Source organism: Henckelia pumila, chromosome 1, assembly GCF_033568475.1.
Source record: "Henckelia pumila isolate YLH828 chromosome 1, ASM3356847v2, whole genome shotgun sequence".
Classification (NCBI taxonomy): Eukaryota; Viridiplantae; Streptophyta; class Magnoliopsida; order Lamiales; family Gesneriaceae; genus Henckelia; species Henckelia pumila.
In genome coordinates, this window is record NC_133120.1 from 163,548,125 (window position 1) to 163,620,213 (window position 72,089).

Sequence of the window (72,089 nt, forward strand, 5' to 3'; positions counted from 1 at the left end):
GAGAGGACAAAAATTTCAAGGAGAACACACACATATGTATATATATACATGTATATATAATCATTGATAATAAAAATTAAAATATATTTAATTTTAGATCTAACTAACAATGTCTCTTACAATTTAAAATTTTTCGAAAATAATTAATACTAACAATATCCGAGATGATACAATTAAAAAATATAATATTTTTAATATAAATAATTAATTACACTATCATTCAAATATTCATCTTTTGTTCGATTGATTGATCAAGACATTGGTTAGAGTAAGTGAGTAACAACAAAGATGAATTAAATTAATTATGAAGAAAAAAAATTATTGTCACTCTTCAAACATGGATTTTTGGTTAATAATATAGAGTTTTGAACAATATTTTAATGTTTTATTAACAATAATTTATGTGTGCCCCTACATGGATCGGAGCCGTCGATTCATACAACCCGAGTCATAAAATAATTGTATGTATAAACTAGATCTTATGTGTCTATCTCATAGAAGACCTACTTTTAAATAAGAGAACATTATAATTTTAGTCGCGTAAATTGGCTTGTTTTTTTTTAGTTCTATAACTTTTCAAAGTTTAGTCTCAGTTCAGTAACTTGTATTTGCTTTTTTTTTTTTGGATTTCGGTCTTTTAATTAAAAGTCATTAAATCAGTCGAATATTACTTATTTGGCTTCAATGTTCTTTTATAAGAGTCGTGTGGTTAGAATTAAACTTATATTATACATATTAAAATTACCTAATCAAAATAAAACAAAAGAACAATATTAAGTTTTCCCTCCGATTTGTGAATAGTGAGTGTCGTTTTTTCTTTATTTTCTTCCTTAATTTTTGCGTAATGGATTTTAATTGTGTAACTTTTGATTAATTAATTCTTGTCGAATAAGTCTTATTGGAGAACTTCGAAGCCAAATAAGTAATATTCGATTGATTTAGTGACTTCGGATAAAAAAAACCCAAAAGCCAAAAAAAAAAATTTAGTTACTGGATTAAGACCAAACTATACCCTAAAATCGTGGTTGGTCCATTTTATTCAACTTGAAAATAAATTTTGTAGGTGATTATTTTCCCTTTCCAACTTGATCGAAAAAACCTTTATCATTTATTTTTGTTTTTTTGGAACGAGGAAGCTTTAGAAAATGAAAATTTTTACATTTTGCTCTCAGATGTCGTCATTTAGCAGAAACACCTTTATTATCTTATTAATTTTAAACCTTCCACCCCAAAGTAAATTAAATCATAAGTTGGAAGTACAAAATTGGCCCACTTGTTCGAAAATACTTTAATAAATTCTCACATCCTTGATTTTGAAACTTCGGCCATAAAAAACTTAAAACTAAAGTTTTATTAAAATAAATACCACATTTATATATATTATGTCGATGATAAACCACAATCTTTATATTTCGATGCTCTATATAATTCGAGAACACGTAATAACTTATAAATATCGATAACCGGCTATAAATCGTATTGATATACCTCAATAAAGTGATCTCCTTGTATGAGCTGAAGAAATTCCTCCAAATAAAAGATGAACTGGTACTGACCTGAAATCACGAACAAGAGTGTTAAGGGGGGCCGGAAGGTGCTCCGGCGTATCCCCTCTGACGCTCAAGTCAGAAGCTAGGATAGCGAAATATAGAGAGTGGTGTGTGCGCACAAGTGAAAATTAGGATCCAAATAATGAAAGTGAACCTGTTATTTATAGGAGAGAGCTCCGCATTTAGCGCTTACCTTCCTTATCAAGAACCCGAAAATCTCGGGATCACGATCCTGAATATCTAGGCTGAGATCTCGCCCGCAACCTGAAACACTGATCCTAACATCCTAGCTGGCTCACCAAGGTTGCCGAGCAAATCTACGAAGCTAACTCCCTACTGACATTAGGGCTGAGCTGAGCTCCCAAATTCCCGAGCTGAGCTCCCGACCTGAACTGGCAAATATGGTGGGGGAGCTCGGCCGAGCTCCCGAGCTGAGTTCCCGACCCGAGCTGGGAATTATGGTGAGGGAGCTAGGCCGAGCTCCTGACCCGAGCTGATAATTATAAGGGTGGAGCTTGGCCGAGCTTCCAAGATCCCGAGACCGAGCTCCCTACCCAAACTGGTCATTATAAGGGTGGAGCTTGGCCGAGTTTCCAAGATCCCGAGACCGAGCTCCCTACCCGAACTGGTTTTAGTCGATTAGGGATGTTCTTTTTACCTTAGGGTTATCTACGAGCTGAGGTGATTTACTCCCCAGGATATCACAAGTCCCTCCCATAAAAGTCGAATTGAGGTCAAAAACTCGAAATTCATTTTTATTCTGAGATGACCCTAAATGGATGCCGAGTTGAGGTGTCTTACCAAGCCTGGCTGTCATTATGGCATGTACTATGTAACGGTAACTTTTTGAATTCCACTCGATCTGAGCCGTCCACCTGTCCTACAATCAACGGCCTGAATTGATCCGAGCTTTCTATAAATAGGCCTCGCGGTAAAATTTAATTTCACTCTCACTTTTATTCCTCTTGCATATTTTCTCTCTCTAGCTTTTACTCCCGAGCTTCCCTCAATTTCTTACCACCCTTTCCTCGCCACTTTCCGAGCTTCCTACGTAAGTAAATACCTTTCATGGCTACTTCTTTCCGAGCTCACTCTGGGAGTTCAGACGAAGTGTTCCGTGAGGTGGATCAATTTGATTCCCTCGCTCTTACTCCCGCGGGAGAGCCCCTAGGCTAGGACCTTGCTCGCCCCTCCATGTCAGCTCGGGATGATGACTTGGGCAATGGCCCTGATGTCCCCATGGTGTCGTGGTTCGAGCTATACCCTTCTGAGCTAGATGCCTCGGACGAGGGTAAAATAAGGGCTCTTTCCCACGCTCCTGCGGACTATGAGTTCATTATCCCTGATCTCGATGAACGAGCTGATAATCCCCCAGAGGGATACTACACCTTTTATGTAGATCAGTTAGAAGCCGGCCTAAGGTTTCCCTTGCCCCTCCTTTTTCAACAGCTCAACCGTTACTACGAGCTTCACTTAGGGCAATTCACCCCCAACTCCTTCCGAACCTTGTGCAGCTTCGTAGTTCTCTTTAGAACACTAGGCTTTGAAGTGACTTGTTTTACCATCTGCAATTTTTTGCTCCCCAAACGTTCTGAAGAGGGCCCCTTTTATTTCTCCTGCCGTCCCAATTGTAAATTCTTCAAGGGTTCTCCTAGCTCAAACAAGAACTGGAAGAACTCCTTTTTCTTTGTTCATCCCTCCGATGACTGGGATATATGCTCAGTCTGAAGGGATGCTCTCCCCCTCTTACCTGTCCCCGCCCCGGGCTTTCGGCAGGGGAATTGTTCACTGGAGCCCTAAGGGCTATCAGGGGAAGGTGCTTTGATACTGCTGCCCTGGTAGCGGAGGATCTGCTCTGCCACCATGGGCTCAGCTCGGCCGATGTTTCGATTCGAGGAAACTTAGGTACGGCCCTTCCCCTGCCCTGGCTCCCTTTCTATTATTATTGTTATTTTACTGATCTTCCCATTTATTTATTCAGAAAAAGGGTCATGGATGCTGCCATGAAGAGAATGATAGAGAAGAAGAAAACAACAGCTCAGCCAGGGAGCAAGGCCGAAGGAAGTTCTGCCAAACCTACAACTGCTTCTTCTCGAGCTGCTGCTGATGTCTCCGAGCCTTCCGCTTTTCTTTCCAAAGGCTCCAAGAGGCGTGCTACCTCCAGCCTCCACCCCGAAGTAGTAGAGCTGGATTCGGGAAAATCTACTATTCCCGAGGTAGCGCCTTTTCGATAGTTCAGGTCGGAGAAGCCCCAAACTCCCGTGGTCCGATGCCGCTCCAACTTCTTCGACATGTATCATGATGATCTTAGGATAGTGGGGCTAGGACCTACCCCAACAGCCGGCTCAGTCCTTCGAGACATGCTCTCTCAAGACGATGCTGACTATGTAAAGAACCTTGGTTGGGCTGAGCTCTTACAACGCTCCAATACTGCTTCTGTCGAGGTGACTTATACTTTATTCACTTTGATTAGTATATTACGCTCAGTTGATAACATTTTCTCTTTTTCTTATGCCAGGCTGCCGCTCTGAATGCCAAAGTGTCCCTCCGAGCTTCTATTGCTCGAAAGCAACTTATCAGGGACACCAAAATCTATGAGGCTCACGTTGCTGACCTGACCCAAATACTGGAGGACACTAACCTCTCTTATGACAAGAAATTGGCCAACCTTCAAGCTCAGCTGGAGGAGATGAGGATGGGTTTCCAGGCCGAGAGGCTGAAGTATCAGAGTGACCTCCGAGTCTCTGAAGTGCAGAATGAAGTCCTCAAAGGGGAACTCAAGGGAGCACAGGATCAGCTCGCCCAAGCCGTTCAAGAATTGGAAACGTCCCAGACTGAGCTGACCAAAGGAATTGAGGGTTTTAAGGAAATCTTCCTGAAGTCAGATGAGTATATGGACGAAGTGGCTGTCCAAGCCTACGGCTATCTGGCCAAAGGATTCCAGGGCGGCTGGCTATCCTCCTGAAGGGACCCCCTTAGACTTCCTCGACTTGGATGGGTTTGCCCTTGCTGTCACTTTCGGAGAGGCAACAAAGGAGGATGAGGGCGAGGCTGAGAGGGGCGAGGGTGAGGGTGAAAATGAACATTAATTTTTTGTACTAATAGATGTAAACACTTTTGATTTCCTTATGCTATTATGAGTGCCCTTGTTTTATTATTACTATTATTTCTGAGCTGACCTCACCAAAGGGATTCCCGCAGTATTCCCAACTGATTGTCCTTGAATACGAGCTGAGCTAACCTCCTTGATACGAGACACCATAAACACTTAAAAATAAACCAACACCCGAAGGTGAGCAGAGCTGAGCTCTTGAAGGGAGATAAGATTACCATTTAAAAATAAACCAACACCCAAAGGTGTTGAGCTGAGCTGAGCTCCCTAAGGAGATGTGAAACTATCCCCTAAAAATAAACTAACACCCGGAGGCATTGAACTGAGCTGAGATCCTTAAGGGAAGCCAAGTACTTATTTAAAAATAAATCAACACCCGGAGGCATTGAATTGAACTGAGCTCCTTAAGGGGAGAAAAGTACGTATTTAAAAATAAACTAACACCCGGAGGTATTGGACTGAGCTGAGCTCCTTAAGGGGAGCAAAGTACGTATTTAAAAATAAACCAACATCCAAAGGCATTGAACTGAGCTGAGCTCCTTAAGGGGAGAAAAGTACGTATTTAAAAATAAACCAACACCCGGAGGTATTGGACTGAGCTGAGCTCCTTAAGGGGAGCAAAGTATGTATTTAAAAATAAACTAACACCCGGAGGTATTGGACTGAGCTGAGCTCCATAAGGGGAGCAAAGTACGTATTTAAAAATAAACCAACACCCGGAGGCATTGAACTGAGCTGAGCTCCTTAAGGGGAGCAAAGTACGTATTTAAAAATAAACCAACACCCGGAGGCATTGCACTGAGCTGAGCTCCTTAAGGGGAGCAAAGTACGTATTTAAAAATAAATCAACACCCGGAGGTATTGGACTGAGCTGAGCTTCAGGAGCCGAGCTGAGCTTTCGGAACCGAGCTGAGCTGCCCGAGCCAAACTTCCGACCTAACCTGACATATGTTCTCAGATCGCCTAAATAAGCTCCCGAGCTCCCAAGACAAATTGCCTTGACTACTAGCTCATCTAAATGGGAGCAATGTAAAGTGACCCCTCATAATTACCAAGTGCTTGTTTAATTGACCTGCTAAAACCATTTGTACTTGAGTATCTAAAATGAGCTAAGGGCTGAAATCAAAGGGTTGTACCTGAGATGAGCCCAAAAATCAGGGTCGAGGTGACGTGACTAAGGTAGAGAGCTGAAACAAAGTCAGGGGCCTAAGAGGCATGACTAAGGTAGTGAGCTGAGCCAAAGTCAGGGGCCTAAGAAGCGTGACAAAGGTGACGAGCTGAACCAAAGTCAGGGGCCTAAGAGGCGTGACTAAGGTGATGAGCTGAATCAAAGTCAGGGGCCTAGGAGGCGTGACTAAGGTAATGAGCTTAGTCAAAGTCAGGGCCTAAGAGGCGTGACTAAGGTGATGAGCTGAACCAAAGTCAGGGGCCTAAGAGGCGTGACTAAGGTAGTGAGCTGAGCCAATGTCAGGGGCCTAGGAGGCATGAATAAGGTAATGAGCTGAACCAAAGTCACGGGCCTAAGAGGCGTGACTAAGGTGATGAGCTGAACCAAAGTCAGGGGCCTACGAGGCATGACTAAGGTAATGAGTTGAGCCAAAGTCAGGGGCCTAAGAGGCGTGACTAAGGTGATGAGCTGAACCAAAGTCAGGGGTCTAAGAGGCATGACTAAGGTGATGAGCTGAACCAAAGTCAGGGGCCTAAGAGGCGTGACTAAGGTAGTGAGCTGAGGCATGTCTTCATCAATATTTTCGAAAGAACAACTGCTTATAGATAAAATTAAAATGTAGCTTGCATGAATTACAATTGAAAGGAAAATTGTTCTTGCAACATTTAAGAATAATATTTGCGTAAATTGTAAGCACTCCAAGGTCTCTTCAGCATCTTCCCATTTGAATCTTCTAAGTAGTAAGCATCCGAACTGAGCCTCATCACCACCTTGTATGGTCCTTCCCATTTAGGGTCAAGCTTCCCTACAACCGCATCTTGAACTCTACTGAGTACCAAATCTCCTACCTGAAATCCCTTCCTGTGCACCTGATGATTATAGGATCGAGCTATCCTGCTCTTGTATGCCTCCATTCTGATGGCAGCAGCTTCTCTCTTTTCCTTCAGAAATTCTAAGTCTTCCATTCTCCTTTCTCCATTTTTCTCATCATAGAAAATGATCCGTGCTGACTCTTCTCCAATCTCTACTTGTAGGACTGCCTCATTTCCATATACTAGAATAAATGGAGTCTCTCCAGTCCCAATTCTCGGTGTAGTACGAAATGACCATAACACACTAGAAAGCTCTTCCACCCAATTTCCTTGGGCTTTTCCCAAGCGCGTCTTCAAGCTTTGCACCAAAGACCGGTTAGTCACCTCCACTTGACCATTGCTTTGAGGATAATGGATAGATGTGAAGTGCTATTGAATTTTCATCTCTTTACACCAGGCTTGTACCCGAGCCCCCTGAAATTGTCTTCCATTGTCAGAAATGAGCTTTCTAGGTACTCCAAACCTGCAAACGGTATTCTTCCATAGAAACTTCAGAACTTCTCCTTCAGTAATTCGCGCCAAGGCCTCCGCCTCTACCCACTTGGAGAAATATTCAATGGCAACCAACAAGAATTTTTTCTGAGCTGGGGCTGGAGGAAAAGAACCCACAATATCAATTCCCCACTGGTCAAAGGGACATGCAGCCACTATCCCTTTCATCAATGCTGCGGGTTGGTGCTGGAGTCTGCTATGCCATTGACAACTTTCACAAGAGATCACCAAGGCTAGAGCATCATTTAAAATAGTAGGCCAAAAGTATCCCGCTAAGAGCACCTTGCGAGCTAGAGAGTAAGAGCCCAAATGATTTTTGCAACACCCCTCATGTATCTCCCTCAGAACATAACTAGACTCCTTAGGACCCAAGCATTTGAGAAGAGGTCCAGAGAATGACCTCTTGTAAAGAATTCCTTCCACCATCACAAAGCGAAAGCTCTTCTGTTTCAACCGGTATGCTTTTTTTCGGATCCCTTGATAACTCTCCCTTCTCCATATATCCCAAGAGTTCTTTTCTCCAATCACTCTCTTCCTGAGCCTCTGGTATGAGCTCAGTAGAGGGCGTTAACTCCACTTGCACAACTATCTCCCTTGTTTTCCAGCTATGAAGTGAGCTGGCCATCTTGGCAAGAGGATCTGCTTTCTCATTATTCTCTCTAGGGATCTGCTCAAGCATTACCTCATCAAAGAGGCCTGATAAGTGCATTTTGTATGCATTAATTTGTGTTATTTTTATGTCTATTTTATGTGCATTCATATTTCTTTTATGTGTTTTTATGTGTTTTAGTTCATCTATGTGTATTTCACTCCTCGGGTTAATTTTGTAGGAAATTGGATTTGTGAAGAGTGAATTATGGATCAGCTTTGGTAGAAAAATCATATTTAATTTTAGAGAGATCCAAATCCGATCTCCACCGTTCAGAATGAATTCAAGATATTTTGAAGCTGCTGTCCAAATTTCAGGTCAATCCGACGGCTGGAACTCGAGATATGATTTTTGCAAAAAAACTGCGCGCGGGAAAGAACACATACACGAACCTAGACACGGACCTGGCACGGGGTCCATGCATATCGCGAAAATTTCAGAATTTGGGCAGAAACATGCTCGCTCGAGCGAGAGGTGGTGCTTGCTCGAGCGAGCGAGACGTGATTTTAATTTTTCGGGACAGAAGAGTGCTCGCTCGAGCGAGACCCTATGCTCGCTCGAGCGAGCCGCGGAACCAGAGTTTTATTTTTGGAAAATTCTTGCTCGGGAAGGATTTTATCTTTTTAATATTTGGGACCTATAAATATATTTTTTAGCATCAGAATAAGGGTTCCAGTTCCAGATTTTCAGAGACGGCGGCTACTACAACTTGGGAGAGAAGATTTCTCGTTTCTTCTTCTTTTCTTATTTTTATTTTCAATTCATGATCAAAAACTTTGTTTGAATTATGAAATTGATTTTTGAGTAGTTTTCTCTTTCGATCAAGGCCACGTGATTGGGCCAGACAATTTATGTATAAAACTCGTTTGTTTATTTGAGATTTTTAGACTTGATTGATTTTATTGTTTATCGAATTTATATTTGTCTTACAAATTTTTTGGCCAGTTATTTGTTTGCTTGTTAATCGATTCCAAGTCGACAGAGGAGGTTTCGAATTCGATCACTTTGATTTTCAACATAGTGTAAAACTGACTAGAAATAAAATTCGGTTTCATTATGCGGTTTGGGTGTAAACTGAATTTTCACAGTTATTCATGCATTCAATTTTGATTAGAATTACGAAAGATTAGTTCATCAATATTTGAATAGGTTTTATTGTTCTAGAAATAGTCCTTCGAACGAATTAGAAAAATTCCCGTGAATTAAGATTAAGTCTGATGTCTTAGATCGACTTCTTGTTACATGAGTTGTCTGGTACCTACGTGAGTCATTGATCAAACTTTTCTCAAATTTGAAGTAATCCAAAGTTTTCTGCTGCGTTTTAATTAATTTAATTTTAATTAAAATTTTATTTATTAGTTAAAAATCTGAATCATCTTTATTCATTAGTCTAGATTAAGTAGAAATAAATATATTTTGGTAATCATATATTTACAGTCCCTGTGGGTTCGACACTTGGACCTTTGTCTACTATATTATTACTTGACCTGGTACGCTTGCCAGTTGGATTTATTCACACCGATTAACGCGGTCAAGGCCCCGAGCTTCCTCTATTTCCTTCGTGTACTCCTTTAACTTCTCACTTTTCACCTCATAAAATCCATTCACCTGTTGAGCTACCAATTGCGAATCAGAATAAAGGTGGACCCGGGTTGCCCCAACTTGTTTAGCTGCCCGAAGGCCAGTTAACACGGCCTCATATTCTGCTTCATTATTGGAAGCTCAAAAATCCAACCTGACTGCCAACCTGATCTCATCTCCATGAGGGGATATCAGAAACACCCCCACTCCACTTCCTTTACTATTAGAAAAACCATCCAAATTTACTTTCGTTAAGCCCTGTCCTTCCATGTGTTTTGTTTCGGCTAGGAAATCGGCCAATGCTTGAGCTTTAATAGCTGCTCTTGGTTCATACTGAATATCATATTCACTGAGTTTAGTAGTCCACTTCACCAATCGTCCCGAAATGTCAGCATGAGTTAATATCCTTCCAATAGTACTATTGGTTAACACCACAATAGGATGTGTTAGAAAATAAGGTCGGAGCTTCCTGGCCGTCATAACAAGAGCAAGTGCCAACTTTTCAACCTCTGAATACCGGAGCTCAGCACCTTTAAGAGCATGTGAGAAGAAGTAGATGGGGTACTGAACTATACTCTCCTGTCTGATGAGAACTGAGCTGACAGCCCCTTCCAAAGCAGATAGGTAGATGAACAACGGTTCACCCGGAACCGCCTTAGCCAACACAGGAAGTTCGGCTAAATAATTTTTTAGATCCTCAAACGCCTTCCCACATTCAGCATCCCACTCAAACTTCTTAGCTTTTCGAAGAACCCTGAAGAAAAGTAAACTTCTATGAGCTGATCTGGATATGAACCGAGATAGAGCCGCTATCCTCCCTGCCAACCTTTGAACTTCCTGCAGATTTCTAGGATGAGGCATGGATCGGATAGCTTGCACTTTCTTCGGGTTAGCCTCAATTCCCCTTTCAGTAACCATGTACCCCAAAAACTTGCCTCCTCTTACTCCAAACACACATTTCTCAGGATTAAGCTTTATTCCGTAAGACCTGAGCGTGGCAAAGGTCTCCCTCAAGTCGGTCATCAAACCCGCATCATTCTGAGACTTCACCAGGATATCATCAACATAAACTTCCACATTTCTGCCAATCTGGGAAGCAAACACTCTGTCCATGAGCCTCTGATAAGTAGCCCCTGCATTCTTCAAACCAAAAGGCATCACTCGATAACATAAAGTTCCATGAGAGGTAGTGAAACTTGCTTTATCCTGATCTTCCTCAGCCAAAGGAATTTGGTGGTACCCTTGATATGCATCCATGAAACACAAATATTGATGACCTGCCGTAGAGTCAACCAACTGATCAATTCGAGGAAATTGATAGCAATCTTTCGGGCACGCCTTATTTAAGTGTCGGAAATCAACACACATCCTCCATTTGCCTGAACTCTTAGGGACAAGGACCACATTCGACAACCAAGTAGGGAACTGCACTTCCCTAATGTGACCTGCCCTGAGGAGCTCATTCACCTCTTTCTTAATAACTTTATCCTTTTCAGGTCCAAAGTGTCTCTTCTTCTGCTTTACCTATTTTGCTCCCGCAAAAATGTTGAGTCGATGAACCATAATTTCTGCACTAACTCCCGTGAGCTCTGTAACAGACCAAGCAAAAATATCTTTGTTCTCCTTCAAGCAGTCAACCAAGCTTAGCTTCACTGAGGAACTGAGATCAGCAGCTAACTTCACAATCTGAGCTCCAGGACTTAACTCCACCTTCTCATGACCTTCTTCAGACATTAAAAACACCTTTTGACCAAACACCCTGGGTGCCCGGCCTATCGAAACCATTCCTACTTCCCTCCTACTTCTCTTTGCATCAATCTTTACTTCGTTCACATAGCACAACCTTGCTGCCTTTTGATCACCCCGAACTACCCCCACTTCCTTTCCACTTGGGAACTTCAATTTCTGGTGGTAAGTGGAAGCCACAGCTCGGAAATCACTCAGGGAGGGCGTCCCAAGATCCCATTGAAAGAGGATGGTGCATCCACCACCGTGAAGCTGTCCATCTTGGTTACTCTCTGCTCCCCACTTCCAAGAGATAAGGGAGCACTATTTGTCCTAGGGGTTGCAAAGCATGACCTGTGAATCCATACAATGCCATGGTGATTGGGTCTAACTCAAATCCTTCCAATTTCATTTGGTCAAGGGTTTCTTTGAAGATAATATTCACTGAGCTTCCAGTGTCCACAAAGATGCGAGCCACATCATAATTGGATATGGTCAAGGTGACTAATAAAGGATCATTATGAGGTATCATCACATCCTTTAAATCTTACCTTCCAAAACTGATGTTCGGATCAGTAGGACAGCTGAGCTGAGAATTCACTTCAAAATTCTCCAATCTACGCCCGTGAGCTTTGCGAGCCCTTCCTGAATCTCCATCCGTAGTGCCCCCTGAAATCATATGGATCATACCCCTATGAGGGTGATTTGAAATTTGTTGAACCCTCTCTCCCTGACCATTTTGAGGAGCTCTTCCTTGATGATCACCTTGACCCCCTCCAACTTCGTTCCTCTGATTCCTCCATTGTGGAGCTCGACCTTGGCGAGGAGGATTTGCTCTTCGAGTCAGCTCAGCTCTGATTCAAGGATCATCGTACATGATCCTCTGAACCTCCTCACCTAGCCTTTGACAATCATTGGTGACATGCCCATACTCTTGATGAAAATCGCAAAACTTGTTAGACGGTGGTAACCGCGGGCCTTTCTCAGCATTTCGGGGCCTCACAAGTGCTAGTCTATCCTCACATACTTGCATTGCCTTCTCCAGGCTTACTGAGAGTGGTACGTAGGGGTAGGGTCCCTTAACCCTGTTCAACTCTTCTACAACCCTTTTCCTTCCTCCTTCTGTCTTCCCCTCTGCCTTTGTTCCCAACTTGTTACTTGGTTTACTTTCAGAAGTTCCTTCCTGTCTCCTTTGCCTCTGTGCATCCTCCAAGTTCACATACTTCTCAGCTCGGTTAAGGAGTTCATCATAAGTCAAAGGAGGCTTCTTGACCAAGGATTTGAAAAACTCTCCTCCCCTCATCCCTTGAGTGAAAGAGTTAACCACTGTATCAGCAGTAGCAGCAGGTACTTCCAGAGCTGCTATATTGAAATGCTGAATATACTCCCTCAATGGTTCCACCTCAGATTGCTTCAGATTAAACAAGCTGAGGGCTCGCATACTGGTGTAAAAAGTCCGAACTGAAATCATTGAAATTCCGGATGCTACCAGGCTGTACGAGGTTGAACCATTGTTGAGCTGACCTCACCAGAGTAGTGAGGAAAACCCGACACTTAATTGCATCTGAGTATCTGTGCAACAGAGCTGCATTTTCAAATCTTCCCAAATGCTCCTTCGGATCTGAGCTCCCATCATATTCCCCTAAAGTAGGCTGCTTAAAATTTGCAAGGAGTTCTTCATCTAGAATAGCCCGAGCAAAAGGGCTTTCTCTCTGTATAGGCCCTGGCCGACCTCCGACTTGCCGACCCAGTCTCCTGATCTCTTCCCACACCGCATCCATTGGATTCGGCTGACCTACGGGTGGAGGTGGAGGTGGTGGTGGATTCTGATTCATGGCCGCTTGCACCGTTTGAGTGATGAACTGGCTGAGCTGATCTACAGTCATGTCCGCCACATTCCCTCTTCCCCTTCCTCTTTCTCTTCCTGCCATATCTACGCCTTAGCTTGAACTTCCCACGGACGGCGCCAATTGATATACCTCAATAAAGTGATCTCCTTGGATGAGCTGAAGAAATTCCTCCAAATAAAAGATGAACTGGTACTGACCTGAAATCACGAACAAGAGTGTTAAGGGGGGCCGGAAGGTACTCCGGCGTATTCCCTCCGACGCTCAAGTCAGATGCTAGGATAGCGAAATATAGAGAGTGGTGTGTGCGCACAAGTGAAAATTAGGATCCAAATAATGAAAGTGAACCTGGTATTTATAGGAGAGAGCTCCGCATTTAGCGCTTACCTTTCTTATCAAGAACCCGAGAATCCCGGAATCACGATCTTGAATATGTAGGCTGAGATCTCGCCCACATCCTGAAACACTGATCCTAACATCCTAGCTGGCTCACCAAGGTTGCCGAGCAAATCTACGAAGCGAACTCCCTACTGACATTAGGGCTGAGCTGAGCTCCCAAATTCCCGAGCGGAGCTCCCGACCTGAACTGAAAAATATGGTGGGGGAGCTCGGCCGAGCTCCCGAGCTGAGTTCCCGATCCGAGCTGGGAATTATGGTGAGGGAGCTAGGCCGAGCTCCCGAGCTCCCGACCCGAGCTGATAATTATAAGGGTGGAGCTTGGCCGAGCTTCCAAGCTCCCGAGACCGAGCTCCCTACCCGAATTGGTCATTATAAGGGTGGAGCTTGGCCGAGCTTCCAAGCTCCCGAGACCGAGCTCCCTACCCGAACTGGTTTTAGTCGATTAGAGATGTTCTTTTTACCTTAGGGTCATCTATGAGCTGAAGTGATTTATTTCCCGGATATCACGTATTGACATTTCCTATGAAATAGTATCGTCCGAAAAAATATTTTAAAAAAAATACCAACTAATTCAGTAGCTCAAACACAATACTACGTTCATGGTGAGAACAGAAGAGAGGTCAACTCTTTGGACAACTCACAAAATCAACCCATCTGTCAAAGAAATCTTCGAAAATGGGTCAAATATAATATTATAATTCGTTTAATAATAATATCTCATGCTCCATTCCCATCATCATTATTTGATTGTAATTTATTTTATATTATTATAATTTATATATATGTGAACTAAACGAGTAGCATATGCCGTAAAATCACACGTCTATGTTTTGTATTGTATTTAACGCGTACCCACGTCTCATGCTTTAATTTCTTAAGCCATATTTTATTATTCACACCAGCGGTCGACTAAATATTGAAATGCGTGCATAATTATTATATATAAATTTAAATAAACATTATTCCATGATTTCCTCTCCTCAAAATAATTATTTCTCACGTAACGCCAACTCATACAAATAATGTTTTCTCCATGTCAGTTATATAATGTTGTACATTCAAAGGGTAAAATGAAAATTAAAAATAGTTTATAAACACTTGTAATGAAATACTTTTATTCGATTAAAGATTTTTGTAAAGAAAAACGAATAAAAATAATTATTATAATTAATGATTCATTGTACAATCGTCATCCCAATACTTGGATTCGAGACGTGACAAATATTATGAGTTATATAGTATATTTTACTCAACGTATTTATATGGTTGCTATATCGACGATGGATAGCTGAGAACGCAAGAGGGACCGCCACCTCTGAAGTTACAAATAATTTTAATTTTGAATTCGCCTTTCCAAATAAAATAAAATTTATTTGAAAATAATTATTTGAGATTAAATCTAACCAATTAAGTAATTAAATTGTTCCATAAATTATAAATAAATTTTGGTTTAAGTATCAATATAATACTAATTAATTAATACAGAAATCAGTTACATATATAATCTACGTACCATCTATATTCATCCAATTCAATTATTTAAAAAAGCATAACGTTTAAGGATCGAGTTTGCGGTCAAACTACATTTATTTTGAATTAAGTTGACAAGAAAATTTCCAAACAAAATTAATGGAGAGTTTTGATAAGTCTTTTTGGTATGAACAGATCTTAAATTTTTTATTTTTATTTTTAAAATACAATTGGTTTTTAAATAAATGAAAAGCTATCAGAGTTGTATATTTTTCAGTTGGTGTTTAATTCTCAAGTAATTTGACGTTATATTATTATATATATATATTTTTTATGATTGGTAAAATTCGCATCGACCACCTTCAATACATACTAGAAAATGAAAAACAAGTTATCGTTGTTTTATTTATGGATAGGTTTTTCATTCATAAAATGAGTTAAATAAACTTTTGACGTGAAAAAAGAGTGTATGCTTATTTTACTGTTGGTTGATTGATCGTTACTTCTGACATGTAGATAACTTATTAGTTATTTAAAATAATAATTCTTAGGTAAAATAATAGGCCAAATTGGATCCGTCAACGGTGTAAGGATTTTTATATATTAAATAAAAATACAAAAATTTATGCATACGCTGGGTTTTCTTCTGTCTCCATGACTTATCTACGCCACGTACTTTGATTACACCATAGTAAAGCCAAAAATAAAAGAATCACAAATAGTCATGTTTTCACACTTCTCCCCTAGCTATATAAATCCCTCCAATTCTCTGTTTTGTTCCTCACAAATTAAAAACTTAATTTTCTCTTTTTCTTGGAAAATATTCACAATATTTGAATATATAATTAGCAAGAAGAAAAGAAAAAGAAAAGAGTGAGATCGAAAAATGGAGTCCCAATACAAAAATAGCAACAATGGAGGAATAGAGAGCGGCGGCGCAAATACGACATACGGCAGAGGAAGCGAAGTGGCGGTGGCTAACAAGAAGAGCTTCAGAGGTTGGGACTTTGTTCTGCGGGTTCTTGCGCTCGCTCTCTGCCTCGCGGCGGCGGTGGTTCTCGGCGTTAACAAGCAGAACACGACGGTGCCGGTGTCTTTGGTCCCCACGCTGCCGCCGGTCAATGTTCCCGTCACCGCTAAATTCCACTACTTGTCCGCCTTTACGTAAGTATATATATATATATATATATGACTTCCATCGATACATTATTTTTGCAAATCATATATATATACTACCCAATGGATAACTAATTTTCAATTTTGATTTTTTTCTTTTTTTTTTTTTAGGAAATATTGGTTTCAAAAAATACATTGATTCGACTAATTTTTCTCGAATGAGAATTCAAAATTATATATAAAATCAAGTGAAATATTATATATGTCTTAAAATCTGAGTTTATATTCTATGATTTGGTAGAATAATTTAATTAGATTTTTTTAACCAAGAATTAATAGATTTGAATTCAATTATAAATTATATATATCGAGACATATTCTAATTAAAGTTGATTATGATTATATTTAAGGGGAACGAAATACATTCTAACTTATCAACGGTCATCATAATCTCAAACTTTAGAGAATTTATAATCACATGCACGTATTCGCATAAATATTTTCTTGAAACGATAAATACTTTTAGTACCTAGCTTATGTAAATTATTTAAATTATAATGTAAAATTAATATTAAGTTTTTTTTAGAGAAATACTATAAACTTCTTTTATATCATATATAATTTTTGAGTTATATATATGAATAATTAGTGTAGAGAACTATGCAAAAAAATTTGTGATCTCGTAGACGTTGAAGTTTGATTTCCTTGCTAAATTGAAAATAATATTTTGTCAAATAAGTTTAATTATTGTGTGTGAAATCTGATACGTTGATACGAACTATCTAGCTATCAGCTTTTTTAAGCATCAATTTGTACAAAATTATTCACTCTCCATAGAGTTTTAACTTCTAACTACTATTCGACCAACCAACCACCTGTGTCTACAATTGCACTATTAAATGTGGTAACACACAACTTGCTTATTATTTGATTTATTAATGTCAACCTGGGATATATATATTTGAAATAATTATTATTGTTTAACATAAATAAAAAGAAAAATTTTAGACTTGGCGAGTAGCTAGCTAGCTTTAATATTGTTTAAATGTAATTTCAAAACTTGCAATTTGTGCCTATTACTTCTTAAATTATCCCCTATTTTTATGATGTAGTATTTATAATTTTGTGACATGTGTCATGGTCCTCACACCCATTAATCTCTACTTAGCTTTAGAAAACTATATAGTATAATCGTGTCATGTTAAAACAATTTACTGCCTACCCCCATTAATTTTCATTTATATAGTTTGACTAATATATTTGAAATTTTCGTACCATTCGAGATACTTTGACTTGGTGTAAAGTAGAGAGGGGGACAGAGAGGCAAAGCATTGTGTGGAATGTGGATGCCCATCTTCCATTAATTACCTATTCTCACTTTTATGAACTTTTTTTGTCGCAAATAATTGGGTCTCGAATACGAGATTTTATGTTAAATTTGAGATCTAAGTGTCAGGTAAACTATAAAATATGCACGATAAAAAATTTATGGTCGAAATTGCCCCAAGTCATTGAAATATTTTCCCCTTTTCTAGGTACCTTGTGGTAGCAAATGCTATAGCATGTGCATATGCTGCCGTTTCATTGCTCCTGGCATTGGCAAATAAGGGTGGGAAGAAGGGTATTTCCCTTGTTATCATGATTCTTGACCTAGCAATGGTGGCACTACTTTTCTCCGCCATCGGAGCCTCGCTCGCGGTCGGTCTTATCGGCTACAAAGGCAACTCACACGTCCGTTGGGCCAAGGTGTGCAACGTGTTCGGAAGATTTTGCAATCAGGTGGCCGCCTCCATAGGTCTCACCGGTGCGGCGGCGGGAATATTCTTTCTGCTTGTGATCCTCATCGTGTTTAACTTGCACAAAAGATGCTAAACATTTATGTCTTATATATACCTTGAACGAATGGTATAGGGAAGTGTGTGTGCATGTGTCGATGTGTGTGTGAGTTTAATTTGTTGGTATTTTACACTTTATGTAATTTTAGATTAATGTTTGAAATTAATGTTTGAAAAAGATTTTTTTTCTTAATTACTCGTAATGCGCTGTTAATATTCGTGTTTATTGTAAGGGTGTTTTATGATTTAAAGATGAATTCTAAGATTTTATTATAAATGTGTGGGGGCAATGTGGCTGTGTTATAATTATTTCGATTTTTCTTAACTGCAGAGAATGGAATTTCACTTTGAATTAGACTTTTAAGGAAAAAAACACTTTCGTTGCTTATTCCTTTCGCTATCTAGCTTATTCACATTTATGGGCTCTTCTACAACCACAAAATTATATAATTATCGCACTACGAATAGAGATAATTATAAATATTGATTTCGTATTGCTATGATTTCGTATTGGAAAAACTGCATTTTTTATTTAATTCGTATGTATTTATGGATTATTTTATGTTAAATCTAAGTATTTCTCCGTTAAGATCTGGTGAAATGATGGCCCTTAGATTATCAAAAGATATATCAACTTTCATAAAAATTTGGAGGATATGCACGTGATCTAATGATATTGAAATAAGAGGATAAATACTCCCGAAGTAACATAGACTAACTTTGTTTTGACTTTTTTTTTATTTCAGTCTTAGTCGATTATTTATTTTTAGTAATTTTTCGGACGTTCCATTGACATGGCAAAAATGAGATGTTAGTGTGGCGTTTACGTTTAGTGACACATAACATTCTCAATTAAAAAACAAAAACAAAATAAAATGCAAAAAATTGAAATTAAAGACTCGTATATTATTAATACTGAAATTTGATAACACTCATTAAAAAAAAAAAAGGCAAAAAAGAAGCCAGCACACATGACAAAAAATGCAAAATTTCCTTTATTTCACCTTAAGTTCCAACATTAATTAAGGGAAAAAAACTTGCACTTGAAATATGCTCATTCACCAACAAAAAAACTCGTGTAATTGCGTCATAAAAATAACCAATAACATCCTCAAGTCTGTTGCTTATACTTCATACAAAGCTGCAACAGCTCCTCTGCTGCTTTATTCATTGCATCTTCTTCTTCATTTTTCATCTTCTCACTCAATTCCATAGCCCTAAACCTCAATTTTTCGCCACTCCTCTTCGCCATGACCTCATTTATCGCATTCGCAACCCCGTCACTCTTGAAATTTCCTTCCTCATCTCTTGCAACCTCAACACCAGCACCAGCCTCCACCACAAGCCTAGCATTCAAAGGCTGGTCGAACTTCAACGGCACCGCTATAACCGGAACGCCGAAACAAAAGCTTTCCATCACGGAATTCATCCCACAGTGACTCATAAAAGCACCTACACTTTTGTGTGCCAAGATTTTAGCTTGTGGCACCCATCCTTGCACAACAACACCCCTTTCTTTAACTCTGTCTAGAAATCCATTTGGCATTGCCTCGTTTATATTAATCGTCTCCGTGCCGGGAGATCTCACGACCCATATGAAGTTCACATCACACAGCTCCAACCCTTTTGCTATCTCCTCCATTTGATCTTTACACAAGTAGTTCTCACTGCCAAAGGAAATGAGCACGGTCGAAAGCTCGGGTTTCTTACTTAGCCATTCCACAATCTCCGAACCGTCTTCTTCATTGTTAGATTGTACAATAAGTGGACCGACGGGTACGATGTTTTTCTTGCACAAATCAGACAAATAATCCACGTACTTCCCTTCAATTCCCCTGCATGTCTTCATCAGTATGATGTCACGAGACATTGTGAAGTGGCCAAATGACAAATCTTTTCCACCCTCATGATCTCTTGTAATTAGTTGACCAACGGCAGCCTTCAATCCCTTCCTTTCGTAGTGTTTAAGGTACAGTTCCGGATAAGGGAAAGCAGAGTCTCTAACGGTGAAGCTATGATAGAAAAACGAATACCCCGCGGCCCCTGTGGTGGCGAAATGGATGGCGGGAATGTTCAACGACGAGGCCTTCCTCGCAGCCCACGGTTGGAAAACATCGTATACGAGCAAATCGGGCCTCAGATTGGCGATGATATCAGAAAAGCAGGGGATGGACATTTGAAAGGCTTGGAAAAGCCTTGGCATGAGCTCCGGGGGGACGTTTTTCGTCGTGTGGAAGTGCGGAGGAAGATCAGGGAATGATGGTAACTGGAGTTCAACTAGTTGGATTGATGAATCAGATTGTTGTTGAAGTGAGTTTTTGATTGAATCCAGGATGATTGCTGTGGAACAGAAGTATATATTGAAGTTGTTGTTTGACAAGTTCTTGGCTAGCTCAAGAAATGGGAACACATGGCCATGTGCGATCCATGGAAACATAAGGATGCTGAATCTACTCTCACCTTTCGCCTCCATTGATGGAAACTTCTTGCTCTGTAAATCAGAACTTTGTTCCAAGGGTTGAAGCTTTGTTTTTGTTTTTGTTTTCCCAAGCAAAATCAGGCATTAGACTTACCTACCATGTGATGCTTTCCAGGTAGAAATTGTAAAATATTTACACCTGAATCATGCACTATATATATATATATATATATATTTATAAATAGTCTAAATTGTCCTTGCTTTAATTATTATGTTTATTTGTATGTGAAAAGTCAAGGGGTAGTTTAAGTCATTTTCACAAAATTTAATAAAGCTAATTTAATTCTTCGTTGTTGCATTGATTATGGTCTTATTATTACTATTATTACTAAAAATTACACATGTTTAAACCATGTTATCAAATTAGATTGGATTAATAATAACCATTACTATTTTATTTAAAATATTATTATTCAAATATGTCTAATTGTTCTTTTAAAATTGTTTAATATTTATAATTAATTATGTAGGAAGAAACATGATTTGCATAAATGATTTCGAGAATGAATATTTAAATCATATTAATACCGGATTTATTTGAAATTTAACTTATTTCATAACATGTTAATTTTAAATAAATTAATGTTCATTAACAAATATTAATATAAACTAAAATTTAAAATTTTATTTTATTTTATTTCATTTTTTTACATTTTATTCAAACCCCTAAATTTATAATCTAATTTAGAATGGAATAATCCGGAATGTCTTATCAATTGTCTTTTAAATACAACAATATTTAACAACATTTATTAAAAATTAGTCACATTATCTTATTTTGTAATATATTTTTCCCCGAAACTTCTTTTGTAAAATTTTAGTATAAATATTTATTGAATTATGTTAACATATGCGTATTTATGATCTCATAAAATATATCTAAAATGTAGCTTTTTGAAAGAACTTTTGAATCATGAACATATGTATCACAATAAAATATTTTTAAAGAAAAATACAGTTGCTTTTTCTCGAATGACGATTGTTTCAAATATATTTTTCTCTCATCTAAACATATATTCATTCCTAATTACAAAGAGTACTTTGTGTTAATCTATTAACTTCTTTTGTACTGTCATATATCTTCACTTAATTAATTTTTATATCACATAATTATATTAATTTAAAATTTTTATATACATCTAATTTAATATTAATTAATCAATTTTGAACTGTACGTATTTTAATAACTTTTACTTCAAAATTGAAGAGCAAGGTTTATCTATTAAAAGTAAATTTTATGCGCTTATTATGTTTGAAAAAACTGCATTTTTTATCCTGTGATTATGTCATTTTTGTAATTTTGGTCGTTATGTTATCACATTTTAGTTTTAGATCTACAACTTTTATTTTTGACAATTTTTGTCATATTTAATTGGTAGTGATAATGTAACATTGTATTCGTCAACGCTTCATCAGCACTGTATTTGTTCAATTTCAATACCAAGTCGGAAAAATGACTAAAATTACCATTAAAAAAACAAAGATATCAGACTAAAATTGAAATTTTAATGCTCACAAGAAATTGAATATTAATTTACAAAAGATCTGTTCTGAATCTTTCGATATAAAATTAACTATCCATAATATGTAATTCTATTAAGCATAGCAGGAAAGGTACCCAAAATCCAGAAGAAGTTAAAATTTGGCGAAAACATAATTAAATATCAAATTTAATGAATAATTTTTGTGGTTTTATTTTTCAGTAGTAGGATAATTTTGTTACATAATATCAAATTTAATGAATAATTATTGTGGTTTTATTTTGCAGTACTAAGATAATTTTGTTACATAAGATAATTTTAATTGATAATAATTTGTCATTATTTGTGTTTTATTTGAATCTATTGTGGTGGTTTGGGTTGGTCAAATTATTTAATGTGAATTTATTTTATTGTTTTCTTTCGGATGGAAAAATGTACTTTTTGATTTTTAAACTATACATGTTCATATATATATATATATATATATATAAACTACGCATGTATTTTGTGTGTATATGTTGGGGATCGGGTGTGTGTGTAGGGGTGAATACACACTTTTAAAATATTTTGAACTACAATAGCTCGTTCTTGAAATGTTCAAAAATGAACTGAGCATCGAGAAATTATATCGAGTTTGGTTACAAAGCCAAACGGAAAACACTCGAAATAATCCCTTTAAAAACTGATTAAGCATTTGAGAAATTGTCTGAAAAGATTGCAAGAGTAGATAATAAAAACATTTTGGTTGAACCATTTTGTCAAACACTTTTGAATGAAATATTTTGGTATTTTAAAGAACACATAAAATGCTTCAACAAATCAACCAAAACAGCAACAACAAGTAAATGCGATAAAGTAAAGATGCACGAATTTTTTTACGGATGTCGGAGACTCAACGCTCTTACGTCATCCTTTCTTCTACATAGGAAAGGATACACTAGAAAACTGTGGATATTACGTCGTCTTGTAATACACCTACTCCAACCTTAGTACTTATCTCACTACCTAAGTAGGAACTCCTAAATTCTCAACTCTCTTCAATGACATAACACTGAAGATACAAAATTTACACATCTTTAATGTCTTTGTGCAAAAACTCTCACTCAACTAATCTATACAAATCATCTAACAAATGTGTGTGACTGAGTTGGAGTGTGAAGAATTTGACTGTGAAAGCTCAAGAAATCTGTCATGTTCTTTGTACCAAGGGCAAACTCTTGACTTAGCTAAACAATCTGTTTTGACGCCTCCTATTGATGTGAAAAAACTCTAACTAGCTGAATAATCTTAGGTCGTTCCCTCTTTCTTTTTCTTAATCTCCAAATCTTGTATTTATAGCATCCAAAAATGATATAGACGTTAGACACAAGAATATGATTGTTGGAAATAATAAAACGATAATATTTACATTTTTGGAAAGTAGTTTTGACTGGTTGACTAGATCTGGATCTGGAGGAGTCAACTGGATAGAGCAGGTGACAAGCTTAGTTAGCAATCGAGTGAGAGCACGTGATAAGCTTGGTGAGGGGTCGAGTGAGAGCAGGTGACAGTACCTCGACCAGTTGAGAGACCAAGTGAGAGCATCTCTACTGCTTGAATAAATTTTGTCTGTTCATGTACTTATAAATCTTGCTGCATTAATTTCTCGGCAAAGTAAAAAACATAAAAGTTGTAGCCCTTTGTCTTGGCTTTCCAACAAAACAAAAATCACTCATTTTGGAGTTCAAATGAGAGAGTAATGCTTGAAATATTAGAGCTGCTAAAAACGGTCGAGGAGAGCTTGAGAAGTCGAGGGCTTATAGATCTTGATGCATTGATTTTTGGCAAAGGCAATGAACATAAAAGTTGTAGCCACTTCTCTTGGCTTTCCAACACATCAAAAATCCCTCCATTTGGATTTTATATGAGAGAGAATACTCAAACTACCAAACCATGTACAGACTCAAGTTCTGTTATCAAACTATGCAGAACCAGAAACTTCAACGTGATTTATCATATTCTTAAGCTCCGATTCAGACTTTGACATGTGAAGAGGATTTGTAGATAGTATTTTTATACTTCGAACGCATACTGAATCATTCAATTTGGATCACGGAGCTGAGATGTATGACCATTAAACAAGAATTAGTTTGACATTCCATCTGCTGCTACAAGTTCATCCATCTCAGTTTTGAGACGATGGTTTGACCTATATATCATCCGAATTGGTCCACCTGACATGAGATATGACTTGTAGACTTTTGTGTTGGCTACGCAACTGTTTTGGCGGCTGGTTATTTGGATCATTGGGCTATGAGATATGCTTGAGTCAAACAGCTACGCTAGAAACTAAGTTGAACTAAGATTGTATTCCAACAACTTAGCACTTCCAATTTGTGATCTATAAGCTGCATACCTACTAAATTTGTTAGAAGCACAATAACAACTTTTGTTATCATCAAAATCAAGATTGCTTGTATTTTCGGATCCAACGGTATATATTCTTAATTAGTTATTGAATTATGTAAATGTATATGCATCTTTTGTCATGTATTTACTATTTTACAGCTTAGATCTGAACGGTAATTTTTACTAACTTTAGAAATATTAATTTATGTATCTAATGATTATGATGTGTCACTGTAATTTTTTTTTTGAAAGGAGAAACTACGCTTATTTCAATGAACTTTCTCAATTATAAATTCTTTGAATATTTTTGTCTCCTGTCAAATAATGTATATATACTTTATTTTATCACAATAGTTTTTTTAAATCTATTAATTAACTACGCTTGAATTCTCATTTAGATTTACCTAATTTTTATGTCAAGTACTTAAATAAATATTTTTGAAAATATTATGTACATTTATTTTAATCACTTCATTTTTGCAAATGTTTTCATTCAAATAATAAATTCTGTCATTATCTACGCTATATAATTAAAATGGAGCAAAACTTTAGACTAAAGGGTACATTTTTTTAAAAATATATATATTATTCTACATATTTCTTATATAAGCATAATATATTTTAGGAAAAAATGTTATTTTCCTGTAAGTTGGGTTGTTTTGATTTTTTTGCACATAAATTGTTAAAGTTTGGATTTCATCCTAAAAGTTGTTGTTGTTTTTGTTTTGGCTTTTTTGGTTACCCAAAATTACTAAATACACTAGAGATTGCTTATTTGACATCGATGCTCTTTTACGTCTCTAATGTTATAAAAATAAAGCTTACGTTTCAAATTAAAAATTTTATCTAATGGTCATTCACGTTCTCACATTTCAGTTTCAGTCCCGTGTGCTTTGATTTTAAGCAATTTTAGTCTATTTTCGTTGAAAATATTGGTGTTACAATGTACACGCTAGCTCCACATCAGCACTGCATTGATGATGTAATAGCGTCACATTCGAGAAATGACTAAAATTGCTAAAAAAAAAAAAAAAAAGAAGAAGAAGAAGAAGAAGAAGAAGAAGAAGAAGAAAAGATAGAAAACTAAAACCGAAATCTTACAGCATAAAAGACCGAAATCACAAATTGACAAATTTAAGGGATTAAAAATGAAAATTTCCCAAACAAAAATAAGGGAAACAACAAATTTTTTCCCTCCTATTTTGATGTTTTGAGGATCATTTTGCTTTATTTTTCTCATTTTTTTTACCCAGATAAATTTTAATGTATGTAACATAAACTTTATTTCAACACACGTGCTATGTAGGAAACCACCAGTTTCAAATAAACCATATTTTATAGATATAGAGGTTTTATACAAAAAAAAGACAAAAAACTAAAATTTATTTTATAAAAACCATATTTTGATAAGCCACATAACTAAAAGTCAAAATATGCTAACTTACAAGACTAAAATTGTAAATTTTTTGTATCTTTCGTTTTTGAGTTTATTTCCCTTATGTTTAATTTTGAAACTTAATAAAGTACCTATAATAAATATTATGGTTTTTCAGTTATTGGTTTTATATCGTTTTGTTTAGTTTGAAAATAATATTTATGACCATTGTCGATCAGATATCTGTAATATTTATGTTAATATATAATTTTAGATTCATCACGTGCATCGCACGTGTACGTACCTTCGTAGTACATATATATATGAGTTCTTTTAGGGTGTCTAACACTATGCATGTGCCCACTTCATGCCCACCATGTACAATAGATGAGTTGATTTGTACATGGTGGGTATGAAGTGAGCATATAATGTTGAGCACCATAAAAAAACTATATATATATATATATATATATATATATATATATATATATATATATATATATATATATATATAGAAATTTTCAGCTGCCCAACCAATGATATTCAACTCGTCCCCGACAACTAAAGCCCGGTAGTGGGTTTTAGTGATACGGATTTTTTTTAAAAAAAACAACTAAAACCCGATAGTGGGTTTTAGTGGTCGAAGACGAGTTGGGCATGAATGATTGGGCATCTGAAAATTACTCTACATATATATATATATTAGGGAAGAAATGTGGCCGTCCGAAAATTTTTTTAATAACACTAATACTATATAAGAATTTTTTGTTTCTAGTATATATAATATTTGGCCCACAAATTTTAAATGAATACAATAAGTTTGGCGCTTAGACTCAAGTTCTGACTGTTCCAGATCTCTAGATCATAATTTTTTCCCCTCACTATATTTCTCACACTAAATAAAAAATCTTCCTCTTTTGATAATATAATAATTTTAATTTTGAGTATTCTATTTATTTTTTAATTATTTTATTTTTGTTATTGAAAGTTACATACAACTTAACATATAACAATTATTTTCGTTACTTAACATACGATCTCTCCTGTATCCGCCCATACACACATATATATATACTAGAAAGGTGTACATGCATTGCACGTAGAACAGCTTATTGATGAAAACATTTAAACATATGTATGAAATTAAAATCATATTTAAAGATGTTTGAAGAATGACATATCTAGGAGAACTTGTCAATTGATGAGACAAATCATATCCCAAAAATAAAGAAATCATCGTCATAAGCGATATATGAATCAGAGACGACGTTCTTTTATCCACATGACTCATTTTACAATCCAATTCTAGCTTGATTTTGACGACCGACAATTCATTGTGTACTTCGGTATAATCACGAAGTACTTCAACATCTATTCTGTCTTTCTCTCCATTAATCCTACTCCGAGACACGTTTCTCTGACATATATTCTCGTAACCATCATCACTTTTTTCGGCATTGTTTTTATCCGATGATCACCCGAGAAACACAAATTTACATTCTTTTAAGGTTAACCTCTCAATTAGATATTGTTAATCAAATGCATGCAATATTTTTTTTATGTACATATTTCCTCTCTATATATCTATTCTATTATTGATTTCAAAAACATACTCTACTTGATATTTTGAGCGTTTACCCGCATACCATGGGAAACATAATGTTGTCACTATTTAAATATGTTTTTTATAACTATTTCCTTATTCTACGAAATTTGAAATATGTTTTAATATATTATTTACGAATTAAATTATAACTTTGCTACTCATCTTGAAGTAAATTTTCTGTAACGCTTAGTTCATATCAGTCAATTAAAAAAATTCCATCAATTTAGAAAATGTTAATGTTGTGACATAAAATATTGAACTAAATTACATGATATCCAACCGTACTTATTTCTTATTGATCTCTATCTAACATATACATAATTTATTGTTTAATTACGGGTGATTGAATAATCTAGAATTTTAGCCACATAAAAATTTCATTGCTTGCAGAATATCTTTAACTTACTGACTTATGTGTACTTGTCTTCTCTGTGTTACTTCTCAAGTTCAAGGTTTAGATCCAACCTCAAATTTCTTTAAGCAGGATGATTTCTATAAGTTCAAGTTTTATCAATCTTGATCTCCCATCGGCTCTCAAGAATTAATAGACATTCGACATGCCTCAATAGTTATCCATTTCAAGCCTTGTTTCACATATTTTTGGATTATATGATTCATTATCATGATTTTAATAAATTATAATGTCACTCAATCATGTCATTGAAAACTTCAATTATGAAAACATATAGGTAAGTCCATCATTGATAACCAATTTCTTGACCCTGCATGATTACTTTAGCCTAGTCTCATTTCACAAATCCTTACCCTTATTTTCCACTTAGATAGATTAGATTAGACCTAAACATGCTAACGAGTCTTCATGATCTGAGAGACCTAAAAATTATGGTTCCAAAAGTTAGTCCCCATGTTATCTGTGGTGACATCCATTGTTCCAAAATCCCAAGTGTATACATGTTTTTCTATTGCACCAGTTTCAGTTGTTAACCTCAAATTCTTAAGCAAAAGATTTCCTAAATATGTACGTACGTGTAAGAATTCTACGAACATCCTTTAACGGAAATTAAAAAAAAAATCATTCCTAGTTTGCTTCAATCCTCACCTAGGCTTTGGTTGAATTTCCATTTCCCTTGGTATGAATTTGTTTGTCGATTTTGCTACTATGATGCTCTTCTTCCTTTGGTTTCACTGCCACAACTTGACTCTAATACATCTTAGAGATGTTGATTTGAATAAATAAGAGATTGGATTCGATTATATTGATAATTAAATCCGAAACACCTATACTCTGCAACACCTACATACGTCGGTGTCATGCACACATATACCCTGCAACACATATATAATATATATGTCGGTGTAATGCCTTACCAGTTCAATTTTCTCCTAACACGTCTTAGCTAATATTCTAATCAAACTGGATTGAAATTCCAGTTTTTATTTGGTTATATATGAAGAGTGAAATTTTTTCAGGACACACGACACCACAAAAAGTAGGTAAAACCTATGAAAAAACCTATTAACCACACTTTGACATCACAAAATAACACAGTAGAACAAAGTTTAACAATCAGACCTGAGAATGGACCCATCTGTCGTTAAAAAAAGGAAAAAATATAGGGAAAATTGCTTTTTTGGTCATTTATGTTTGTCACTTTGCGATTTCAGTCCTTTATATTTTCAGATTTCAGTTTTAGTCCGATATCTTTATTTTTTTTTGGCAATTTTTGTCCTTTTTCCGACGTGGCGCTGACGTGGCACCAATTCAATGCTGACGTGTACAGTGCCACGTAAGCATTTTTTAATAAAAAGAACCGAAATTGCCAAAAATCAAAACATACAGGACTAAAACTGAAATGTGAAAACATAGAGGACCAAAATCGCAAAGTGACAAACATACATGATTAAATTTGCAATTTTCCCAAAAATATATAATAGATGTTATACAAACAATAACAAGAACATAGTAAAACGAAATGGACAAATATTGATAAAAAACCAAACCAAACCAAAAAAAATAAAAAAAAAAAAAAAAAAAAAGACAGATGCACACACGACACTTGAAACCACAAAACAACATATATTAATTAAGATGAGATAAGAAAAAATAAAAAATAAAAATAAAAACACCAAAACAATCAAGATTATCCATCATAACAGAAACTCGACGCATGGAAAAGAAAACAAGGAAATTAGATACACGAACAAACAATAATAACGACCAAGTAAAATGAAGTGACCAAATATATACTTAAAAAAAGATTTGAAAAAATAACCTATAAGAGCTATGATCCTTCGATGTTTTAATGAATTCATTAGTCTCAACTTCATCATGTTGATGGTGCGTTAGGTTGAAGTAACCAATATCTCTTTCGTTATACCAAGCACATCGGCATCGACCTTTTTCCGTGTTTCTTTTCCTTGCCCAATGCTAGGTATAAGATATAAGAGGGGTGTAAAAAAATGAACAAAACAATGTTATAAGCAAATTATCAAACACGTAGTGAGCACCCGGAGCGCAGAAATGGGACAAACAACCCATCTAAAAAGAACAACCACCTGGCTAGAAACAGAAACATGAAACAAAGAAAATGAAGAAGTTAGCATATAAGATAAGATAAGATGGTTAGTAAATGAACGTAAAACAAGGAAAAAGAAGGATGTAAATAAAATATATATATATATGTTAGTGGGATTTTTCTTCAATGGAAACCATGGATGCGATTGTTTTTCTTAGTGTTGAATTTATTTTAGGGGCTGTCATGTAGAGAAACCGTTTTCCTTTACAAGATGCTTTAAAACGGAAAGTTGGACCCTACCCATGGATATTATCCCATGGAGTAAATGACACTCCTTAATTAGTTTTAATTATGTGGACCACACTCAATCATGTAGGGTTCACATGATTTGAACTAATAAAATATTTTCACATACTTTATGAGATAAGGTCGAATTTTTTCTTTAAAACCATGGTGAAGTTGGTTAAGATGAAGAAGATAAAATATTGCCTTGGTGGCTTTTGAATTGTGGTTGGAGAAGACAATCGGTCATCTAAATCATTATGATGACAATGATGACCAATAGTAATGTAGTAAATGTGATTAAATAAAACTATATGACAAACACTACCCCTAATTTTGGTATTTGAAGAAACAACACAAATCAGGACAACAAAGAAGACAATATCACAATTCAAAACTCATATATTTATAATAGGGGTATATATTTTAGGATTGAAAATCATTCAAGCATATTTTCATATAAAAAAAATTAATTATGACTTTAAAATCTAAAATTTATTGCCTATTATTTATCACTTCAAACTTTATTTTATTTCTATAATAATAATTATTTGATAACTCTGTGTGGCTCTATATATAATTTTACAAGGGAATTTTACAGATTGGATTAATAGAATTTCTAGGGGAATGACATTGGATCAGAATCTCTAGTCATAAAAGGGCTCTATTCAAATATATGTAGGAAAACAGTAATGTTTGAAGTACCCAACATCAAATCCAAATTCACTGGAAACAACATATATAAGAGTGTAATTAACCATAATATTTGTAATCATAACTTATACATAGAAGAATTTTTCCCCTTCCTGTCAAGGGATCTGTCGATGCTATCCCACCCGGATAGCGTCCGGAAGGGATATGGACGGCCCGAATCTTTTTGCAGGTCAAATCAATGATGATCCGAGCTCTTCGATCTAGTGTCCTGAAGCCAACATCGACAGATCCCCTATCAAGATTCAAGTGTAAAAGTATCCCATGCTATATCCTCAAAAGCTAAGTTTGTTGCTTATATTTGATGCAAACCTGCAACAGCTGCTCCGCTGCTTGATCCATGTACTCTTCTTCTTCATGTTTCATCTTCTCACTCAATTCCTTCGCCCTCAGCCTCAACTTTTCGCCACTCGGCTCCGCAATAACCTTATTTATCGCGTCCGCAAACTCATCTCCCCTGAAATTTCCATCCTCATCTCTTGCAACCTCAACACCAACACCAGCCTCTACCAGAAGCCTAGCATTCAGAGGCTGGTCGAGTTTCAATGGTATGGCGATAACCGGCACGCCGAAATAAGAGCTTTCGATTGTAGAACTCATCCCACAGTGACTCACAAAAGCGCCTACACTATTGTGTGCCAAGATTTTAGCTTGTGGCGCCCATCCCTGCACAATCATGCCTCTTTTCTTAACTATATCCAGAAACACCTTCGGCATTGCCTCTTCGATGTTCATCGTCTTTCCGAGAGGAGATCTTACGACCCATATGAAGTTAACGTTGCAAAGCTCCAACCCTTTTGCTATCTCCTCCATTTGATCTTTAGACAAGTAGTTTTCACTGCCAAAAGAAATGAACACCGTCGAAAGCTCGGGTTTGCTACTTAGCCATTCCATGATCTCTGAACAATTTTCATCCTTGTTAGATTGTGTAATGAGAGGACCAGCTGGTAAAACGTTTTTCTTGCACAGAGCAGACAAATAATCCACATACTTCCCTTCAATTCCCCTGCATGTCTTCATCAAAATGATGTCATAAGATAGTTCAAAGTGGCCAAACAGTGAATTCTTGTCTTTCTCATCTCTTTCAATTCTAGCAATCGTAGCCTGCACCGCCCTCCTTTCGAAGTCTTGAAGGTACATCGCCGGATAAGGGAAGGCCGAATCTTTAACGAAGAAGTTATGATAAAAGAATGAATAAGCCGCAGCCCCCGTGGTGGCGAAATGGATTGCCGGAATGTTCATTGACGAGGCAATTTCGGCAGCCCACGGTTGGAAAACGTCGTATATCAACGAGTCCGGCTTCAGATGGGTGATGATATCAGTGAAGCTGGAGATGGACATTTGAAAGGCCTTGGAAAGCGTTGGCATGAGATTCGGGGGCACGTTTTTCGTCGTGTGGAAGTGCGGAGGAAGATCGGGGAAGGATGGTAATCGAAGTTCAACTAGTTGGATTGAATCAGAATATTGTTGTTGAATTGAGTTTTTGATTGAATCAAGGTTGATTGCTGTGGAACAGAAGTATACGTGGAAGTTCTTGTTTGCAAGATTCTTGGATAGTTGAAGATATGGGAATACATGGCCATGTGCAATCCATGGAAACATAAGGATACTGAGTTTGTTTCCATTTTTCATCTCCATTAATAATGGGAATTACCTTTTGCTCTGCAATTCGAGGTCTGAATTTTGATCTTGTTTATAGCGAGTCAAGAGAAATATATATATATAGTTCTTTTTTCGTTTTTGGACAGATGTAATTTGCACAAACATCTAACTCTGCAAACCAAAAATGTTGAAATCCGTTAATATTATTTTGTTCCACATTAATTGAAATAAAATAGAATTTCTCAGGACTCGCGTCGTTTATAGTTTATTGTTTTTCGCCTGCATGATTACGTATCAGACTTCACTACTATTTGATTATTCAAGGTAGAAGATTTAAACAAATGGCGCTAGCTGTTTGATTTGTCTTATATCAATGAATGGGGAAGATTGAACAAATCTGATTTAATATTTTTTAAAACTAAGTGGTTGGATTTGAATATTGATTTTGAAAGCATAATCCATTATTTATTTTATTTTATCTAACACACACTTATAAATATACCACTTTGAATTCTGAATTCTCTTTTTGTTTTGTTTTGTTTTTTTTATAAGTTAGGAAATTTTTTTCTTTAGAGGTTTTCTAAAAATTTCGCATATTCTGATGAATATGTGACAATTAATATACATTAACTAATATTTTATTATCTTTATATTTTCAAATTATATTATTATCTTGAATTATATTCTATTGATAAATAACACAAATTTTAATATTTAAATAAAATAAATTGAATCTTTTTTATTTTCATTAGAAATATATTATAAATTAATACATACTATTTATCTGTACATTTAAAAAAAAAAATTTAATGAATTTTCTAATAAATTTTAGATGCACTAATTAATATTAATATAATAATTAATTGAGCGATATTTGTAATACATTTTTTGTATTTCACTACTCTAATAGTGACTTTTCTTTTGGATTATTTTAGGAAATTTTAAACGGAACAACATCAATTAAAAATATAGTGGCATTAGTTTAATTGGTTTTGAAATATTTTTCATTGGTCACAATATTGTTATGCTATATTTAATTTTTTAAAAATTATTACATATATTGTGTGTGTATTATGTGAACTTATGGCCATATTTGTTATTATTTATGATTTTATGACTAAAATCTTAAAGGTAAATTTTACTGTCCTTTGAAATATGGAATACCTGTAGTTATGATTATGGGGTGTGACTGAGTTTTTTAAAAAAATTACAGTTATTGTTGGGTTGTGAAACACAATAATTTTTATTTTGATGATAACAAAACTTGTGTTTTTAAATTTAAGATGGAAGCTAAAACTCAAATTTAGCTAAATTGATTTTCTAGCGAGTTCCAGTGTTTCGATGATATCTCATGGCTTATTGCTCAATTGCTACAGTACCCAAACAGCTCCAAGATCAGTTTCGCACCAAACTTCAGTTGATCCCCAACATCAGTTGAGCACCTGAGCTCCAATATCAGTTAATATCAAAGATCAGTTTAGTACTCCAAAAGCAGTACATAATTTTTTAAAGGCTCCATTTATGTGTCTAACGGCCATATGCAGGAACGTATATTCATTGGGGAGCAAAAGTGGGCTGCAGACCCGCAGTTGTTTTTTAGCCCAATTATTATATTATATTATATATATATATATGTATATATATATATATATATATATATATTCTATCAATTTTTTAATGTTAGTGCAAAACCAATCATAAATTGAAGCCTTTAAATTATTTGCGTGCGTTAAAAGCCCAACAATCCAAATCCCTACAAATTACACAACATATACAATTGACCTCACTATTGCAATTCTGAAAACTACAGTCAATTCAACTGGCAATCTCATGATAACAATTTTAAATTTGCAGGTATGATTTTCTTTTAAAAAATTTATCTATTGAGTTCGAATATTATATGCCCGCCCTGGGTTTTTTTTATATATAATTTTAAAAAATATATATTTTGCACAAATAATGCCGGCAAAACACTCATGCCAACAGCGGACCCTGTATTTTAATGCAGGGTCCGCTTGCTGCATAAACGGACGCTGCCAAAGCAGCGTCCGCTTCTGCAAAAAGCGGACGCTGCTTTTGGCAGCGTCGGCTCCTGCAAAAAGCGGACGCTGCCTTGGCAGCGTCCGCTTTGTTATTTTGCATCACGGGCGAAATTAAACGTCCATGATGCAAAATTATTGCGATTGTGATAATAAATAGGCATGCTGTGTGTTGCTCTCATTATTATGCACCGAAAGCATCTCATTTTTATTTTGCTGGAGAAGAGCCGAAGCTTTTCTTCCCTTTCCTTAAATGCTTTCTTTTTTTATTTTATAGAAGAAGCACCGAAGCTTTTTTTTTTTTTTGAGCAACACCGAAACTTTTTGAAATCTTCTCTGCGTTGTTTCTGAATTAGGTACGTTCGTAATGTTATCGTTTTAATTCTTTATATATTTTTCATGCAAAATAATTTCTTTAAAAAATTGTGTTATTATTCATATGAATTTTTGTTCATATTGTTTTTGCAGGTAAATTTGATATTAAACGTGAAATAACATAGAGGTACGTATTAATATTATTATAACAAATATTAAGTTTTGTGAATATTTTAAATAATTTTATTATTCATGTTTTTTAAGTTAAATGTTGACTATAGTTTGTTGGTTATGTTAATATATTATATTTTTATATTATATAATATTTTGGTTAATCCTTCACGCTCTATAATTGTACTATTTATTTGATTGCCCTTGTTTTTAGTAAGTTCGTCAATAGTATTAATTCCTAAATTAAGTTACTTAAAATATTAAACATTTATAATTATCGTTCAATTTGTGATATTACGTAAATAAAAATTCAAGATAGATAGTAATAGTATGTTACTATGTTTAACTTAACTAATTATTGGTTTTTTAATCTTAATTAATATATTATTTTATTTATTTACGATTATTTGAAACAAGATATGTTACTTTTAGCTAATTCTAACGTTTGAAATATGTTATTTAATCTCTAATTATTTTTCATTATACTTTTACATATATAAATATATATATATATATATATATATATATATATTTAATTAATCATAATATGTTATAATGATATATTGCTAATAAATTGAAAATTTGAAATAATATATCATCGATCAAAATTATAGTTGAAATATTTTTAAAATAATATTTCTTTAAAATAAATAACAATATATAAATATATATATAATATAATATAATAATTTTTATTTATTATTTATTTACATAAAATTCATAGAGTTAAAATAAAAAAAAATATCTTATAAATATAACGTTGATAATGACTTCATATTTTTATTAAATATTATAAAAAAATAATATTCATACAACATTATTTTTAATCTCAAATTGATATCCCAATATTTTATATTTTGTGTTCATATTAAAATGTGATATAAAATATTTAAAATATAAAAAAAGTTAGTTTAAGGACAAATTTGTGATTGTTATTAACGTATTTATTTTATATAAAATATAGTATTACAAAGATGATTGAAATAATTTTTAGTAATCTTTTGTTATTATTATTATTATTAATTTTATTTTTATTGTTTTTATTTTTATTTGAAACAAATAAAATAATTAATGTAATTCATATTTAATATTTTATTTTATTTCCAAATAGCATGAAGATTATTATTCGATCATGATATGTATTATTTTTAGTGTATTTATTATAATTATAATTGATTGTTATAATTATCTAACTTATTGATTAGTGATTGTCATTATTTTTTTTCAGAATGGCAACAGTACAAGATTCGAGCGTGTTATATTTGCAGGCATCACATATATCATCAGTAGTTTCTTCGGGAAATATTGATGAAATTATTCGGGCCAAACGATCGGACAACTTGATTTGGAAATTATATACGGAGAATGGGTTACATAGCCGTGTTAAAGCATTTTTACATCATATGGGATTTTTCGATGTTTTGCAGTGTGGATTTCGTGTTTATGATAATCATTTGATCACTGCTCTGGTTGAACGATGGCGACGTGAAACACACACATTTCATTTTAGATGTGGTGAGGCGACTATCACGTTGCAGGATATTTCAGTTATTTGGGGTTTACCAATTCATGGTGAGGTTATATCTGGTATAGATGTGTCGCATAAAGTGGGAGAATGGCAACACATATGTTTAAATTTATTGGGATATACGCCATTAGCGACGCATTTCAAAGGCGGTCACTTGTCGATGACCTCTTTATACGAACACTGCACCTCCACATACATTGATGATAATAGTTCCGAGGTTGATGTTGTGAAATATAGTTGGTGTGTAGCATTGATGATTATCGAAGGAATAATGCTACCAGATTATCAAGGAGGATCGGCTAGATTGATTTTTTTACAACTGCTCCGAAACATTGATCGAATAAAATCTTACAGTTGGGGAGGTGCAGTTTTAGCGTTCCTATATCGTGAGTTGTGCAATGCAACACGTATAGGAAAATCTAAAATAGCCGGGCCTCTATATATTTTGCAGGTATAATTTATAATGATTAAATGAGATTAAATTAATATTTATTTAATTATATTTTATACTCATGACAGGTATGGGCATGGAGCAGGATTAAATGTGTTAATTCTGATCGAGCTGGCTTATCCCATTTTGTGGCCCCGAATCCTGCTGAAGATATTATGCCATTTTCTCCCTACGGTGCTCGGTAAAAACATTATTGTCATAATATGAACTCTGATTAATTTACTCGATATTTAATCATATTTTTATTGTAGGTGGAACAATGTTTTCAGTTATACTTATGCACCGACACACTCTCTTCGAATTATAAGAGACTCATTTGATCGTATGAATCATGATGAGGTATACTATGAAAATATATGAACAGTGCAACAATGAACTTGTTTATAGAAGATTTTAAGTAATTTTTTTAATTTTTATTTTGTAGTTTAACTGGATAGTATACGACAGAAACGATCCAGATTTCAGAATAATTATGGATTCATACGACAATAATATTTGGCGATGCGTTTGTCCTTTGATTTGCTTTGAAATTTTGGAGATGCATCGTCCGAATCGAGTGTTAAGGCAATTTGAAATGCGTCAACCTATTCCAAGACCTGTAGTTGACAACGATGACCTCCACAACATCAACAGATCAGGTCATCGCAACACAGACTGGAGGGAATATCATGAAAATACAATTAATGTTTGGAACAGAAGGTTGCATTATGTTGTCCAAGGTCAATTGCATGGAAGATCTAGGCAGACAGATGATGACTACTTTCGATGGTATGAGCGCATAACTGTTCGCACTATTTCTCCCACGGTCAGCGGGATTGGTTTTCGACCATATCCCCAAAATATTTTTGCTCCTGGACCACATGATATTCCAAGGTCACCTTTAGGATATGTTCCAAGGTCATCTGGTTGGCAAGACGATGCAGGGCCTTCTGGTGGTTTTGAAAATGCAGGGCCATCTGGTGTTTTTGAAAACACGGGGCCATTTGGTGCATATGATGACGAGAATTATCGGACGCCATTTCAGAGCCATATCCAAAGTATTATCGAATTGATCAGCGATCAGCCACCTGGTTTTCCTAACACGTCGGCACCTCAAAGAAATGTTGTTTCACCAGTTATTTTTACAGGTTATTCAAATGAACAAAATCAAATCAGTGAGGACAATGACGATGTGGTCCAAAATAATCCTCAAGGTTTTGTACCGCGTAGAGGTTTGCGTAGACGTAGGCCACGTGGTTGTGGAACAGAGGGTCATTTACGTAATTGTAATTGTAACCACCTATCGTGATATATTTGTTAATGTGATTTATCTACAGTTTAAGATTTATATCGTTTAATAAAAATAATGTATTAGTAATAAATTTAATATTTAACATTTGAAATTATATAGCATTTTTTTAATATATTGTATATTTACAAAAACAAATATACAAATACAATAAAATGCATCTATTATTTTATTTAAACTCATTTATCTACACTTTAAGATTTATATCGTTTAATAACATATAATTTATTAGTAATAAATTTAATATTTAATATTTGAAATTATATAGCATTTTTTTAATATATTGTATATTTACAAAAAAACAATATACAAATACAATAAAATGCATCTATTATTTTATTTAAACTCATTTATCTACACTTTAAGATTTATATCGTTTAATAACATATAATTTATTAGTAATAAATTTAATATTTGAAATTATATAGCATTTTTATAATATATTGTATATTTACAAAAAACAAATATACAAATATAATAAAATGCATCTATTATTTTATTTAAACTTATTTATCTACACTTTAAGATTTATATCGTTTAATAACATATAATTTATTAGTAATAAATTTAATATTTGAAATTATATAGCATTTTTTTAATATATTGTATATTTACAAAAAACAAATATACAAATACAATAAAATGCATCTATTATTTTATTTAAACTTATTTATCTACACTTTAAGATTTATATCGTTTAATAACATATAATTTATTAGTAATAAATTTAATATTTAATATTTGAAATTATATAGCATTTTTATAATATATTGTATATTTACAAAAAACAAATATACAAATACAATAAAATGCATCTATTATTTTATTTAAACTCATTTATCTACACTTTAAGATTTATATCGTTTAATAACATATAATTTATTAGTAATAAATTTAATATTTATTATTTGAAATTATATAGCATTTTTATAATATATTGTATATTTAAAAAAAAACAAATATACAAATACAATAAAATGCATCTATTATTTTATTTAAACTCATTTATCTACACTTTAAGATTTATATCGTTTAATAACATATAATTTATTAGTAATAAATTTAATATTTATTATTTGAAATTATATAGAATTTTTATAATATATTGTATATTTAAAAAAAATATACAAATACAATAAAATGCATACATATATTATTTTATTTAAACTCATACATGAAAAATGTACAAACAAAACAATGTACACATTTATTATGAAAACACGAACGAAAAAAATTATTATAATATTAATATCACAAGATACAACAGTCTTCATATATGATGTTCCTGGAAAAAAAATATATGAAAATTAATTCCAAAATTCCAAAATACACATATCATAATAATGTAAGCGATAAATTAAATATAATGTTTACCAATTATTGTCCCCGTCGTTGTCTCTCCCTGACCATCGGTCTGTCCATCTCATTCCTCACTCGAGTTGTTGTATCCCTGCCAGCTCTTCTTCTTTCACGTCTAACCGGGTTGTGATGCAGCTCAAAGGTAGGTGGATCCCAATATCATTCATCGGCAAGAGGTTCAAATCTACCTTCATACGCGCGAGGTAGTTCGATATGTTGTACCATGACTGAACTAGGTTTGTCGGATCTAAAGAATGGTATTTCGCGGTGCAAATAACGTGAGAACATGGGATTCCAAAAATTATCCATTTACCACATGAACAATTACTAGTTGATAACCTCACCACTTGTATATGTTGACCGCGACTTGGTCTGCCCCCGGTCGCAACTGAATCAGTTTGAGTACGTACATCATATTTGACAACACTATGTTCGCTAGATTTTCTTGCCCATTCTTCATATTTGCGACATGCATAGTCCGACCACAGCTGATTTTTCTGAACCATGCGTTGACCCTTTGCCACACGTTCAATGAAGTATTGTACACATCTTAAAAGAGTCAAGTGCACTATCGCAGATATAGGGAGTCTACGAGCTCCCTTCAACACACTGTTAAAGCATTCAGACATGTTTGTCGTCATCACCCCACGACGCCAACCTCCGTCATGAGCCATACTCCATTTCTCCTTTGAGATTCCAGCCAAGTACCTGTGTGCTAAAATATTTTTATTCCTGATGGACTCCATTGTTGCGTCGAACTTACAGACTTGATGTTGTTTGCCCTCCTCCCAACATAAATCTTTCAAATGCACATCTTTAAATCTCGCATTAAAATTTGAGCACACATGTCTCAAACAAAAACGATGCACACCATGCGGAGGTTTAAAATAGTGGAGATCCTCAGCTGCTCGAACAATACCCTTATGCCTATCAGAAATTAGGCATATTCCACTTTCACCACAAACAACATACTGACCAACATTTTCCAAGAACCATTTCCAGGAATCCGACGTCTCTTCATCCACGATTGCAAATGCCAACGGCAACACCTGATTGTTCGCATCCATAGTGACTGTGATCAGCATTTTGTGCTTATATTTTGTATACAAATGTGTGCCGTCAACGCTAATGATTTTCCGACAGTGGCGAAATCCATCTATAGAAGGCCTGAATGCCCAAAAAGCATAGTTCAATGTTTTTATTGATCCGTTGTTTGATCTAAGATGCTTTCACTCGACAATTGTTCCGAGATTATATTTGCACAGAGCATGCATATATTTCGGAAGCAGTTGCACAGAACTCTCCCAAGTCCCATAAACAATTTCCACTGCACGTTTCAGACTTCGCCACGCCTTCGTATACGAGATTTGGTATCCGTATATCCTTCACGCTCTCCATGATATATTTAATTTCGTACGAAGGATCACAACGTACAATACCCAACAACGTCTGTGCGACCATATCGCTATTCAGGTTATGATGGTCTATGCCCACGTTGGTAGATATACACGTGTGAGGACCGCCATATCTAGTTATTTTCCAGTAACCGGTTTTCTCTTTGAAAGAAGCTCGAAGACCCCAATGACATCGAGCGATAGAAGAATCATTTCTACACTGTACCTTCCACAGAATGCGTGTGCTATCGACTACACGATATTCACGCCTGGAAACTCTGACTGAATAATCTTTCACATAAGCAATGAGATCATTCTTATCTTTAAATAACATGTTTACACCAAGTTCTCCTCTTTCCGGATTGTAATAACTTGCTCGTGCCCCGACTGGTACACCGATGGAATCCGGAGTCTCTTCTCCAAAGTATTTATTGAAAAATGAGGGCATCTCAGAATCAGTGGAGATAAATGGTACGACTTGTCTCTGTAATGTTTGACGAGGTGGTGGACGAGATGACGTCCCTTCATCGATATTTGCATGTGTGTTCACACGTTCATCATCATTCAAATCATCAGCGTCGTTGTCATCTTCTCCAGACTCCCCATATGACATCTCTGGTTCAGTATCACTAGCACTTCTAGGAACATCTCCATCATCAATTCTAGGAACATCATCGTGTTGAGCAAAATTCTTGTTGTTTGAATACAAATTTGTTGCACCGACGTTTTGATCCCAACTCAGACCCGTATTTTTCCAGCATGGAGGAACATGTTCAAAAGGACCAATGATATGTTGATCCCACGAACCACCCTCACGATTCAACTCCATATTGCTCAATCCTTCTGTAACATGTGGAATATATGATTCTTCATTATGATGAATTTGATTTGCTTCAACATACAAATGCAATACATTTATATTGGGGCATTGCATTACAAACTCCAGAGCGTCAACATCAGCAAGGTCGACTAGAATTTCATGCCATAATGATTTATCCAGGAATGAGTATTTCGTAGAAAGCTTCAGACTAAAATTCATCGGATCAATGACCAACATTTTATGCACATATTCAACCAACTCGAACAAAGAAATTGATCGCAATACTTGAATCGGTCTAATATACGGGATACTATATTCAACCGACCCATTCTCAACAACAACGTGACCACCAAAATATAAAAGAACATCAATGTTATCCATACTGGAGATGAAGTTTCAAGAAAAGTATTACGAAGAGAGAAGGAGAGAGGAGGAAAAAAGGAAAGGAAAGAATAATTTTTTATAAATTGTGAAGAATTTCTTCAAGTAAAAGAGAGTGATAGACATTATGATTCTTTAAAATGTTTGTTATTATATATAAAGTTGAACGATTGGATTTTAAATTTTGAAAAGCTTAAACACATTATTCAATGTGGTCAAAAGCTATATGAGAATCTTGTCAGGATCATGTTACTGAATTAGTTGTCTGATAAAGTTGGGAATCTTGCTGGAAATATCACGATTTATTGTCGGGAGGTTGTGTGTATTATTGTGGTGATTTTATACGTACTTGATAATTTTGTGTATTATTGTGATGATTTTTACATGCTTGATAATTTAATTATTTTGAGTGTCTCGAATCACGTCCGCATTAGGAGGTAGCGGACGATATGAATCAACGCCCGCTTTTATTAAAAGCGGACCTTGGTATTATATTATTAATATAATTAGCATGCTCATCGCTTGCTCACAGAAGGGGACGCTGCCTATGCTTCTGTCAGAAGTGGACGCTGCAATTTGCAGCGTCCGCTGTTGACAGAAGCGGACGCTGCCTATGTGGCAGCGTCCCCTTCTGTGAGCAAGCGGACGCTGACATTATTTTAATTAAAATAATGTGAGCGTCCGCTTGCTTCAATAGCGGACCCTGAATTTTACTGCAGGGTCCGCTATTGGCAGGGGAATTTTGCAGTATTACTGCAAAACCCCATGCCATGCATTATTTGTGCAAAATATAATTTTTTTTAAATTACATATAAAAAAAACCCGCCCTTCTTTGAAGTTTTCAAATGCATTGTTTTATGGATTTGTTGTTTTCATTTTATTTTTATTATTATTTTCTGGTTAAATTTATTGTTGTCATTTTTTATGGTTGTCTATTGATTATTTTATTTTCATGTTTTTTTTATTTTGATTAATTTTGATATTTTACTTGAGTTATAACAAATATATATCAATCCATAAAATTTCTTTGATGAATTAAAAAAACCCTGAATTGTGTAGATATAATTTAACTTCATAGATTTGAATGATATAAATCTTGTGATTGATTCGCATACTACTAATTTCATTTGAATGAATTTATTTTGTAATTTAAAAAAAAATTATAATTCAATTTGAATACAGGTATACTTAAATGAAAAATCAAAATATTATTGATTTCTTCAAGAAGAAAGATGATGCATCAACAAGTAATCCAAATGGTCCAAAATATTCTTCTGTTTCGAATTCAAAATTGACATCAAATACTAAAAACCCAGAGTGAAAATGAAATTGATGTTAGACCAATTGACAATAATTCTTTCAATTATGAACCCGATCCTTGGGAAACGTATTCCAATATTACAATATCCGATTGAGATACAGGATGAGGTGATAAGAACATACATTGATCAAGGACCAAGTCAACCTATATATAATTATCCTTCAACTGATTGTAGCGGTCAAAATCTTAGATTTCAATCCTCTTGGTTCCTAAAATATCCATGGCTCGAGTTTTCTATACAAAAAGTGTAAGGTTCAAAAAGTGCACTAGTTTAATCACAATAAATTAATTAAATTATATGATTTATTGCATGTTATGTTAAAATAGTTAATTGTTATGTTTAATTATGTGATTTATTTGAATGCCTGAAAAATTTATGTGATATGTATGATTTTTTAAGTTTTCAGGTTGTTATTTATTTTGGGTCATAGGGACGAGTCTAGTCTTGCAACGAGTTAAAAAATTATTTTATTTAAATTAATTTTAAGGGGATGCAGTGTATTTTTACTTTAATGAAAAGAGTTAAAGTTTTTAAGACTTTTTAATAATTATTAATGGGTCGTGATAAGAACCCACTAGTCATAAAATAGATCTGACGTTCAAGTTTCTTTCTCTCATTTAGAACGCTCTCGTTCTCCTCTCCAAACTCACGTTCCAATGCTGCATCTAGGCTAGGGTTCGTTTGTCTCAAGGCTAGATCATCCTTTTCGCCCAGGTTAATTCCAATCAAATGATTCAGACAAGTTTTTACTGTTTTCAAACACATTCAAGAACATATGTATTTTCAAGGTAAAATCCTATGTGTATGAATTAAAAGGAATTTTAATTACTTGAAAATCTTTTCCTAAAGCGTGTTAATTAATATTGAATTTTTCCTTCTAGACAAAAGATTTGATATGATATGGTAAATATTATATGATCTCGATAATATATTTATGATAGATATTTAATTTGATTAAATTATATCTTGATATCTAATTGAAGAGTTTTATGGTTATTAAATATTATCAAGATATATGTGTTTATACTTAATAGAGTTATATTTTTAATAAACACTTGTTTCCTTAATTGTGTACAAGAAAATCCCTTCTATGTGTGGACACTTATCTATAAGTAAAGGGATTTTGTGCACAAACAGAACAACGCTTCAGACGTATAATTCTCAGAGCATCTACTAAAGAAATCCGGTTGAAGAATTGTAGATTTCTGAAGCAAGGTTTTGCAACCTTCGTTGTTGCATGTCCCCGTATTGCCGTTAATGTTGAAGACATCAGAGACAACACTGTTGGAATAGTGTAGTTCAAAGATATTTGTTGTTCTTCAAATTTAGGCTACGAGAGTTGCATCTGATTTGTTTTACTCTGATTTATTTAGGATGTAAGTTTGATTTCTCAACCTGTTGAGAAATTTAGGATTTATTGATTTTTCGTAAAATCACTAGTATTGCTTTGTAAGACTAATCTTAATTTTTATAATTATATTTAGCCCTAAGGCACCCGCGCGCACAAGTTTTTATACTCGTGCAAAATTATTTACTTGTGTTTTATTTTACGCTTTAATTTCTGCTGCACTGTGTTGTCGTTGGTGTTATAACACCAAGTACAACACTGCCTGTTTTTACATAACAAACTATGTACACTGTTTCTTTCACGTGGCATCAGAGCCACCACTTTACTTTACTAAGTGAGTTCCTGTTTTTTGTTACAGGTTTTTTATGGATACTCCGTACACAAATGTTGCAATTCGTCCACCAATTTTGTATGGTACAAATTACGGCCCATGGAAACTGAAGATGAGCATATACATATAATATATTGATTCCAGGGCCTGACAACGTATTCTTGATGCTTGGTCACCACCAATAATAGATGAAGAAGGAGATGGACCCAAACCAAGAGCACAATGGATAACCGATGAGATCTCTTTATCTAATTATAATGCTAAATCCATTAATGCTATTTTTACTTCTTTGGACATGAATATGTTTAATCTTATTGGTACTTGTGTTTGTGCAAGGGATTCTTGGGATAAACTTCAAACTTATTGTGAAGGCTCAGCAAGTGTCAAGAATACAAGGATGTGTATCTTAACTTCAAAGTTTGAAAAATTGAGAATGGAAGAAAACGAGTGTTGCGTGTTTTTTTGCTCGCAAGCGCACGATGTCAAGTTATAATACAGGAATTTAAGTCCAGATCGTTCCCACGGAGAATGAATAAATGATATTATATCAAATATTTGCAACTAATATAATCCTAATCCTATGTAGAACTACGAAGTTGATTTGATTTTTATAAAACTAAAATTTGCAAGAAACAAAACTAAATAAACACGAGTTCACGAGAAAAAATTCAATAAGTGATGAATGCTAGAGGTTCGACTTCACTTGACTGTACACCAAAATTTATTTCTAATGATTGTTCAATTATAAAATCTTCTAGTTTATTAGCCAAGAATCCCTATTATTTTCTACTACCTCTCTTGAGTGTCAAGCAGAAATTCGTATTCAATAACAAACTCAATATCTCTATCAAAGTTCAATTATTAAATTCGTTAAATAGCACAAGAATTCTTATAACGACTTCTATGGAGTTATATGCCTCTCGAACAGTATAAACACCAAAGATGTATTTTCCTATGTCGTATTCAAAATCTCCTCTCTCGAGTGATAGATTCTAAATAAAATATCATTCAATCTATGGCCAGTAAATTGAAAGCATTAAGATCAGGAAAACACACATAAACTGTGTGAAGAAATTTAAATATATAAATCAAAATATGTCAATCATGGTTTCCAGTCAAGATTCGTCTACCTCTAGACTAAGAAATTAGTTCATAACGCAATTCAAGATCAAATAACTCATGTTTTTCCAACAATCCATAAACTAAGAAAAATAGAGTTCAAAGAGAAACTAGAACGAATTAGAATGAAGCTTCTCCGTCGCCGGATGCCGCCGTCTTCCATCTTCGTACCGAATTCTCAAGCTCTTGTGCACTTCCAATCGCTCAATAGCCGTCTTATGCTCTGAAAAATTCTCTCTAACCCTCGTATCCCTCAGAATCAGCCTTAAAATCCTTTCTTAAACTCGATCAAAAACTTTCCAAATTTTAGGATTGCGCAGCGCTGGAGCGCTAGTCATTGGCGCTGGAGCGCCCGTCCAATTTCCTCAACAGTGCTGGAGCGCTGATTTGATAGCGCTGGAGTGCTATTTCTTCGACTTTTCACCCTTCGGAAAGCTCCGTGTAGCGCTGGAGCGCTTGGCTTGTAGCGCTGGGGCGCTAGTCTGGGCAATTTTATTTCTTTGTTCTTCAACTCTTTTTCACCTCCTTTTCACTTCTTTTGGCCGATTAAAATGAATAACACTTAAATTCCTGCAAACAACACAAACAACAAGGAAAATGCATAATATCGCTCAAAACACAACAAAAGCCAAGCTAAATCATATAAAATATAAGTGCATAAATTGCATTCATCAAATCCCCCCAAACTTGAACTTTTGCTAGTCCCGAGCAAAACAAAACAACACAAACAAAATACTAAGACGCACAGGGAATTAAAACACACAAGAAAACAGTAAAACTTATTAACCCAACTGGCCTCAGATGTTCAACAATTAATCCATGTGTAGCTAATTTTCTCAAGAGTTCTCGTGTGTGTGTGATTAGCCAATCTTGTCTACCCACCTAACTTTCGGTCAAATCATGCAATCAGTAAGCCTCAAAGAGTCATTAACCACGCTCTCTAGTTTCAACACACTCTCCACCAAGTTCAACCGTTACTCCCAAAGATCAACAGGACTTATCAGGGAGTTCTTTTAGGCAAGCACTTTTTATAGCAGAGAAGTATCCATAGTCAATGTAAGCATATAAGATTCAAGCAAAGAGAATTGGATATTTATAATTTTCTGCGGTATTGAGTAGGCTAGGTTTATCAGTTGCAGGGCATTGTCAGACATTTGTCTGACTCCTCTACTCCATACATTCTACACCTTTTTGCATTTTCTTTGGACTCAAATTTCAGTCCATTTTCAATGCCTCCCCTCACCTTACTTTCTCCATCTTTTTCTATCTTTTCTTTTTCATCCAATTGGATTTTTCTTTTTTTTTTTTCGCAAGGCTACAAATGAAAGACTAACAAATCAAAGGCTTGCAGGCTCAAAAACAAAGTTGCCTAAATCATTTCTCTGTTTGTAAAAATCTACCTCAGTTTCAAGTATGTATCACCAAAGTTAAGAATCAAATCAGCTAATCTTCTCACAAAATCCACACAATTTTCTCTACTTATCAGGAGTATCGACAGTCAAGGCTATAGTGCAGAAAAAGTGAGAACTCAAGATCCAATGTCGCCAACACTAGATTATATATATATTTTTTTTTTCAATTTCATCGTCATAGGCCATTTTTCTTTTTTTTTTTTTCTCATTTTCATATTTTTGTTTTTGTTTTCTCAAATAAACAACCACACCACCGAACACAGACAACATTAAAATAAAACGAACAACTGAACAATAAAACTGACACAAAACAAAACAAGCAAAAACATAATACGAACGAGAAACTAAAAACACAGATGCAGGAACTAGTGACTGATTCAGCATGCAACAACAACTATCCAAATTTCATACTACGTTTCAACCCAACCACTTTCGCCAACCCAACAATTCAACAACCACATAAACATCAAACATTGTACATCCAAATCACAACCAACATAACAGTTCAAGACCCCCCCAAACTTAGATTCGTGCATTGTCCCTAATGTACAATGAATCGATAAAAGAACAAGGGAAGACACGTACCTATGGCGACGGCCATCAGTGGTCATCGCCCATGTCATCATCCTGGGGTTGCCACGTAGGAGGTGGGGGAAACTGCGGATCCTCACTGGAGCCAGGAAAGCGCTGGGCTAGAGTCGTCGTGAAATCCACCATATAATCCATGAAAATATCAGTCCGACGACAATGAAGGTCTAGCCGCTGCTCCACACGTGTCAATCGCTCATCAAAATGCTCATACGCTCCAGTAAGTGGTAGTGGTGGTGGCTGGCTGCTACTCGTCGGGCGATCTCGAGGTGCGGCTGCTCGCGGAGGGGGTGGTATATTCTCTCGTGTAGTCCCAGTAATAGGTCCTTGAACCTTAAAAAGCTCTTCATCTGCACCCCATGTAACGCCAGCATGTGCACAAAGCGCGGTGATCAGAGCAGGGTGCGGCAATCCACCAGTCGTGGTGCCCTTTACCGCCGAAATAATGGAATCCTGAATGATGTTCCCCAAGTTCACCGTCTTTCCTGTGACAATACTGTAAGTCAGCACAGCCCGTTTCGCTGTCACCTCAGAAGTGTGGCCAGTGGGCAGCACACGAGCAGCTATCAGAAAAAACCAAGTCCTCGCGTCTTGCTTCATTTTCCCGGAAGGAAAATGTACCACTGCTTCATTCTTCATCTTCCATTGTGCCCCTTCTTCACAAAGAGTGGCAATAATCTCATCATAGTCCACATCACTCGCCTTGAATGCCGAATACTCATCCTCATCTATAGATGGCATACCATAGAGGGTATTAATGGTGTGCCCATCAAATGCCACTCGCTTACCTCGCACTAGAACATGGAATTGCTCATGCTTACATTTTAGATTGGCATAAAATTCCCGGACCAAAGAAATCACAGCATCACCGGGATGTTGGACAAAATTCGTCCATCTTCGCGCAACAGCTGCTTGTCGCACATCCCACAAAGGTAGAGGAGAATTAGGATCAAACCCTCTTTCTCTAACCATGCTCTTGCTCACCATGAGAGAATAATTCTTGGCGGCCTCTTCATCCCAAAACCGATGGGCATCAAAAGTACCGGACGAAGATGCACCCTGCTTTTGTTTCTTTCTCGGAGCCATTACAATAGTGCAATCTCAATTGAACCAAGCAATACTTCAATACAACAGTACACCACCGCCCACTATGCCGATTAATCTCCAACCAATCTAAACAATTTACCACGCCGCACAACCAACAATAACAAGTCTACCAACCCGATATAACCGCACAAATCGCAAATCTTCAACAGAACAACAATGTCACATAAATTGGCCCTTCCAATAACAAATAAGCAAATATTATGCACCACCAAATGATCAACTTCCAATCCATGTACGAATTTCTCACAACAATTTCGGATGATCAATTCTAAAAGCACCATAAACATGTAAATAAGACTCAGCACGGAGCTCTTCCAAAATAAAAAATCGGCAGAATTTTTCAGCCCCAAAATGTTCAATTTACCTCGGCTGGTGTCGAGTCCGGCGGAATAGAGAAAGTTTGACAAGATATAGAACAACTCGGCTTCGCCCCTCAATGAATTCGAAGCTCACTTCTTCGACAGAAATAATAGAAATCGACGCCCCTTTTCTCGAAATCCCTAGCTGCGAAAATATTGAAACCCGGATGACGAAAATTTGAACAAGAAACGAGGAAAGGATGAATTTGTGCGATGTATGGTGTAGCCGAGAGTTTCAGGTGGGAGTTTTTCTTGAATTGCAAGGGCCAATTTCTTGGAGGCGGCGAACAAGGCTAGAAAATTTGAAGGATTATGACTGAATGAATTCTGAGATCCCCTTTTATTTTTCAAAATTTTCGCGATAGCGCTGGATATTGAGAGCGCTGGGGCGCTATATCTTCGACTTTGATGCTCACATACTAGCGCTGGAGCGCCTGGACGATAGCGTTGGAGCGCTAAACTTTCGACTTTTCGAAAAAAAAATCCAACGTAAGAACAGCGCTGGAGCGCTATATTCTCGAATTTCATACTCCAAAATGTGATTTTTGTGAAGAACAGAACCTGCAATAAAACTCCGAATTAGGACCAAAATTAGTAAAATAACTGAAATTCAATAAAAGTAACTAAAAAAAATAAAATAAAATAAAACAAAATTTAAAAAAATAAAATAATAATAATAAATTTGGGTTGCCTCCTAAAGAGCGCTTGGTTTAACGTCGTCAGCCCGAATTTTCTGGAGTGTTTATGCAGGGTCTATCAAAGCAACTTTCTCCATGTTCCGCACTTCATTGCCAAAATAATGTTTCAACCTCTGCCCATTGACTTGGAATGTCTGACCATCTTGACAGCTCAGTTCAATGGCGCCATAGGAATGCACTTTCACCACGGTGAACGGACCAGACCATCTTGATTTCAACTTACCTGGAAATAAGCGGAGACGAGAGTTAAATAATAATACATGTTGTCCAGGCTCGAACTCCCTCTTCAGTAATATTTTGTCATGCCACTTTTTGGTTTGTTCTTTGTAGAGCATGGCATTTTCGTAAGAATGATTACGAAACTCCTCAATTTCATGCAACTGCAACAATCGCTCTTCTCCAGCAGCTTTCATATCAAAATTCAACTTTTTCACCGCCCAATACGCTCGATGCTCTAACTCCACTGGCAGATGGCATGCTTTACCAAAGACCAACCTGTATGGAGACATGCCAATAGGAGTTTTGAACGCGGTCCGGTATGCCCATAGTGCATCATCCAACTTAACTGCCCAATCCTTCCGGTTCGTGTTGACAGTCTTTTCCAGAATTTGCTTAATTTCCCGGTTGGATACTTCAGCTTGCCCATTTGTTTGTGGATGGTATGCACATTCCACTTTATGCCTAACACCATATTTTGTCAGCAATGAATTAAAGATTTTATTGCAAAAATGCGTACCTTCATCACTGATAATGGCCCTTGGTGTTCCAAACCTCGTGAAAATATTTTTCTGCACAAACTGCACCACTACACGAGCATCATTAGTGGAGGTGGCGATTGCTTCCACCCATTTCGAAACATAATCAACAGCCAATAAAATATACGATTGCCCAAAGGATATAGGAAATGGTCCCATAAAATCAATACCCCACACATCAAATAATTCAACCTCTAAAATATTTGTGAGCGGTAATTCATGACGCCTAGATATATTCCCTATCCTTTGACATCTATCACATGATTTTACCAAGGTATAACTGTCTTTGAATAAATTTGGCCAATAAAAACCAGACTGAAGTACCTTGGCGGCTGTCCGTGTGGCTCCAAAGTGACCACCATATGGTGCAGAATGACATTGTTCCAAAATCTCTTTTGCTTCAGCTTCATCCACGCATCTCCTTATCACTTGGTCCGAACACTTCTTGTACACAAACGGATCATCCCACAGATAAAACTTGACATCATGAAAGAATTTCTTCCTTTGGTGATGATTGAGATCTGGAGGCATAACACCACACGAAAGAAAATTAGCAAAATCTGCAAACCAAGGAAGTTTAGAATTTACCTCAAAAAGATGTTCATCAGGAAATTGCTCCTTAATGAGTTCATGTTCAACTTTTCCTTCCAACTGCAAGCGAGACAGATGATCTGCTACTAAATTTTCACTCCCTTTCTTGTCTCTAATTTCGAAATCAAACTCTTGTAGTAAGAGTATCCACCGAATCAATCTTGGCTTGGAATCCTTCTTGGCAAAGAGATAACGAATAGCTGCATGGTCAGTATAAACAATTACTTTTGAGCCTATGAGATACGACCTGAATTTTTCGAAGGAGAACACCACAGCCAGCATCTCTTTTTCAGTAGTGGTGTAATTTTGTTGTGCTCCGTCAAGAGTGCGGTTGGCGTAGTAAATCGCCCAAAACATCTTATCTTTTCGTTGTCCCAAAACTGCTCCTACAGCATAATCGCTGGCATCACACATTACTTCAAACGGCTCCTTCCAGTTAGGCACAATCATAATAGGCGCAGAAATTAGTGCCTCCTTGATTTTCGTGAACGCCTGCAAATACGCATTATCAAAAATAAATGATGTATCTTTTTCTAACAAATTACATAAAGGCTTAGTAATTTTAGAAAAATCTTTAATAAAGCGACGATAAAACCCGGCGTGTCCCAAGAAACTTCTAATGGCTTTCACATTATTTGGTGGTGGAAGCTTTTCAATCGCAACCACTTTTGCTCGATCCACCTCAAGCCCATTAGATGACACTTTATGCCCAAGTACGATGCCTTCTTGCACCATGAAGTGACATTTTTCCCAGTTAAGCACTAGATTTTTCTCTTGACAACGCTGCAAAACAAGGGTCAGATTGTGCAAACAATGATCAAACGAAGACCCAAACACAGAAAAATCATCCATAAAAATTTCCATGACTTCTTCCACCATGTCGGAAAAAATTGCCATCATGCACCGCTGAAAAGTAGTCGGTGCATTACACAAACCAAATGGCATTCTCCTAAAAGCATAAGTACCATAGGGACATGTGAAAGTTGTTTTCTCTTGATCCTCTGGCGCTATAGCAATTTGATTATAGCCAGAATAACCATCTAAAAAACAGTAATGTTTATAACCTGCCAACCTGTCAAGCATCTGATCAATAAAAAGAAGAGGAAAATGATCTTTTCTAGTAGCCTTATTCAACCTTCTATAATCAATGCAAACTCTCCAACCAGTAACAGTACGAGTTGAAATCAACTCGTTTTTCTCATTTTTAACTACAGTCATACCTCCCTTTTTCGGCACAACCTGTACTGGTGACACCCAAGAACTGTCAGAAATAGCATAAATAATACCCGCATTCAATAATTTCAACACCTCAGCTTTTACCACTTCTTTCATCGCAGGATTTAACCTCCTTTGATGATCAACATAGGGATTATATGACTCCTCCATTAAAATCTTATGCATGCAAATATTGGGACTAATTCCCTTGATATCAGAAATTGACCAACCCAACGCAGATTTAAATTTTCTCAAAACTCTTAATAATTTATCTTTTTCATCATGAGTAAGAGAAGATGAAATAATTACCGGGTTAGTCGAATTTTCTCCCAAAAATGCATAACATAAATGACCAGGCAGTTCTTTCAATTCAGGAGTAGAAACTGATACCTCTTTTTCGACTTCCGAAGACAATGATTCAATTTTTTCTTGGCCATCTTTTTCCTTTGGCAAACTTTCAAGAGCGAGAAATTGCTCTCTAAGTTTCCAATCATCCCCATCAAATTGGGTTATGGAATTAATTAAGCACCTCGCCAAAACGTCCTCCAATTCCAATCCTGCACAAAAATTATTCTCATAAGAATTAGATAAATCAATGCGATTACAAGAATGTACCTCCTCTTGGTATTTCATGGTTTTATAGATATTGAAAGTGACAACATCACCACCAACTCGTAGAGTTAGTTCACCCTCCTGCACATCAATTAACGCTCTGCCAGTCGCCAAGAATGGTCTCCCCAAAATTAGAGGGACATCTTGATCTTCTTCCATATCAAGCACTACAAAGTCGGCAGGAAAAATAAACTTATCTACTTTTACCAGTACATCTTCCACAACTTCTCTAGGATAAGTAAGAGAACGATCAGCCAATTTCAGAGTAATCGTGGTTGGTTTCACCTCGCCAAGCTCCAAAGACCTGAAAATAGACAAAGACATTAAATTAATACTTGCACCTAAATCACATAATGCCCTATTAACAGTCGCACCACCAATAATACAAGGAATAGTGAAACTCCCTGGGTCTTTCAGTTTCTGTGGCAATTTCTTTTGTAGGATGGCGCTGCACTCCTCTGTCAACTTCACTGTTTCAAACTCTTCAAGCTTTCTCTTCCTCGCCATCACATCCTTCATGAATTTAGCATAGTGTGGCATCTGCTCCAAAGCATCAGCGAATGGAATATTAATATGAATTTTCTTGAAAATGTCAAGAAACTTAGAAAACCTCTCATCTAACGCTTTCTTCTTGAACCGCTGAGGATATGGTAGAACAGGTTTTGACACAAGCGGTTTCTCAGGAACAACTGCAGACTTGCTGGAATTTTTGCTATCAGAATTTTCGGACTCCACCACAATCTCATCAACTTCCTCATCATCCACTGCCTTTGGATTATCAATCCCAATTTCTTTACCACTTCTAAGAGTAACAACCTTACATTGCTCCATAGGATTAACCTCAGTATTGCTAGGAAACACACCTCTCTGCTGATTATTCAATGCATTAGCCAGTTGACCAATTTGTGTTTCAAGATTTTTCATAGAAGCGCTCACATTGGTCAAGTGTGTCTCCATACTGTCAAGCCTATTTTCATTCCTCTTAAATCTTGTGGATGATTCTGCAATAAAACTACCCACCAAATCTTCCAACGATGCCTTACCCTCACCATTCTGAGTATTGAACCCCGGTGGAGGATTCAACACATTCTTATTGTTTGCATAAGAAAAATTCTCGTGATTACGCAAAATAGGATGATACTGATTGGGTACAGGATTACCTCGATAATTGTTGTAATTCCTGTTGTTCACATATTGAGCTTGCTCCACACTCTCAAATCCATCAGCAGAATTTACGGCAGTCGCCAGTGATGCTGTCTCATTAGAACTTTGATTCCCTTTGGTCAGTGCAGCCAACTGTGTAGAAATAGTAGCCATCTGAGCGGTCAAAGCAGTGAATGCATCCACTTCATGAATTCCAGCAGCAGGCTTCCTTATTGCAGATCTCTCACTCGGCCACTGATAACTGTTAACAGTCATTTGCTCAAGCATCTCATAAGCCTGTTCAGGAAATTTAGAAAATATCGAACCTCCAGCTGCAGCATCCACAGAAATACGAGTTGGCCCATTCAAACCATTGTAGAATAATTCAATCTGTTCCCAGTCCGGAAAATTATGGTTTGGACACTTTCTAAGCAACTCCTTGTACCGCTCCAGGCTTCATACAACTGCTCAAAATCTTGCTGTTTGAATGTAGTAATCTCTATTTTCAACTGAGCCGACTTAGCACGTGGAAAATACTTAGCCAGAAATTTGGAATCCATATCATCCCATGTAGTGATACTCCCAAGCGGTAGTGATTGCAACCAACTAAGAGCATTGTCCCTAAGAGAGAACGGGAACAATCGTAGTTTGATGGTGTCCTCAGTAACACCATGAATTTTTACTGTGTCAGCAATCTCCAAAAAAGTGCGCAGGTGCAAATTTGGATCTTCAGTAGCTGCACCCCTGAACTAATTCTGCTGCACCATATTAATCAGAGCTGGCTTCAATTCAAAGTTATTCGCCGTGATGTTCTGCCGAGCAATCCCAGAATAATGTGTATTGATCACCGGTCGAAAGTGATCTCTGATCGGCACCTGAGCATTATTGACAGCTCTTTCCCTTTCTCTTTCTTCAGCCATTTGTTGCAACTCTTCTCTTCTAGATTTTCGCAAAGCTTTAGCAGTTTTCTCGATTTCCGGATCAAAGAGCAGTGAGTCGTAACTTTGGCTTTTTCGCATAAACTGCATAGACAAAAATAAAAAAAAAATTTAAAATTAGAACCAACAAATAAAATAAAATTCTCTAAATCAAAATTAAGACTAATTAGCACAATTTAATATAAATCAAATAAAATTCAATCCCCGGCAACGGCGCCAAAAACTTGTTGCGTGTTTTTTTGCTCGCAAGCGCACGATGTCAAGTTATAATACAGGAATTTAAGTCCAGATCGTTCCCACGGAGAATGAATAAATGATATTATATCAAATATTTGCAACTAATATAATCCTAATCCTATGTAGAACTACGAAGTTGATTTGATTTTTATAAAACTAAAATTTGCAAGAAACAAAACTAAATAACCACGAGTTCACGAGAAAAAATTCAATAAGTGATGAATGCTAGAGGTTCGACTTCACTTGACTGTACACCACAATTTATTTCTAATGATTGTTCAATTATAAAATCTTCTAGTTTATTAGCCAAGAATCCCTATTATTTTCTACTACCTCTCTCGAGTGTCAAGCAGAAATTCGTATTCAATAACAAACTCAATATCTCTATCAAATTTCAATTATTAAATCCGTTAAATAGCACAAGAATTCTTATAACGACTTCTATGGAGTTATATGCCTCTCGAACAGTATAAACACCAAAGATGTATTTTCCTATGTCGTATTCAAAATCTCCTCTCTCGAGTGATAGATTCTAAATAAAATATCATTCAATCTATGGCCAGTAAATTGAAAGCATTAAGATCAGGAAAACACACATAAACTGTTTGAAGAAATTTAAATATATAAATCAAAATATGTCAATCATGGTTTCCAGTCAAGATTCGTCTACCTCTAGACTAAGAAATTAGTTCATAACGCAATTCAAGATCAAATAACTCATGTTTTTCCAACAATCCATAAACTAAGAAAAACAGAGTTCAAAGAGAAACTAGAACGAAATAGAATGAAGCTTCTCCGTCGCCGGATGCCGCCGTCTTCCGTCTTCGTACCGAATTCTCAAGCTCTTGTTCACTTCCAATCGCTCAATAGCCGTCTTATGCTCTGAAAAATTCTCTCTAACCCTCGTATCCCTCAGAATCAGCCTTAAAATCCTTTCTTAAACTCGATCAAAAACTTTCCAAATTTTAGGATTGCGCAGCGCTGGAGCGCTATTCATTGGCGCTGGAGCGCCCGTCCAATTTCCTCAACAGCGCTGGAGTGCTGATTTGATAGCGCTGGAGCGCTATTTCTTCGACTTTTCACCCTTCGAAAAGCTCCGTGTAGCGCTGGAGCGCTTGGCTTGTAGCGCTGGGGCGCTAGTCTGGGCAATTTTATTTCTTTGTTCTTCAACTCTTTTTCACCTCCTTTTCACTTCTTTTGGCCGATTAAAATGAATAACACTTAAATTCCTGCAAACAACACAAACAACAAGGAAAATGCATAATATCGCTCAAAACACAACAAAAGCCAAGCTAAATCATATAAAATATAAGTGCATAAATTGCACTCATCAACGAGACCATCATGCAATACAATACTAGATTGAAGAGCCTTGCTAATGAAGCATCTGTCCTTGATGATCCTATTTCGAACGAAAGACTTGTGTCCAAAGTACTTCATTCTATCCCAAACATATTTCACACCAAAGTTTGTGCTATAGATGAATCTAAGGATACATCTATAATGAGTTTGGATGAATTAATCAGCTCTCTTCGCACATATGAGATGTAGAAAAGATGATTATAAAGGCAAGTCCATTTCTTTTCAAGTGTCTAATGATACTTACAATTATTTTTTCTGAGATGAAGCAGAAAGTGAAGAAATCAGATCTAGAAGATGACTATATTGCCTTGATCACAAAAAAATTTGGTGATTATCTTAAGGCGATGAAAGAAAAGAAGAAAAGTGAGAAAGGTGCACAACCTTTGAAATTTCCTAGTCTACCTACTTCAGAAAAACCTCAGAAATCAGCGACTACTCGAGGACCTCATCCAAAGTATGAGAGTAAGAATCATTCCTCTAGTAAGAATTTTGATAATATTCAATGCAGGGAATGTCGTGGATATGCACACTATGCATATGAGTGTGCCAATCGTCTTCGGAAAGGTATGAATGTTTCTCTGAGTGATGAGGATTCTGAGGAAGAACATGAGAACAATGAACATGTAGATCTTATTTCATTTACTGCTTTGCTGGAAGGTAAGAGAAATTTTCAGGTAAATCCACTTGGTGTTGGCTCCGATGTTGCAACATCTGGGCACAACACAGTTCAAAAATATATTTTTCTTGTGGCTTCTAACTTTGATAATTCCAGTGATCTTGAAGAACAGGTAGCATATACTCTAGAAGGTATACAGAAACTCTATGAGAAGTTGTACAATGATTGGATTAAGAGGAATCAGTTGAACACAACTCTCTCCAAAGAGAATACTGAATTGAAAGCTGCTGTGGCTAGGCTGGAGGTTCTCATGAGCAAGAAAGACCTGGAATTAGGATTACTGAATAGTGAACTTGAAAAGGCAAAAACAACTCTTTCCAGATTTAATTCAAGTTCGAACAAACTTGATTCTCTTTTGACTATGGGCAAAGATGATAAGTTTGGACTTGTGTTTAAAGACTGTGTTGGAAAACCGTGTTCAGATGAATTGAATCGATACCCGGTGCAGCGAAAGTTTAAAAATTTTATTTTTCTTTGATATGAAACAATTTCATATCATGGGTATCAAAACGTTTAACGATTAAATCACACAAGTAAAATAAATAATAATTAATTAAATATTTTACCTCCAATCTCAAAGCGAGATTATGGACACCAACAGAATTTAATCTGCTCTTCTTGTATATCCCGGGAACCGATGGCGTCACGATCAATCACCGAAATAAGGTCCACGAACAGAAAACAAAAACCCTCTGATTGACTGCACTAGAAATCAATCAGAAGTTTTGCGTAGAGAATAAACAGATATGATCTGTTAATTCAGAATTGTAATTTTTCACAAAAATCACAAGTCTGAATTTTCTCCGGGAGGGACAAGGATTTCGAAAAACCCTTAGAATATTTATATTGTAATTTCAAAAATTATAAGACACAAAAGTGTTTGATTTTCGAACCCAACACCTCTATTTATAGATAATTTCTAGTTATAATTGTATCAGGACTCTAACTCCTTAAAGCCCACAATCCATAACTTAAGCCCAACAAGCCAAGCCCGTTGTTATAGAAATTAATATAAAATTCATCGTGACTCCGATTGATAAACTGATTTCACCAATGTGCACAGAAACCATTTCTGCATCTTTTAGAGTCAAGATAATTTTTCTGAATCCGAATTCAGTGATTTCCAAAAATGCCCATCACTATGTCATTTTAGGAAATTCCACTCCCTTTAGTTGAGAAATTCAATTTCTCTTTCATTAAATTTAATTCTTTAAATTTAACTATCTCTACGGGGTTTTAGTAATCCATTACTTGTGTAACCCTCAATGGTTCAGGAATACAGCTAGCCGTGGGCTCACAACTCCTTGTGACTCGGAACAACAATTTCCGACTTACCCAACGAATCATGGTAAGAGCGTCTAGCAACATCGCCCCATGATTTCCTAGGTATTACTGATAGTGCCTGCAAGAACCGGTAGATTTTGGTTAGCGTACAGTACGGTCCCTTCAACCAAATATCCCGATCGAATCAACAACCATTGGTACATCGAGAGTCGTTCGAGATTCGATAACTATGCATAACATCTTGGAGATCTATTAGTGACATCGCATGTGTTACTAGGATAACCATTAACCTAAAACACATCATGTACTCTGGCCAGAGATTCGTCACACTAATATCTCCTCAGATCGGATAGGATATCCACACTCGCAAGTATGTGGTGAATCCTTAACAACAAAGCATCGACTCCTATATGCGTCGTAACTGTACCCAATCCCGACACCTGATGACCCCCATAGAGTCGGTAAACGAGTCAAAGCACAGTACTAGCATATAGAGTCTCAATGATGTTTCAAGTAATAAGGACTAATGGTGTACAACCAAAACCGCGGACTTTATCCACTCGATAAGTGATAACCACTTGGAAAGTCCGAATAGGGTAGTTCGATCATTCATCATATGAATATCCATTTTCATGCTTCGAACATCTCTATGTTTCCTACCAATGAAACGTGGTACTCTGCATCGCAAATGCTAGTCTCAAACTCGAGCGATCCTTATCCTTATTTTCGGACGGCTCAATCGACTAGGAACTGTTTAGAATATACAGTGACTATAAGATGTGTTTCATGATAGTAATCCCCATGTACTACCACATCTTACATACACTATAGTATATTCAAGGTCTTTATCAAAACAACAATAGTATATCATAATATAACATTATGAAGAAAGATAAAGTCAATGCCATTATAAAAGTGTAAATTATATTAAACAAAAGATTGTTTTACATAGAGTCATAAAAGCCCTTAGCCACAAGTTGGCTAACCGGGCACCCACTCTTTCAGACTGTGTGTTTGAAATTGGTGAATCTTCTAAATCACCAGTGTTTGTGAAGGATGGTAGCAGCAATACTTCTAACCAACCTTCAGTGGCATCCCAAGGTAAGAAACCTATATAAGAGAAAAATGTTCCTGTCCCGAAGCCAAAACAATGGAAGCGTCCTTTTGTGTGTCATTACTGTCTCAAACCTAGTCACATCAGGTCGTTTTGTCGTAAGCTCAAAAATGACTATCTAGTGTGGGAATCCAAGCAGGTGTTGCCTCCCGTGTTGGACAACACCAAGCGCAACACTGGCGAAAGAGGACCTACTATGAAGAAAATTTGGGTACAAAATTCTGATCTTAAGTGTTTTGTTATTTATACTTCCTTGAAAGCTAACACTTAGGAAATTGGTATTTTGATAGTGGAAGTTCTCGGCACATGAAAGGTTTGAAATATCACCTCATGGACTACGTTGAACAAAATGGTGGTAAGGTGACATATGGAGGTGGTGCAAAAGGAAGAATTGTTGGCAAGGGAACACTCAATGTGGAAGGATTTCCAAAGCTTCATAATGTGCTATATGTTGAAGGACTAAATTCGAATCTAATTTCGATTAGTCAATTATGTGATGATGACTTGCATGTGAAGTTTGATAAGAATACTTGTGAAGTGTTTGAAAATGCTAACAGATGTATTATTACAGGTACAAGATCATCAGATAATTTCTACCAACTCGGTGAGAAATTGGCCTGTAGAGACTCAAAGGTTGATGATTTTAGTTTATGGCACCAAAAGCTTGGTCATGTGAATTTCAAGACTCTAAAGAATTTGAGTAAGTTTGAAGCTGTCAGAGGATTGTCAAATCTAAAATCTAGTGTTCCATACATCTGTGGTGCATTCCAAAAAGGTAAGCAAACACATGTGTCGCACCCCGTGTTACAACACTATGGGACAACACGGTATCTTGAACTTTTACATATGGATTTGATGGGTCCTATGGAAGTTGAGAGTTATGGAGGTAAGAAATATTCTTTGTTATGTGTAAATGATTTTTCTCGTTTTACATGGGTAAGATTTATTAGAGAAAAGTCAGGAAATTTTGATGTTTTTAAGAAATGTTTAATAAGATCACATAATTTTCGTAGACAGGTAACAAAAACCAAGTATATAATATGGAGTAGAATATGATTTATTAATTTATAGTCATATTATTTGTAATCTGGCAATGATATGTGAAATTGAATGGGAATTAAACAGTAATATTTTGGTCTTGTAGGGCCAAATGTTGACACTGGTTGAGTACACATTGCTGATGTACCGTGCATTATTTCCAGCCCCTGTGTGGTATAGATTTTTCCTAAACAAAGTCTATGGGAGTCTGTTTTCATCACAAATAACAGGGTTGTATTTAACTTTTTAGCTAACTTCACTTGTTGAGAAGGTATGTTATTTAACAAGTTACTTGATGTCTTACCTATCTTGTTCTTGAATCTTGAAAGTCAACCTTATCTAATCACTTAATTTCTTTCTTCCTTCAGGTTCGGTCATTCTTGACTCCAATAAAAGCATTATCTAAAAAATAAATTCATTATGGGTGTCATGCGAAATCAGAGCAGGTTTGATGCTTCTTCTGACCTTCCAAAGTTACATTTATTTGTGCACTTTAGCATGAAAAGTTCTTCTTGTCATACCATTAGACAGGGCTTAATTTTCAAGGTCGCTCAAGTGCCTGGCTCGGCATTTGGCAAATATATTGTCATTGATGAGCCTTTCTTTCATACTGCTAAAATACAAGTTTCTCTGAGTCACTTTCAGGGTCATTTCCTTTAAAAAAATAAAAAAAAATCTTTATGGTTCTTTTGATCTTACTCAATCATCTGAATTGTTCTAAAATTAACTAATTCTCTCACAAGGCAAATACTGATAGTTTTGATTGAGCTCAATCTGGCCTACAACTTAGTATTTCATTCAATTATTATTATATTCCTCACCTCACCCTAACCTACAACTTAATGTTTCATTCAGTTATTATTATATTCCTCTGAGTTTAGAAAACTATTTCAAGGTATTTATGATGTGATCAACTGTATTCTATTGTTCTTTGCCACTAGCTGATAATTGGTTTCCCACTGTTAGCAGGGAGACAATTTTTGCCTCATGTTTTCTTTTTCTAGTTTGTGATAAGTTTTAGTATCACGAGTTTTATGTTCCTACTTTGTGAAATTGCCTCATGATCTGCTTAATAAGTTTACTGAGGTTTAAAAAATAAGACATCTTCTTATGGAACTTTTATTCATCGTACTTAGGTTAATGCAGCTGGAGATCTGTGTGCTATATGCCAGGAGAAGAAGCACTCCCCAATTTTGTTGCGCTGCAAGCATATCTTCTGTGAAGACTGTGTTTCTGAATGGTTGGTTTTCACTTCTAAGATTATCATATTTATGTGCCTCACCTACTGTTAATGGCGGGCTCAATGTTTGTGAACTTTTGACGCATGAAACTGTAAAGATTATAGACTTCTATATTCGCACAGTCCCTTCAGAAATTACTAAAATGTTGTATTTCAGAAGATTATAGTCTTCTATAGTCTTCTATATTGTTTTCCTCTGTTGTGTTATAATTAACCTGTGTTATCTAATGTCGTATTTCAGAAGTCTGGTTCTTACTGGTGGCGGAGATCGCCGCTGACTGTGGTTGCCATTCCCTTGGGCATCATCAACAGTTCCTTCTGTAGTCACTTGTTTCGTATTCATTTAGAGATACTGCATTGTTAGGATTGGCACACAGTCCACACATGTTATGACACAAATATTACCAAGATTTTTAGTATGAAATGTGTTTTAGTGTGATTTGGGTACATATCTTGTACTTTTTATGAGAATATTTCGCCCCACAGCTTTGCACTTTCATATATTTTAATGATGTTATTTATATAGACATTTAAATTTGCAAAAAAATTTGAAAACAACGTTTTTAACGACAACGTTTTTTCACCCAAATTAACAACGAAGCACAACGCTTTTTTAAAGCCATCTCTAGAAAGCACAACGCTTTTTTACACTTAAAAAGCGTTGTCCTAGCTCAGATCTACAACGCTTTTTACGTGTTGTAATTTCTAGAAACAACAACGCTTTTTCAGCGTTGCCTTTTATTCAATCTACAACGCTTTTAAGCGTTGTCTATTCCAAATACCACAACGCTTTTAAAGCGTTGTCTTTTCTAAATAACACAACGCTTTTTAAGCGTTGTCTTTTCCGAATACCACAACACTTTCAAAGCGTTGTCTTTTCTAAATACCACAACGCTTTTTGCGCGTTGTCTTTGACCGCGGTCTTTTATAATACTGCCTACGACAACGCTTTTTTTGGGACAACAACAACGCGGAAAAAGCGTTGTGGTTTGCCTTTTTCTTGTAGTGGCCCTAAAGTATTCGCACAAAACAATTAGTAGTGCAGTTACTTTTCTTGATAATACAGGATGAAGAGTGATTGGCAGAAATTGTTCCATTATGATATGAAAATCATGACTTTTTAGACCCATAATCTTAGAGCGTCCAACATCCAAACACTTGGAAATATTAGATGACATGCCATCAGGGACAAATGTTTCTCAACACCAAACAAGATATTTTTATTTTCTTATTTCCTCATACAATAACATGCAGGTGGCATGTATTTGGTACCATCTGGTTGTGTCTGTGGCCATAACTGTCTCATAAACCTAACATTTTCAAATCTATACGAGCGACACCATTATCTTTGATCTTATTCGAATCATTTTGAAGTGTCCCAAGGATGTTATCACAAAAATTTTTCTCAATGTGCATAGGATCCAAATTATTCCTGATCAAATTAAACTCCCAATATAGTAGATTGAAGAATATGCTTTGTTTTCTCCACATTTGTTCAATTGATCCGGTTTGAACTTATGTAGATGGTTTAGATGCATTACTTTTACCAAACACCACATTTTTATTTTGGGTCATTAGCAGAACATCAGATCCAGAAAATGGCATTAGATCTAAATGGTGTTGCTTTGGCTTTCCATAACTTGTCATTGTTCGAATGTGCGAGTCTAAAGGCAAAAAATGGTGATGCCATCTAAATGACCATTTCTTTCCATGCTTCAAATACAATATATTTTTCTTATCAACAAAACTTCGACAAGCATTCTTGGCATATGTATTCCATCTAGAAAAACATCCCAAACCAGAAAAATCACTAATTGTCCAAAGTAATGCAACCCGCATTTGAAACATTTTGTAATTGCAAGCATCATAAGTGGCAATCCATTGTCCCATAAGTCTTTCAATTCAGTCAATAAGGGACGTAAATACACATAAATATCATTTTCAGGTATTTTTGTACCTGGAATTAAAGTGGATAAAATAATTGAATGAGGTTTCATGGATTTCCAAGGGTGGTAAATTGTATGGCATCAAAACGATGGGCCAAGTACTATGTGAAGTACTTTGATTTTTGAATGGATTAAATCCATCTGTGGCGAGTCCCAAACGCACGTTTCTAGGATCTGATGCAAACTTTCGGCGTTCATCAAACGCTCTCCAAGCCGGTGAGTCAGCTGGATGCCTTAGATTTCCATCCGAAACTCTTTTCTTAAAATGCCATTGCATACTTTCTGAAGTCTTAGAAGACATGAATAACCGTTGTAATCTTGGTTTCAATGGAAAATACCAAAAAATCTTTTGCAAGAGTTTTCACTTGAAGACGTTTTTTTCCTCCTTGACGAGATCTCTTCTGCTGTTTCAGTAAGGTTTTCTATCTCGAAAGATTACATACTTTGCAAGTTTGTTGTTTTTCATCTTCACCCTAATAAATCATGCAATCATTTGGGCAAGCATGAAGTTTTTCATAATGCAGTCCTAATTTAGAAATTAGTTTCTTTGCTTCATAAAAAAAATAGGTATTTGTGCTTCAGAGGGAAGTACTCATCGAAGAAATTCCAATAACATCGTAAAGGATTTATTGCTCCATTTTCCGCTCACTTTAAACTGAAATTAACTCAACAAGGAAATCCAATTTGCAAATTTTATTGCATCCATCATATAAAGGTTGTTTTCCTTCTTCTATCAATCAATAGAAATATTTCACATTAGGATCCATTGATATATGACTCTCGCGAATGCACCAATGCAATCGTCATTATTCATAGTCGATCATTCATCTATTTGAAACTCTTCACATAATGTTTCTTGTCCCATTGGTTCACTGTTATTCACCCCAGATACATTCTTATCGAAAACCTCAAGCCCACTGATCATGCTATCACATGACAGTACAATCTTTTTTCTCCATGAAAAGTTCAAACATTTATGATAATCAGATAAGATACTGTTTCAGATGTTCATATACTTTCTCACGATTATGGTTCAATGAATTTATGCATTTACAACAAGGGCACAATTTTGTTAATTCATGAGACATGTCAGAAAATGCATGACGCAAAAAATGTAGGAACCCCACCCGATATTCTAGACTGCCACGAGGGTAGCTCATCCATGCCCTTTGCATTTTAGATCCTGTAGAATTATTTTTAAAATTTTAAATATCTATATCTATATAATATCAAAGATTCATAAAAATAAAAGGACAATCTGCTCAAAAATCTCCAAATCCAAACATGTTTTGCTTTGGGTCCCTAGTCATAAAATGTGGTACAAAACAATACAAGATGTGGTACAAAAACATACAAAATGTGGTACAAATTAACAAAAATTGTGGTACAAAAAAGTGGCCAAGAAGTGCAGAGTAAAACATGTTTGCATTTGGGATTTTTGAGCAATTTGCACAAAATAAAATAATATAATATAAAAAACTTTGTATATCTAAACATACATTGCACATATAAATATCAAATTTACTGTGAAATGTCTTTTCTCCCTTTAGTACTTTGTCTTCTTGTCAATGAAGATCAATGTAAAGTTTTATGTTACTAACATTATTTTCTTGTCAAAATATCTCCATTCTTCAAAAAATAATCTATTTGTTATTTTTTCCTGTACATAATCTGATCATCAATGGCATAGCAACAATCAGTTTATTCGTTTATGAAATGAAACATATAAACAATCCTAATATTACAAACTTGATTCTCATATTTGCATTGAAAACAAAAATATATTCATGAATTCTCTTCAAAATAAGAATACAAAAAAAAAAAAAAAATCCCCAAATGACAGATTCTTGGAAATAAATTAAATTACAAATCCGAAACATTTATTTAAATACATCATCAATTCTGTATTATTTGGTAAAACGAAAATTAAATTGAGAAGAAAGAGTGGAACTGAATCGGTTCTTAAACACCGCTTCCATACAACTTGAATTCGTTGGGCTTCCTAAAGGATTCTACATGATGAAGATAAAAAATGTGGGGTGCGGAATTTATACTTGCTTTAGAAACGTTTAGATATTATTATCCGCAATAGATATGAAGATTTCGAACCGGTTTACCATCGATACTAAAAGTTAACCAGAAGATTGTGTGGACAGAACCGTCCCTATAAGTGGTCATTAGAAATAGTAATTCGGGACCGCTTCGAAAATACCGATTCTAAAACACCCTTTTTTGGTAGTGATATATCTATACATATCTAGTAATCTAAATATGAAATCTAAATATGAAATTAACCATTATTTATGAGTGACTCAAATAATGGGATTGATGTGCTTCAAGGCTCCTTAATTATGGAATGAGATCATGGGAGCAGAACGATGCTCTGTACCCTTCCTCCTTACCATGATCAACAATGGAATTGAAGGCTAAAATTTATTATAGATGGTGAAGGTTATATATTTATGAAAATCTCATCACTTTAAATTATATATATATATATATATATATTTCACAATTTACGAATTGATCATATATAGTAATTATTATTTTTATTTGTTTCTCGACGATTATTCGTATATTAATGATTCGGTCGCTTTGTTCTTCTATGTTCGATTTCAGACTTGTTATACTACAGTCTATATCTGTGTACTACTTTTGTACAAGATCTGGATTTATAAACCAAAAATATGTCACAAATATACTGCTCGATCGCCCAACAACATGCATAGGAATTTTATTCCGTCATAATTTATATAATATAATAGAGAAGACAGGATTACACTTGAAACACAAGACAAGACATATTTCAAATAAATGAAAACTGAACTTGACACAGAGTAGTCGCGATATATATCGGTTTGATGATGCCGATTTCAGAATTATTACAAACACCTGTAACCCAAAATAATCTCAAGTTTACATGAACTACCGGAACAACAAGTTGCACCAGTGGCAGCGCAAGAGTCAAGGAAAGGTACGCAATCAAGCAATTTCCTCGAGGAGAGAGTCGTTGTTACCACGGTCGACGATGTCACTTTTATGAATTCTGAACCTGCAATTACAAACACAATTCTATAAAAATAATACATAGAGAATCATCATTTGATCGTGTTTAATTTAGTTGTCACAATCATAAAATGACTCCAATCACATGTACCATATTGTTTTCATGATCAAATCGAAACCATAAATACAGGATGCATATGATATATATATATCATCGACACTACTTTTTATATTAAAAAAAGAAGAAGAAGAAGAAGTTTTAAGGATGTTAAAAGAAAGACAGTTACTTGGTGTGCAAAGCACAAGGAAACAGAATAAGACTAGCTTAATGAATGCTTTCTCCATTGGTTAGTTTTAATTGAATTTGAAGGTCCAATGAGACCTTTTATAGGAGGAGAGCCAAGTTTTTAGGGTATTAAATTAATATTGAGCCCAAATAAATAATTAAATGAAGTTTTTTTAAATTTACATGCGAATCATGGTGTGACTAAATTATTACAACCTTGTTTGACTGCACAAATGATATCAAATTTTATTTAATACTAGGGTTCTTGTTATATTTCATGTTTAATATTATATTGGGCTTGTATAGCCTTGTTCAAATTTAAATCCAAAGTGATCGATTAATCTATTAATATGCCATTTCATCATGTATTTGAGTAAAACATAATATATTTTTAAAGAGAAAATAAAATTTTAATCGTAATACATATCAGGCTATATTTTGGAATTTCATTTTTCTGAGATGAAACCATTTCATTAATTATATAGTCTGACATAAAATAATTTTTTTATATCTAATTAAAATTTTCTAACTGATGATTATTTAGGTAATTATGTTAAACAGTCGCTTAGTCGATAATGTTTTAACACGTTTAAAGATTTGAACAGAGATCGAAGCACGGTATTATATTAAAACAAGCAAGCTAATTATGCATTGATCAAGTACATATTGTTAATATATGAATTCACGAGTATCACAACTCATTGACTATAACTAAAATAATTATTATCTTGTTGTCAATTCATTTTTGGATGCATCCTCTTGCATAAAATATAATTACTGTGCATTAATCATTTAAAACAATATTTCATAATCAGACCGATGATCGAATCGGTTTACCTTGAAAAAACGGTCCAATCGGTCGGTCGAACCGGAAAACCGATATATAATATAATATAATTATTAATAATATATTTTAAAATTTAAAACCTAAAAAATGTATATAAATAGACAAAAAAAATATTTATCCTGAACAAGTTATCGGTTACAATGGATTATTCTATGCTACACTTAGAGTACTTCTCCCCCCATGATGTGGTCAAATATCAACTATTGGATCATCAATACATATGTCAATTTTCATAAAAATATAGGGATCCCACGTGATCTAATGGTATTGAAATAGGGGGAGAAACACTCCCGGTGTAGTATAGACTAACCCGGTTACAAGCAAGAGGATAAGATCAGCCAAAATCGATGAATTTCATAAAGTCAATATAGTAATCGATGAATTTCATAAAGCCAAAATCTATTAGTAGTTTGCATTGGTCGTGTCGGGTTAATCTCAAAAAAATGAGACGTGAGACCGTTTTATTAGTTTTTTTTTTTAAAAAAAATTGTGGTGAACCGGACAATCATTTTTTTAAAAAAAATCTTTAATTTGAAATATTAGGTAATTTAATTTTTAAAAAATTGAGTCCTTTTATATTTCTAAAAAAAGAATTTATTTAACTTGTTTAAATATGATTGGTTTAGTTTTTTTAAAAAATAAAGGTATATGTGTATCCACTATAATTTTATTATCTTTTTAATAGTAATATATTTTATAGTAGTAATAATAATAATAGTTGGAATACGTGAAATTACAGTAAAAAAATAAATTAAGAAAGGTGTGTATAAGTGTGTGTCTAATTTTTTTTACTACTAATATGATTAATTAAAAAATAATAATTATAATTGGAATTATAATAATTGAAATATGGAAAATTCTAAAAAATTGTGCACGCGAAATTCTTGAATTTTTCTTTTTTATTGTTTTAAAAAAATTAATTTATTAATTTAAATATATAGGTTTAGTTTTTTTAAAAAAATAAAAAAATGTGAACATGCGAGTTTCACTAATTTGAAAGACAAATAATAATTTTAAAAAAGTATGTATCTTGTGACAAGCTCTTTACAATCTTTTTTCCCGTAAGATGGATCACCCGGTTCATACCTACAATAAAATTAAACTGGACCGACTCATGTACATACAATGTCTTATTATTATTTTGAAAACTAGCTAAACCAATAATATTAAAATAAGTTAAATTTTTTTTTGATATATAAAAAAAAACAAAATTTTTTTGAAAGATAAATTACCTAATATTTCAAAATAAATAATTTTTTCTTAAAAAAAATGGTTTTTCGGTTTACTACCATTTTAAAATAAAAAACCTATAATGAGATTCTCACATATCATTTTTTTGAATTTGATCTCCCATCAGACAAAATCCATTAAAAAATATTAATTTTTTTTGTTAAAAGTATTAGTTTTCATTATATGTATGGACCGAGTCGATCTGTCTTACGATAAAGATCCATGAACTATTTTCTTATTACCGCGATTTCATAAATATGATGAATAAGCTTGTGACATTTAATCGGTAGACATAATTATTGGTACGAAATATTTTCTTACTTCTTTACTTTTAAAATACATGAGTTGTTGGATCAACACCGCATCGATAAAAGTATGATTTCTTTCCTACTTCTTTCCTACATCCATTCAAAATTATTTTCATGTATATGAAATAGGTAACGAATTGTGTGACATAACTGTTACGGAATTAAAGCCATAATAACCGATGACCGACGGACAATAAATGCTTAAAAAATTACGAAATAAAATAATCAACAAGAACAACAAGGATTTACGTGGTTCACCTAATATAGGCTATGTCCATGGAACTACTGCAAATATTTATTATCGGAAGAAATATTACAAGTGTATACAAAACACTTTCTCTCACCAACCCAAACCCCGAGTATTATCGAGAAAATAATTTCTCTCACTCACAAGAGATCACCAAAAAACTCTCTTTCCCTTTTTTTTTTTTCTCTCTTATTTAAGAAGCTTTTTTTTGCTTTTGCGCTGGGATGGGATACTTGAAATGAGAATGGGGGAGCTCTATTTATAGAGCTCCCAAAACATATAGCATTTAATTCACACTCCTCCAACCACTAACTCCCACCTGTCATCATCCCACCAATCATTTAACAAATCTCTCACTTGAAGACTTGATTTCAATCATGGCTTCACATAGTCAATGCAGCAGCTCATGCCTCCTCTCTTATATTTGCATTCCAACTGAAGTTGAGCATAACTTCAGTTTGTCAATAGTCACCACCTTCGTGAACATATCAGCTGGATTTCTACTACCAGAAATCTTCTCAAGCATCCAGATTCCATCTTTCAGAACCGATCTGATGAAATGGTACCGAACCTGTATATGCTTCGTCCTAGCATGATAAACAGGATTCTTTGCCAAATGAATAACACTCTGAATGTTACAGTATAACGTACTATCCTCAATCTTTTGACCTAATTCTTCCATAAACGATCTCAACCATATCATCTCCTTGATAGCTTCTGTCACTGCAACATATTCAGCTTCAGTAGTCGAAAGTGCAACAATCTTTTGTAACTTCGACACTCATCTTACAGCCGTACCACCCAATGTGAACACATATCCATTAGTCGTCTTCTTGCCGTCTAGATCACCACCCATGTCGGCATCTAAAAAACCTTGTAAGCCTGAATTTGTCCTCCTGAAGCATAAAGATAAAGCAACAGTACCTTTCAAATACCTGAGAATCCACTTCACTGCTTCCCAATGTTGTTTTCCCAGATTGCTCATAAACATGCTCACAACTCCCACTGCATGTGCTATGTCTGGTCTGGTGCACACCATTTCATACATGAGGCTTCCGACAGTAGAGGCATAAGGAACCTTATTCATATAAGCATGCTCTTTCTCCGTCGATGGTGATTGGGCTTTGGTTAGTTTGAAATGAATAGCCAAAGGAGTACTAACCGGTTTAGCTTCATCCATGTTGAATCTGCTAAGAACATTTTTCACGTACCCTGCCTGAGATAACTTCAAGACTCCGTTCACCCAATCTCTCCAGATCCTTATACCAAGAATTTGTTTTGCAGCTCCCAAATCCTTAATTGCAAATTCTTTTGATAACTCTCTCTTGAGCTTATCAATCACTTTCAGACAAGATCCTGCTATCAACATGTCATCCACATATAGTAGTAGAATTATATAAGAACCATCAATCTTCTTCACATAACAACAGTGATCCGCTTGGCACCTCAGGAAACCGTTGTTATTCATGAATCCATCAAACTTCTTGTACCGCTGTCTTGGAGCTTGTTTGAGACCATACAATCTCTTATGAAGTTTTCAAACCATTCTCTGTCCCACGTACTTCAAATCCCTGTGGCTGCTTCATATATATTTCTTCATCTAAGTCACCATGAAGAAACGTTGTCTTTACATCCATCTACTCCACATGTAAGTTTTCATTCGCCACTAATCCAAGTACAGTTCTGATAGTGGCCAGCTTCACCACTGGAGAAAAAATCTCGGTGTAATCAACGTCTTCTCTTTGTTGAAAGCCTTTTACAACAAGT

The 72,089-nt window shown here is 35.3% G+C and overlaps 5 protein-coding genes, 1 long non-coding RNA gene and 1 other non-coding gene across 7 annotated transcripts; 2 read left to right on the forward strand and 5 right to left on the reverse strand.

Annotated features, from left to right (window-relative positions):
- Nucleotides 1–6,495: 6,495 nt before the first annotated feature.
- Nucleotides 6,496–7,903, reverse strand: LOC140874363 (uncharacterized). Its single transcript, XM_073277649.1, has 3 exons — nt 7,595–7,903; nt 7,166–7,476; nt 6,496–7,042 (listed from the first exon to the last, which is right to left on the reverse strand). Exons 1-3 carry the CDS (start codon nt 7,901–7,903, stop codon nt 6,496–6,498), a joined length of 1,167 nt encoding a protein of 388 aa, XP_073133750.1.
- A 4,105-nt stretch (nt 7,904–12,008) lies between these two features.
- Nucleotides 12,009–13,080, reverse strand: LOC140874365 (uncharacterized). The gene is made up of 2 exons (XM_073277650.1): nt 12,674–13,080; nt 12,009–12,591 (listed from the first exon to the last, which is right to left on the reverse strand). Exons 1-2 carry the CDS (start codon nt 13,078–13,080, stop codon nt 12,009–12,011), a joined length of 990 nt encoding a protein of 329 aa, XP_073133751.1.
- A 2,561-nt stretch (nt 13,081–15,641) lies between these two features.
- On the forward strand, nt 15,642–18,009 carry LOC140880736 (CASP-like protein 1E2). Its single transcript, XM_073285436.1, has 2 exons — nt 15,642–16,029; nt 17,517–18,009. The coding sequence occupies exons 1-2, from the start codon at nt 15,752–15,754 to the stop codon at nt 17,851–17,853; spliced, it is 615 nt and encodes a 204-aa protein (XP_073141537.1). The 5' UTR covers nt 15,642–15,751; the 3' UTR covers nt 17,854–18,009.
- A 918-nt stretch (nt 18,010–18,927) lies between these two features.
- On the reverse strand, nt 18,928–20,289 carry LOC140874366 (mogroside IIIx synthase-like). The gene has a single exon (XM_073277651.1). The coding sequence runs from the start codon at nt 20,287–20,289 to the stop codon at nt 18,928–18,930; it is 1,362 nt and encodes a 453-aa protein (XP_073133752.1).
- Nucleotides 20,290–29,329: 9,040 nt separating this feature from the next.
- LOC140883182 (uncharacterized) lies at nt 29,330–29,851 on the reverse strand. Its single transcript, XR_012150399.1, has 2 exons — nt 29,615–29,851; nt 29,330–29,534 (listed from the first exon to the last, which is right to left on the reverse strand). It is a non-coding gene; the product is annotated as an uncharacterized lncRNA (long non-coding RNA).
- A 691-nt stretch (nt 29,852–30,542) lies between these two features.
- On the reverse strand, nt 30,543–32,283 carry LOC140876076 (mogroside IIIx synthase-like). Its single transcript, XM_073279932.1, has 2 exons — nt 30,928–32,283; nt 30,543–30,826 (listed from the first exon to the last, which is right to left on the reverse strand). The coding sequence occupies exons 1-2, from the start codon at nt 32,251–32,253 to the stop codon at nt 30,794–30,796; spliced, it is 1,359 nt and encodes a 452-aa protein (XP_073136033.1). The 5' UTR covers nt 32,254–32,283; the 3' UTR covers nt 30,543–30,793.
- A 22,686-nt stretch (nt 32,284–54,969) lies between these two features.
- Nucleotides 54,970–55,074, forward strand: LOC140876950 (small nucleolar RNA R71). The gene has a single exon (XR_012149175.1). It is a non-coding gene; the product is annotated as a small nucleolar RNA R71 (small nucleolar RNA).
- Nucleotides 55,075–72,089: the final 17,015 nt, after the last annotated feature.

What these genes read in the sequence shown, in the direction of transcription:
- LOC140874363 (XM_073277649.1), bottom strand. Translation starts at nt 7,903, where the DNA reads ATGCACTTATCAGGCCTCTTTGATGAGGTAATGCTTGAGCAGATCCCT. An exon ending in GAAGGAATTCTTTACAAGAG is followed by an intron (nt 7,477 to 7,594) that starts GTCATTCTCTGG and finishes CTAGCTCGCAAG; the next exon opens with GTGCTCTTAGCGGGATACTT. An exon ending in TGGAAGAATACCGTTTGCAG is followed by an intron (nt 7,043 to 7,165) that starts GTTTGGAGTACC and finishes TTATCCTCAAAG; the next exon opens with CAATGGTCAAGTGGAGGTGA.
- LOC140874365 (XM_073277650.1), bottom strand. Translation starts at nt 13,080, where the DNA reads ATGGCAGGAAGAGAAAGAGGAAGGGGAAGAGGGAATGTGGCGGACATG. An exon ending in TTCCTCACTACTCTGGTGAG is followed by an intron (nt 12,592 to 12,673) that starts GTCAGCTCAACA and finishes TTTTTACACCAG; the next exon opens with TATGCGAGCCCTCAGCTTGT.
- LOC140880736 (XM_073285436.1), top strand. Translation starts at nt 15,752, where the DNA reads ATGGAGTCCCAATACAAAAATAGCAACAATGGAGGAATAGAGAGCGGC. An exon ending in CACTACTTGTCCGCCTTTAC is followed by an intron (nt 16,030 to 17,516) that starts GTAAGTATATAT and finishes CCCCTTTTCTAG; the next exon opens with GTACCTTGTGGTAGCAAATG.
- LOC140874366 (XM_073277651.1), bottom strand. Translation starts at nt 20,289, where the DNA reads ATGGAGGCGAAAGGTGAGAGTAGATTCAGCATCCTTATGTTTCCATGG.
- LOC140876076 (XM_073279932.1), bottom strand. Translation starts at nt 32,253, where the DNA reads ATGGAGATGAAAAATGGAAACAAACTCAGTATCCTTATGTTTCCATGG. An exon ending in CAGCGGAGCAGCTGTTGCAG is followed by an intron (nt 30,827 to 30,927) that starts GTTTGCATCAAA and finishes TGTTGGCTTCAG; the next exon opens with GACACTAGATCGAAGAGCTC.